Source organism: Lygodium microphyllum, chromosome 23 (assembly GCF_053477565.2).
Source record: "Lygodium microphyllum isolate KBCC chromosome 23, Lygodium_microphyllum_v1.1.10, whole genome shotgun sequence".
NCBI classification, from domain to species: domain Eukaryota; kingdom Viridiplantae; phylum Streptophyta; class Polypodiopsida; order Schizaeales; family Lygodiaceae; genus Lygodium; species Lygodium microphyllum.
In genome coordinates this window covers 23,487,479-23,559,567 of record NC_141157.1, presented here as the reverse complement: position 1 = coordinate 23,559,567, position 72,089 = coordinate 23,487,479, and the positions used below count along the sequence as shown (strand labels likewise).

Here is a 72,089-nt window from a genome sequence, read left to right as displayed (position 1 = left end):
TATGTCATTTCAAGATCGATTTCTATATTTTGTATATATTGGCAAAAAGTGTGGTTTCTTAATTTCGTCATATTCTTTCACCTTATCGACCTTCATTCTTAACAAAAATAAATACTATACAATCTTATTCAATGTGAATGAATTTTCAAGGCGATTCAATGCAAATCCATAATTATTATGTGAAACAATATAACAATGATCCTAACTATTACTTGCACATTTTGGAGTTGGCAATCACCCGCACCTCCTACTCTACAAACAACACAAAAATGTGCAAGCCACATTGTAGTTCATGTATCCATGGTCTCAGCAACAAAATTAAAATGTTGGACAACACGCTCTCAACAAAGGGACTTTGGACACACTCCTGTTATTTCAAGAGCTTTGACCTCGAAATACCACTATTATCTCTCACATAGCCTCTCGCATATCATGAATGCTACGGCCCATTTGTAATGAGTATGCCTGGCCTTCCTTTGAGCAAAAAAGATGTGCTTTGCGAGCTCCACAATCCACAATGCACCCCCTTAGTTCTCAAAGCCTCTACAGCCTTTGCATGCAAGAGAGAAGCATGGGCACATGTAAGAGAGAGTGTTAGGAAGAAGAAAGGACGCTTCACCAATTCGTCCCTCACACATACTCTCACTCCCTTGCTCTGAATCCCAACCTCTCCCTCACTCTCTCACACTTTCAATAGAAAAAGCAAGAAAGTAAGAATAAAAAGTTTGCACACACATGAATAGCCTCTTTTATTCTTTTTCAACCTTTAAATACACAAAGATTAGGGTTAGGGTTTCCCCATCCCCCTTGGGTATCATGCCCTTTTTGTGGCATTTTCTAGCTAGTCGTGGCCTTTTTTTAAATGAAAGTAAGCTCTTACCTTGTTGAAGGAATAAACTGGACATGGGATGGTAGTGTCAAGTACAATTTGCATGGGAGGAAGCCAAGCTCTCATGAAACAATGAGACAAAATGTTTAAAAAACAAATGGTGTTATCCAAATTTGCAAAAAAGTGATTGATGTATTCCAAAATTTGAATACACAACTTGGTTTTCTTTGTCTTTCCTGATGTTCTTGTCTTGCTTCTTGTTGGCTTGGTATCTTTTTGGTAACACCTATTAATGTCTTTACCAAAACTTCAGTTATGGCAGCAACTAATAACAAATTTCTCCTAATTTTGGGAACATACAACACATTTGAAAGTTTTTTGACATCACCATTTGCAGCAACAAATGAAATAGTACATATGCCCGCAGCATGGCATTTTGCATCATTTCCAACTGTCACAATGATGGATTCTTGTAGAGGCTGCATAGAACTATATAGACCTTTCTTGTTGGTCATGTAACAGGAGGCCCCACTATCCAACACCCATGAGTCAGTGGTAGATTCTTCTTGCGCCGAGGAGCACACCTCCTCAATGGTCGCCATGAATAACTCCAACTCTGCTTCAGCCGTATTGGCTGTCTCTTTTCCTTTACTTTTAAGGGTACCATTCTTTTCATCTGCCTTCTTGACACAACAATCTGCGATTGCATGTCCTTTCTTCTTGCAATAGAAGCACTCTCCTTGAAACTTCTTCTTACCGCCCTTCTTCTTTTTGTCACCATCATTTTTTGTGGAGGAACCACCTTTGCCTTTTGCATTGGCAGAGAATGCAGCATCTCCATTGTTGCTTCCTTCTCGGGCTTTCAGCCTTAACTCCTCCTCCAGCAATAATGCACAAAACTCCTCAAAACTCAAAGCTTGATGTCTCACCTGAGTATTAAGGGCATTTACTAGTCCATCAAACTTTTGTGGAAAAATCCGAAGACACCTCCGAGCTAGCTCCTCACTAGTCTTTTGTATCCCAACACCAGCCATCTGGTCACGCAGATTCTTAATCCAAGTGATGAATGCTTCAGCTGTCTTTCCTTCAGCAAACTTCTCTACTGCTAGTTGATTCTCCAAGTTTTAAATCCTTGTTTGGTTTCGTGTTTCGTACTGACTCCTTAGTACATTCCAAGCTTCTGATGCTTTGGTTGTATGCTGTTAAATCAAAGTCAAAACACTGTTAGAATAGCTTGTAACTAAGGCACACAATGCATCTACATTCCTTCGTTTCCAAGCTTGTAGAAGATCTACATTGGAAGGAATCATCACACTAGGATTTGATGGGTTGGAGGTAGGCTGTGGTTCTACATCAGTCTCCAAAAGCTCATAAGAATCAAGGATAGTTGTAATTTTGAACTTCCACAAGGTATAGTTTGTACCATCTAACTTTCCTTTGCTGAAGGTTGGTGGACAAATCCTCAGTGTTTGAATAGCTAATACAATAGCACCACCTCCTGCACCGCTTCCTAATGGGCCAGAACCGCTTTCGAAAGACGACATTGTTCCTCTTTGCTGTTGAAGCCTATGTCTCTTGTGCACTCTTTGATCCCTAGAGCCCCTAGGGCTTTGATACCATGTAAAAATTACACAATGCAACGAACAGAATCTGAGAAAGAGATAGAGATAGAGAGTACACAACAGATAAGAGAAGAATTAGAAAATTTCTTTAGCTCCAAACAATTGATATAGAGATGGCTCTATCCACCTATGTGCTTCCATAGTGAAGCTTAGATGGTGATCTAGACAGAAGATAGATGAAGAGCTTAAGGCTAGCCGGAACAACTCTGACTGGGTGAAAGATAGATGATCGATGTCTGTGAAGGGGTTTAGCTTTTATAGCCCATGAAGGTGGTTAGGTCGGCATGACTGACCTACCATATGAGCCTCCAATAGTCAGCCAAGGAATATTTCCTTTACCGTCGCGGACCGGGGGCACTGCCCCCGGACTCCTAGCAAGGGGTCACGGAAATGGGAACCTTACAACTTTGAGCACCATGGATCATTGGTGGCACCTTATGAGGGTGGGGCATTGAGCATATCTAACATGACACTGTCTGGAAATCCAAGGGTAATTGGTAGTTTGTAAGAGCATAAGGAGTTTATGACTAGAGCCCTCTAGTATCCTCACCTTCTCCTGCCGACTAGAGTTCCCTATACAACAAGGCCTTTCGTGTCATGATTGGTCGAAACTCGCTAATGCAAAAAAAAAAAAAACAACCCTTGGAGTAGGTTTTATTCACACTGGCCTTGGGGAGGTCTAGCATCATTAAGAACACTGCCTCAATTGCGCTGGCATTCTATGCTCACTAGAATACTGCCTCAATCAGTGATCTGTACTCAATCATCCAACTTTTGGCTTGATGATTTTAGAAAGGATCAATATCTAACTTACAACCACAAACATCTTATTTTGAATGCATTACTTTTGACAAATTGATTTCCAAGACAAATCTTTTCTTTCCAAAAATAATAACATCAAGGCAAAACTTAGCGTAAGTGGCAATGCCTTCCAATAGTATTCCCAAAATTTTCCTTCCTTGGGATCTAGTTGGACTGAATTCAAACAATAATTTTATTCTTGAGAATAAATCCTTTGGATTTTCATGGGCCCTTGCCTGCGACGTTAAAAGAGATCCTGGTTAGTTTTATTATAAAAAATGTTTTTTTGACAATTCCATCACAAGGTCTTTTATATATTGAAAATTAGTGTCCATGATTACCCATCAGAGGTTCCATTCGATAAACATAAATAAAAAATATTAATTTTTTTAGGGACACAATACATTCCTTGTGCTCACTTAAGTTCATCTTGTACAAACCCAAGTTACCCCTTGGAATTTGCGTTTTAGAATTCCTTTAAAAGACTATATGTAGGAAATGAATAAAAATCCTATTTTATGACTATAGCTTTTGTTGCCAATTCATGGGATGATGGCCTACTAGTTGCATTTATTATAAAAATATAGTACCTACGGGTCCATGACGGGTGCTTCATTGATGGTATTCGTAGCTTCATTTGTAATGCCAATACTTGTCATTCCGTTTGTAATGATTATGTCCGCAACATTATTGGCAACATTATGCCAGTACTTGTCATTCCGTTTGTAATGATTATATCTGCAACGTTATTGGCAACTCCTGCCTTCGCGACCTTCATAACTCTCTTCCTAGGGGCCATGGTCTTTAATTGCAAGATTGAAAAGGGGATTTTGGTGAAGGAGCTTGGGGGTAGTTAGATTGATGGAATTTTTATTGATGGGGGAAGGCAATCACTAAGAATTTAGAAATGTCGAGAAGAGTCTTGATTCCACAGAGAAAGAGGATAGAAGGGATGGAGAATTTGATTCCAAGAGTTCGCGGAATATCCTCCTTGTCTTTGTACAAGGGTTCCCATCCTCGCGCTTCTCTTGTCCCACTTCTTCTTGCTCTATACTCCTAAGAAGGGCCTCTCCTCTCTTGCTCGGACTACCCTCAATGACTCCTCATGCCTCATATTTATAGCTAAATTGAAGAAGAAGGGTTGTGGCCAATAAGAAGAGCTCTTTATGGAGGACACCTTGGCAAATCAACAATATAGAAGCTTTCAAGATGCAATCTAATAGTGGCGATTTGATCTTTGAGGTCCAGAGATGCTGCCAAAGATGCCATGACTGATTCGCTTGGCTCTCGGATGATCTTGCTTCAATCCAAGCCTCTCATCAAACTAAGAAGAGGGGGAGATTGCTGGAGTTAACTTATGAATTATAGAAGGAGAATTCAAACTTTTTCATCTAGAATTAAGAATTCCAAAATTTGCCCCGGGGCGGGGGGGGGGGAGTTGTTCGTCGACGTCTTCTTCTCCTTCCTTTTTTGTAAGATTTCAAGCTTAAAGCTTTGTGATTTGTCTTACTTGCCAAGTTTTAAATGGGTTTGGTCAAATTGGACTTATGGTTCATAACTCACATTCACTCGATAACTTCCATGGACGAATGGCTACAGTCCTTATCAATCCGAGAAAATGTCAGGTTATGAACCTTGGACCATTTTGCTCAAGATCTTCTCTATTTAATGATTTAGAGTTATTCAAGTCCATTTTGAGAGAAGTCGAAAATATTTGAAATTAAAGTCGGGATATCACAACCTTTGTAGGCACAAAAGGGGGGGGGGGGGGGGGGGGGGGGGGGAGTTGTTCGTCGACGTCTTCTTCTCCTTCCTTTTTTGTAAGATTTCAAGCTTAAAGCTTTGTGATTTGTCTTACTTGCCAAGTTTTAAATGGGTTTGGTCAAATTGGACTTATGGTTCATAACTCACATTCACTCGGTAACTTCCATGGACGAATGGCTACAGTCCTTATCAATCCGAGAAAATGTCAGGTTATGAACCTTGGACCATTTTGCTCAAGATCTTCTCTATTTAATGATTTAGAGTTATTCAAGTCCATTTTGAGAGAAGTCGAAAATATTTGAAATTAAAGTCGGGATATCACAACCTTTGTAGGTTTATAGCAAGCTAATGAATACTAGTAGCTAGAATGTTTGTAAGCACACATAGGTGATGCAAGAAATTTATCTATTATCCTTATAATAAATTGAATTGCCATTGTTGTGCAAGCTTAAGTACATCTATTTTGTGCCTACGCCACATAAGCATGTACAAAAGTATGCAAGCATTATTGTTAGCAAGTTACCAGGACTTGTATGTAGAACCACTATAACCATATAAATATCCATAAGCAAGCATTCAAAAACAAACTATCAAGAAATTCATTATTTGCCCATATTATCCAACTTTTGTACAATCATAAGTTGGGAAGCAAAAGATCGATTAGTAAAACGTTGTGTAATGTAATATATCCATTGTTCCTCAATATAAATAACAGTAGTTTTACATTTTGAACTCTTGTCTCAAATTTGGAGGTATGATATTAAGCCTAGCATTCATAAACACTGTGAAAAACATTTAATCCTCACACCTCAATAGTAGAGTTAAGTCTAATGCTTAAACCTTAGCCTCAAAAATTCAAGAAAACATTGCACTTCCTTAATTGAAAGGGTCACAATAATAACATGGGATAGGAAAGATACAATTATGGTTGTAATATTAGCAACAATGGTCATGACTATTGTAACAACACTAATAACTATAACAATAATTGTGGTAGCAATAGTTATGGAAAATGAAATTATAAATAGAAAGAGCTTTGATGATAACAACATTAGTACATGTAACAATGGTCACATTAGCATTGGTTGTAACAATAACAATAGTAAATAGTCACAACAAAACAAGTGAAAATGATTATCATAATGATAGTTGTTACAATAGTTGTAAGAGTCTTAGCAACTATTGCAATAAGCAACTAATAGTATAATGCCAATTGCTGTAAGAAATAGTAATATCAAACTAACTAAGGTAATAATAAGAACACTAATTGATAGGTTAATTTCTCAGTCTTAAGGAGCAAGGTCACTCATTGGAAGCATGTTACTCATGCTTTGCTACAATTTAAAAATATACATAGGCTGTGGATACCTCTCTACAAGTGGGTCATTTTTGCTAAGGCTTCAACCCACCAATAGGAGCCCAACTAGAAGCAATGAGGTCTGGCAATCTCAAAGATGCTCTCATACAAGCCAAGTTGTTTCCCATCCTTAACTCTTATCTTCACTTCAAAAGTAAGATAACATTCATAAACATCGTGAAAATTATTGAAACCCCCCACCTCAAAACTAGAGTTAAAGTGTAATGCTTGAACCTTAGTCTAAGAAACCAAGAAGACATTATGCTTCCCAAGTTGAAAGGGTTATGATAATAATGCAAGATAGGAAACATATAACTACGGTTGTAATATTAGTAATATTGATGATGACTTTTGAAACAATAGCACTAATAACTATGACTATATTTGCGATAGCAATGCTTATGATGAAAATGACTATAATAGAAAGAGCTCTAATGATAATGACATTAGTACATGCGATGGAAATGTTCATGTTGGCATTTGTTATATCTTAACAATATTAATAGTTTAATAATCATAACAATAAAAGATAGTGTTAATGATTATCATAATGAAAATTATATTCATGATAGCAATTACAACAACTATAATAGTCTTAAAAATTATAGAAATAGTTGTAGCTAATAGTACAATGCCAAGTGCTATAAGCAATGGTAATACTTATAACTCAAATAATAAGATTAATAATTAATAAGTTAATTGAGCCTTATAGGAAGGCTTATAGGCCTTAAAGGCTACTACCAAATCAAAAAGTGGCCCACCAATTAGTTTGAAAGCTACCATCAAGCCATGACCACATGGCTAGTTTCTTGATCCTTATTCCTCGATCAACATGTATAGTAACCAAAAAGGCTCTCTTATTTGCCTTTTGTTTCCATCAAAGAGAGCTAGCAAAAATAGCCATCCCTTGTTTATCCACATGGCATTCTATTTGATATAATACAAAATATCATTTTTTGCACTTCTAGCCAAATGGGCTTTTTTTTTAAATTGAAATCTCTCCAAGATCATTGCCAAGGCTCCCTTACCAAGTCAAGTCTGCCCAGTGCACTCACTGAGGCTTGGTGCAAGAGGTTATCCGTAAGGGGAGGGTTGACTCTTATGGTGGGATGGAACCAATGGGGGTATCTAATTGTGCTAGTGATCCTCATCCTTAGTCCTAAGATGGCAAAGACCCTATAAGCCCAATGCGTGTTTAGAAGACCTTGTTTTAGGCAAGGATAGAGTGAAATAAAAGCATAGAAAGGTTGGGGTATAGACAAACAAAAGCTATTTTCAAGAATTGTTTGCCCACTATTTTGTATTATTCATAAGTTTGATGACGAAACCTAGTGTTAAAGGATTTATTAAGAAAGGTTGTTGTGAATGTTCAAACAATATACTAAGTGAATTAGAAAACTAAAAGATACATTGGGTGGTGCAAGTGTGGGATGTAGGTGAATACTACCCTCGATGGGTATATTATATGGATGCAAGGTCTAATTAATCAAGCAACTCTTGAAAGGCATATAAGATAAATCCAAACACAATGATTGCCTAAATAATATTATATTCTTAACTAACTCCATTTTATGGGGCGTGTGATTATGCTGCGAGAAAGGGGTCAATGCTAAATTGCTCCCCATTTTATACTCTCTTTGAATCAAATGCAAGCTTAGTCCACTCCCAACTTTGATTAGTTATGAAGTGATATTTCTTGGGTGGTCACTAGATTGTTGTTAGGAGACAAAGCTATAGGAACCTCAAGACTAACCTCTATGGGTCATGAAGTTATGTGCCATTGTGAGGTAGACAGGGGATCCACCCAACCAAGTGCATACATTGCATGGATCTCAGATGGTGCTATTCATGGAGAGGTGAGCTTGTGATTCTTCGTTTATATAAAGATAATCATGCATTGTAGATTATAATATCATAAGAAACATTGTAGATTGAAAGCACTATACAGTCCAAGCTATAACTATGATAAGAATCGTTGTCAATTGAAAGTACCACACACTATAGGCTGTAACTATCATAAGAATCATTATTGATTGAAAGCACCACACACTCTAGGCTATAACTATCATAAGAATCACTATTAATTGAAAGCACTATGCATTCTAAGCTATAACTAAAATAAGAATCAAAAGTGAAAGGGTCCCCAAATGGTATGATACCTTTCAAGGTTATATAAACTCATTTATAAATAAGAAAGGTAATAGATGCTCCATTTGCTACTTTTAAGGCTAAGATATATCCTAATTAATTTATTAACTTCTATGCATGAATCCAATGATTGAGGCCAAGATTACAATTGACAAGTCAATCCCCATCCTTACTCTATCATTAAATAGAATATTGTATAGCTCTTACAAGGAAAATGAACGGTATTCTAGCAAACTCTCCACTAAACATAGTTACGAAAAGCTTTTAAAATGTCAAACCCCACAATCAAATTTTCATTTGTATGTACATTGAAATGAGTTGTCAATATAAGCATCAAAAAGACTATTGGAATATGCATTGATAGGACTTTTGAAATATACCAATGAATGTGTTGATGCATATATCAATGCTTTTACAAGATTTCTCTAGCAAGATAACCAACGAGTTCTCTAGCAAGGTAACCAATGAGTTCAAATGAAAAAATTTAATAGGGATATGCCCATTCAAGGGACTAAGTCCCTACTATCCATGTCTATCGCCATATCAAATATGGAGAACATGGTTCCTTGATAAACATCTTAAAACCTAATTAAAGCACTTACTCCATTTCAATACAATGTGAATAAGTACTTGAGATTATGCTAAAATAATATGTAGAAGTTCAATACTAAATTTTGATACATGACAAAGTAGGCATATTACACGATGGAAGTACTATACTTATGATACAAATCTTCAACGTTGTGTATGTCTTACTTGCACAAATCAAGATTTCTTTCTCGAAAGTGAATATCACCTAGCAAGACCATGGTGATCCCCTCATGAAGACATACAAGTAATATATGGTGTGAGAGGAAACCTCTCTAAGTTGGGATTTCTCTCAATGGCTCCTTACAAAAACTTTTGTGTACGAGACATGACAACATCCACAAAGGAGGATTGTTGTAATGACAACACATACATGTAAATGAGCCTCCAAATGTATATGATAGCCTCCTTAGAGAGAGAGAGAGAGAAGTAAAGGGTCCATCAAGAGAGTATCATAGCCTCGTTTTCCCATAGAAACAAGTTTTGAGTTGGAATAGGCTCCTACCGCATGTTTCTTTTTTTATCTTACAAAAGCTTTGGTGTAGTTGTATCATCGAGAACACTTAGCCTCAGCTACACCTAAGCACATGTCTAAACTTAGCTTAGTCTACATCTGAGCCTAATCTTAGCCTAGCCTACACCTACGTGTATGCCTATCCTACACCTAGCTTACCCCTAGCTTAGCCAAGTCTATCCTAGCCTAAGCGTACAGCTTTGCATAGCTTAGCATAGAATAGCTTTTGCATGTAGTCTTGAGCTTTAAATTTTTCTCTAAAAGGATACCATAAAATAGCCTGCACTAACCCTAAAGTAATTTATACCAAGCTACTACCATGGTTAGAAGAACCTTCCAATTTATGCTAACTACTAAAAATACTTAACCAAGTAGCACAACCTAGACCTATACCAAACTATTAGTATACTTAGACAATAGATCAAGCTATTCTAAGTATTGAAAGAGCTAACCAAATTAGCCTACCCTAAACGTACTCACCTAATCTACATGCTAAGAAGCCTACTAACCTAACCTAGAAAACCTACTAACTTTTACTAATTTGTATTGACATATGGTAGCATGAAAATCTACCCCAGCCTAATAATATGTACATGTATCTATGTAGAATTACCGTTTCTCTTATAATTTATTGGTCTCTCTCTCTCTCTCTCTCTCTCTCTCTCTCTCTCTCTCTCTCTCTCTCTCTCTCTCTCTCTCTCTCTCTCTCTCTCTCTCTCTCTCTCTCTCTCTCTCTCTCTCTCTCTCTCTCTCTCTCTCTCTCTCTCTCTCTCTCTCTCTCTCTCTCTCTCTCTCTCATGAGTGGTAATTGTATTAATTTACCAAAATATAAATTTAGAAGTACATGGGAAGCAAAGTTGCTACAATGTGCTAAAAAGGAGATTCTATTGGAGGAAGAATGTATACTTGCTCAATAATGCCAAGCTACCAATAAAGACCTCTCAAACAAGTAATACAACTCTAAACTCTAGAAGTGGGATAAAAAATGAATGCATTCCACATAGTCCACATGTGCCAATAGCCCCACAAGTGCAAAAAGTTAAAGAGAAATTTTGCATGTGGTTGCATGGCATATAAGAATTTGGGCTATCCAAAAACCTAGTCCTTTGGAGACATTGACAACCTTACCACTCAAGACCAAATAGAAAACAACAAAGGCCCTCACCTTGGACAAGAAAGAAATCAATGATGAGAAATTTCTGTCACATGTACACAATAAATAGCAACCATTCTGGATATAATGTCCCAAGAGCGTAGAGGCAAGAGAAAGAACACCATCAACCAACATTTTCCAAATAAAATCTTTGTATTTAAAGGGATTTTTATCGAGCCAACCCACCATCACCACAAGTGTTACTTTTATGGGGACCACATGTATGGCTGCCCTTTTGAGCTTGTCAATCCGTATCTCACACAAGTAAGTGGTAGATCCGATTCATTAAGGTGATACCTATGTGCAACTTACCATTAAGCATCCAATCTTATAAAGGGGTGCCTTGCTTCCAAGGGAGAAAAGGATGCAAAGCATGTAAGAAGATTGAAATTATGTCCCATAAATCATGACAACCTCTAGAAAAAAAGACTCAACAAATTGAGATGCGACCCTAGTTGTGTCATTCTATTCAACTTTAGTTTCTCTTGTTGTTTGCCTTTCGATAGCAATTTCACTCTTATGGAGTTTTCCTACTCATGACCAAGAGGGGGATGCCAAGTAAATTTACTGGCAAGCATCAATCTCAAAGAATTCACCAAATCATTCAAGAGCACACAATATTTAAGATGAATAGGATGTTCAACCTTAATCACATGCCATCATGAAGTGGGAATCTTGGTGTTTCCATGCATAATACCTTGGTCTTCCGAGAAAAACCCAGCAATAAAAGACCAATAATGGCATCCCTCACACAAAGCCTAAAATAGAGACCAATGAAGAGCCATCATATGTGTCTCGAGATCCAAAACAACCACACCTCCCACTTTTTTCAAAGTGCAAATGCAACTCCAAGAGATCTAAGAAATGCCCAATTGTGTAGAATCCATCTTCTAGAGCAAGAAGTAAATAGGCTGAGTGATTTCCTGCATATGAGATGTTGGTATGATAATAAGCTAAGAGACTTTCAAACATTCATGGAAAGGACACACATATTTCCAATATGAAACCTTATCTATAATGCGTGTGGAAATCCAATCAAACAACTACTTAGTCGAGTTGTTTATCCCCAAAGAATAGCCCAAATGTCTACTAACAACCATGCCTTTTGGAACCACCTCAACTTATCAACCCAAGGCTTGAAGAACACTCTTTGTGCAGCTAATAAGAGTTGATTTGGAGACATTAATGCAAAGCCTTGAAGCAAGGGCAAATAAGTCCCATGTTTGCATTACTCTCCAAAAATTATCATCATTAGCCTTCAAAGACAAAAAGGTGTCATCACAGCCTAAGTTTGGCCAACCAACTATTCTACTAAAGGAAGAGAGGGCCAACCACCTCACCATTAGCCTTAAGGTAAGACAATATTGTCAGAATGAGATGAGTGATCAGAGCAAAGAACAAAGGACTCAAAATGATGCCTTGACTAACATATTGGCGAAGAGAATAAGATTCAATGACTCCACCATTAAGAAAAATTTTGGAAACTGATATTATAAATTAGTCCCAACATTCAAAGACCAAATCCATCCACCCACTAATTAGCTGAGCCAAGAAGGATCATTCCAAATGGTTAGAATCTTTTTCTAGATCCAAATTAAACCATCACCAATTCATGATTTGTGCAATGTGCATAGTCTATCTCCATTTGGGCATTCAAGATATTATGGAGGATATCCCTTTCTTTGATAAATCCACGTTGTATCGAATGCATAATGTTAGGGGCCTACTCACTCAATCTATTATCAAGACTTTTGTAAAGATCTAGTATGCACTACCCATCAAGGAAATTATTCTTTGATGGTTTAGAGCCAAAGGGGATAGTACTTTGGGTTATATTAGTTAAATGGCACCCTCCTTCCATGAGGCTAACATCCTTCCTATCATCCAAACATGTTTTCATAGAGCAATCAAAGGTGTGGCCAATTGAGTTGAATATGTCTCCAAAAATTCATCAATGAGACCATCCTACTCAAAACCCTTATATTAAGGCAACTGTGGCAAGACTTCCATCACCTCATCTTATGGCATGTTCGCATGTAATTGTTCAACTATATGTGGAAAAACTTGATCTTTAATAAATTCATAAAACAAAGAATGAACTATAAAAATTATACTTGAAATAGAGGAATGTGACCCGAGCAATTTGTAATCTCTACACATATGCACAATAGCTTAAGGATCTATAGCCATATCACCTATAGAATTGCTAGCTTTAAGGATCTATAGCCATTTCACCTATAGAATTGCTAGCTTGACCACATTTTCCCTATGTAGGTAAACCATGATAGAATTTATGGGACTAGCAATCATTATTTTGCAATCCCTTTTATAATACATTATTTTGATCTTGCTGATAAGATTGCATTTGAAAAAAATCCAATGAGCCATGATAGTCTCACAAAGACACAAAGCAAGAGGTGGTCTTGCTGTGAGTCCATCAAAATAGAATGCACCAAGGCTAGGAGTTGCTCTACAACACCTACAATCTTTGTTTTGAGTGTAGCTTGATGTATTCCAAATTTACTAACCACCTTTTGCATATTAGATGCCAATAGATCAAGAGAGGAAGCCCCTTGAGATGGGAGATCTAGTGTGGACTTATGCAAAGACTGTCTCATACAACCATCTAATCAAATATTTCATGCCGGAGGAAAGAGGAATTCAATGCAATTGCAACTTATTCAAAATCATCAAAAGGGATGAATAGGATTCTTAAACATCTCAAACACCAAAGGAAACTGATCAAAAAGCATGTAGCTTTGCAAAACTTGAATTTCCAAAACCTCTTATGGAAAAAAAATAATCATGTGTGGCATGCATGCAATCCAAAGGGCTCCGAATTTCCAAGTGATGTGTTGAATGAAAGGGTAAAGCAAAGATAACAAAAACCATAGATCATATTTACATGCACTACTAATGCAAAAACATTCCAATTCTAGCATTCGGGCCCATCTATCAAGCCATGTCAAGAGGTACAATGAGATGGATCCATACACATAATAAAGCCACCCATCGTGAGACCAATCCTTAGAAGAGAAAGTCATGATTACAACTAGTGCCATAATTCACAAACAACTAGAGACATTATTGGAATCATATACACCAATCAGCCTTACCACTTCTCCATCATAAGTAGTCTCAACAACAAGGAATCTACCCAACATATCTCTCTTAATCAACACATGTTCAAACTTCTCATGGATAATTAGCAATAGACTAGAGTGAGCTCCTACAAGAACACCAACATAAAAGAGCTTGAAACCATGCTCATGCAAAATTCTTCCCACTTCTTTGCTACTCTTATGCCTTGTAGCACAAAAACCATCCCAACCACTAGAATGTAGAATTCCCCACATAGTGTGCTATTTGGCACATGAGAAAATACCACAAACATTCCATGTAGCTAATGTCATGAAGAATGGTAAGAAAATCAAGTTTGAGACTCAAAAGGCCTCCCTTTGGCCTCACTTGCCAAGGTAGCAAGAACATCCTCTCCAAAAGTTCAAACAAACTGACAAAATCATTCCACACCAACAAGTCTAGGATGTGGATATATGCAATCTACAATCACTTTACCATGCTTATCAAAAGCAAGATGCTTAGGAGGATTGAATGATGACTTATGGTAGGATCTCAAATTATAAGCCATCTTAGAACTCGATAGTGCCATACCAGTAAATTGAGGAGAATATTTACCCTTGTGACATGTGTAAGTATACAAAGTATTTGATACAACAAAAATGGATCCACTCTATAAGACATCATCAATCTTTATGCCCTTCTTGGAATGCACCTCTTGCTAGCCTTGAGGATTATTAGACAAGGACAAAATGGGTTGTTTCTCCTTATATATATAGCCCATCACTAGCTCAATATATAAATGCATATCCAAGATAGGACCATCCTATTGTGGAGCAGATGTATCATTCGCATTTCCAGTCTCATCTCTCTTTTCAAGAGCCTAATCTCTCTTTTCGGGACACTCTACCATAAATGGCCTAGCTGACCACAAGTGAATAACTTGTCCACAAGGCTTAGAGGCATCTCCAACCACTTTTACCATTTGGCCTTGAGTTGATCCTATATGTGGCCATAAAAATTCTAAGCGTATAAGAAATATTGATGCCCAAGGATAGTCTAGATACCAAAAGACCTCCCTTTACCTAGTCCACTTGAAGTTATAGTTGAGGAGCTAAGCTTCATCATTCTCTTCACCATTGATGGGAAGGAGCTTTTTATAATGAAGATTGACCACCAACCTAAATGCACAACAATTGAGACATTGGAGGGACTTCAATTGTTTCCAATGTTTCAACCTCCTTGGCCAACTATCTCTCACATAGTCATCTCAACACTCCAAACACAAGCCAACCATGCATCATTTTTTTCTACCTAAGAAAGCAAAGAATACAAGACTAGCTTTGAGGTATAGTGAATTCACCAACTTACCTTTCCATGTTGTAGACCAAAGCTTGAAGGCTCAAAGATGGCTTTATGATCCCAGAGTCACAATCCCTCAACTCCTTTTTATCCACCACCAGGCATGCCCACCTTATGAGAAGAAGATAGAGAAGAATAAGAAGAAGGTAGAGAAGATCTTCAGTTTCACCTCGTCGAATTCGTCACTCTATCACAACTCAATTCTCACACAACCTCAAACTTTATCTCTTACCAAGATGGAAAGAAGAAGAAATAAAGCAAGATATGGAGAAGAGCTTCACCATCCCTAGTCCTCACTCAACACATGCTCTCACACTCTCTCTCTCCCTTACTATCAAACAATCGTTGCACAAGTTGAAGGAAGCTACCAAACCCCCCAACAGAACAAGCATCATTTATTATAGTGCTTGTCATAATTCCCATCATGTATTTGTGTAGTTATTATATTTCATATCGTAACATGTTTTGAAAGAGAACACACACACACACACAGAGTTGTATATGCCTCATAAGCTAATAGCTTCTATGTGGAGCATGTGTAGAGTGTATACAACACAAGTAGGCATTCATGTGTGTGTACCTAGTTTACATGTATAGACATGTGTACCTATGTGTCAATGAGAAATATGAGAGATTATCAATTCTAGTAGTAATGTGTGTGTGTGTGTGTGTGTGTGTGTGTGCGTGTGCGTGTGCGTGTGCGTGTGCGTGTGCGTGTGCGTGTGCGTGTGCGTGTGCGTGTGCGTGTGCGTGTGCGTGTGCGTGTGCGTGTGCGTGTGCGTGTGCGTGTGCGTGCGCGCGCGCGCGTTGTGTGTGTGTGACATATCCCATCAATAAAATTTGAAACATATATAATAAGTTTTTAAAAATTAAAAGTAATGAATCATTTGAGACATAAATTAAAGGGAAAAAATAAGCATTGAGAATTATATTAAGAACTACACAATAAAAATCCATTGAAATAATAAGAAATATACAACAAGAAAAAGTAGTTTTGTTAACTCCATCCATACAAAACACACTTCTTGAACCATTCATCTTAATGTGTATTGTAGGTGGTAACATAAAACCCAATTGTTATCCATGTCACACCTTCTAAGATACTAGAAAACCCCAACCTAAAGGACCTATATCAAATCAAATTTATCGTCTAAGTTTGGAAGATTGTCAAATAGTATAGTATGTGTCAAAATAGGTTACATGCTAGCAATCCAAAAACATTAAAAGAATACGTGAGTTATGTCAAAACTTAGTACAAAACATAATGTGTGCTAGCAACCACAAGTACTAATTTCACAAATTGATATATTTCAAAACCTAATGATTGCTTGACTGTAATTGTTAAAGGTACATAGAATGCTCAAATATGAAATTCCAAGCCATAGATGCTATCTACCAACATCTCAATGCCTCAAAAAGAGTAAGGACTATGAGTAGCCTACTAAATATACCACTGTAACATGGGTATGTCATCCCAAGAATATAGATAATATAAAAGGTTCTAAGTAACAAAGCAAGCATATATAGATAGCATCATTAGTTTCCATGTTTGGATTGCGGTCATTGCTATAATACTTTGAGTCAAAACACCTATAGAAGTTAAAAGGTCTCATCATTAGGGCTATCCATATGTATATTAATAAGCTAGGATGATGTCTTAGTAGCTTGTATGAGCTTGGTACCTAGCAAGGTCTTCAAAGAGAGATTCAACTAGAGAGGAACTAGTCCCTAACAAGAAGTTTCTTTCTTGATTAGGGAGTTAGCATGCAAGTGTCCCTCTCCTTTCTCCCTATCGTTGTCAAGCTCAGTACCAAAATAGTTATGAGAAGAAAGTAACTCTCAGTCTCTCCCCCTCGGGCTAGGGAAAAGGAATAATCCACCTATTATCATCATGTCTCAACATCTATCTTTCCAATCCGTCCAATTTGGCATGGTACCTACAACACTAATGTCATCATTTGGATCCTTGTTTCACCTTAAAGGCCAAGGCCTGGAAAACTCCTTGAAATCTTTCTACAACCCGCTTTACAGCACGAGTCTATACAACAACCAAAATCTTATCTATGCTAATTTTTGGCAACAATAAGAAAAGAATGAAGGAAGCCAACTCTAGAGCTCAAACCTCAACAACAGAGACGCAAAGTGCAAGAAATACTACAAAAGGAAACTCAACTTGCTAGACTGGATAATCCACCCCAAGATGAAAAGGCACAACAGGCAAACATTCTGAAACGAATCCACACCATGTGGCTCCTCCAAATAAGCCATATCATGAATAAGAAGCCAACCGCCATCTACATCAAGTGGAGGCCCGTAGTTTGGAGGACAATGATAATTGACTTCAAATCAAGCAAGGGGAAGGTGAAGTTATTTTTCTTGTTTATGTTCACACCCCTAATTTAAGACTATGGAATCTAGAATATGAAAAGAAGGCTTTGGTAGGATGGTGCAAAGGACCATGTCCTTCGGTGGAGTGCATGAGGTCCTGGATTAAGAATAACTAGGATTCACAAAATTGTAAAGATGAATTGTTTCCTTAATAATTTATTTTTCTTTCTATTTGAAAATGAAACGATGGCCCTTAATGTGTTAGGTGTGGGTCAATGGATGCTCAAAAATTCTCCCCTCACTCTATCTAAGTGGACACCTCAGTCTAACCCCCAAACTCACAAGCCATGCAAAGTACCCATCTGGGTGGAGTTTATAGATCCTCAAATTTTATGGTCATTTGTCGAGTCCATCATAGCTCCTTTGGGGAGGATGCTTGGGTAGAGACCCACTAACATAATAAACCTACATTGGTGCTCACATGTGTTGATTGAGATAGACCTGTTTAAGAGGCTCCCAGACTATCTTCTTGTCCCAAACATAGATGGAAACATACTTAATAAGCAACATCTGGAATATAGGAATCTACCTAATGCTTGTCTTAAATGCTCAAAGGTAAGACATTTTATTAGGGGTTGCCCAAAACTCAAAGCCAAAGAAAAAGCAAGAACTAAGAAAGATAAGAAAAATGCAAGTGAGGGTTTTCAAACGATGAATAAGAAGGGGAAAAAGAATCAAACTCCTAATCAGAAAACTAGCAAAAAGAAAAATCTAATATGAATAGGTATGCCCCCCTCCTTATGGAGGTTCCTGAGTGATGAGTCAATAGGACCTAGTTCTTCTACTCAAAGGAACTAGAGGGGAGGTACAAATTCTAACTCGAATGATGAAGTTCTAGTTGAAAGCACTTAAAAAAGGAAAACAAAATTAATTTTAATGAAAAGAGTGATGATGTCATTATTGAGGACGTAGAGGAGAATGAGGAGGATCTTGATCCACTCTAGTATCTAGAGTTCTTGACCAGCCCCAGAAGAACTTGGCAAGGATGAACCAGAACATGAAGAGAAGCCATTCCAAGGTTGGTGATAGTCCTAGTAATCCCTTCAACCAAAACAAGAATGGGATTAAAAAGGGAAAAAATCAAAAATATAAAGTTTTAACGATTAGTTCAATAAAGAATATAACAATTAACTACAAAGGGCTAACTATCCCTTCTAGGGCTAGAATAATCAAGAATTTTCTCAAAGATAATAACTGTGTGGTTGACATCATCTACCTATAAGAAGTGAAGGTTGCTAGTGAATGTATGAGAAGAAACCTAAACCTACTCTCCCAAGACTATACATAGAGTCTCACTAGCCATTCCCAAGAGTGGCGGGTCAACAATAGGCTACACAGGTAGTCTAAATGGTTTGATAAGCAAAACCATGATTGACCCAAGAAATAGGTGGGTTGGCTTGTACCTCAAAGGGCTAGAAGAATTGGCTATAATTTCTCTCAATGTCCCTTGCACTGCAAGTGAAAGAATTAATTTGTGGAATTCGTTATTGACAATACAGTACCCCTTGATTGTGGTAGGGAACTGTAACGTGGTTGAAGATATAAATGATAGATTTCTCAAGAATGGCCAAGTTATTACACGTAGAGAAAAGAAGCCTAGACTAATTGTGTGTCATGTCATAGTTTAATAGATATAACTGCATGGACTAGGATCACATGGACCAACAACCACACAGAGGACAATTGCAAGAAAGGCAAGGCTTGATAGAGTGTATGTTTCCTCAAGTTTGCTCTCTACTTTCTCTAATTTCAATTGCAAAATTAATAACAAATAGTGCTCTCTGACCATTATCCAGTAATTGTCTCATTATCAAGCAGTATTGCTATAATAAGAGTGGGTTGGCTTCATACTAATCCATCCTTATTTTGATTAAGAGCCATAAAAGATAGGGTAAAAGAAATTTGGTTTACAAACTTTTCTAACATGCACTACCTAGCCCAAGCCTAGCCCGCCTCAATTAGAGCCACTCATGACCTACTCAAACAAGCCAAGAGGAACAAAGTTAACAGAAGGAAGGAAGAGAGAACACATAACTATATCAAACTGTCTTAGTTGGAAGACTAGCTAAATAAACGAAGTCTAAAATGTCAAGATCAAATCTTCAAACTTAGAAAGAATCTAAGAATACTAGAAGAGGAGGAATAGGAATCCATTAGATTGTATATAAGGAGCTGGTGGGTAGGAAAGGTTGATAGACCCACAAAAGAGATGTTTGGTACTATCAGGGGGGGAAAAAGGAGAGAGAACTAATGCCAATGTTAATTAGAAAAAATGGTAGTAAGGCAATGAACAATAAGGAGAATCTAGAGACTGCCAAACTATTCTTTGCATACATTTTTTCTCCCCTTAAGGAACAATCAAATGAAATCCTACTATCCAAAGCCAAAATAGCAAGACTAAGACCAAAGGTAGTACCCCAGACTCTAGTCAATATACTAGATATGGACTTCTTAGAATTTGAGATAGGAGACACTATAGGCAGCTTAGCCAATGGGAAAAGTCAATGCCTGGATGGATTGCCTAATGAGTTTTACAAGGAATTCCTCATTGTTCCTCTTATCAAAGTATGGAAAGAATCAATTAGATTTGCGCTCCCCAATGACATCAACCAAGGGGTTATCAAATTATTTCATAAAAGGGATGATAAGAGTAATATCTCCAACTGGAAACCTATTACTTGCCTCTCCTCAGCCTACAAAATCTTTGCTAAAACATTGGCTAGAAGGCTCAACTCTCGCCTAGATGGTTGGTTGAAAAAGGAACAAAACGGATTTGTAAAGGGAAGATACATCCTAGACTTTATAATCAGCCTCTGGGAAGGATTTGACTATACTAGGAAAATAAATCAGGACTTTCTCTTCTTTAAAATAGACTTCAATAAAGCCTATGGTAGAGTAGAATGATGCTTTATCCTTTAATCTTTATAGGATATGGATGTGGGAAAAAAATTCATTGAATTTGTTAGTACTCTGTTTGGCAATGCCAATGCAAAGGTAGCAATTAATGGTCAGGTTTCAGTCCCCTTCCCCTTTACAGGTCCATTAGGCAAGGTTGCGCCTTTGCCCCTCTACTCTTTGCAATAGCCTCTGATGCTTTGGGGTGACTTATTGAGGCTGAGTTAAGGCATGTTAAAAGGAATTACCCTTCCCAACAATAAGGACATGGTCCTTAACTTGTTTGTGAATGGTACCAATGGTACACTGAACAATGATCCTAACTCAAATAAAGCATTTTGGAACTGTACTTAAACATTTTGTTTAGCTTTGGGTTCAATGGTAAGCCCTAGCAAAACAAGGATCAAAACACTTATAAACCCTCCTCCCTCGTGGCTCCTAGATGAAGGGTGTAAAGAAATAGAAGAGGGTAAGGTATTCAGATTGCTAGGAATTCCCATGGGGTTTGGAGTGACACTGAAGCAAAGATGGGATTGGGTACTCACTAAGGTTTTAAAAAAAGGCTCGACCATCTAAGAGAACTGCAATGCTCCCTTTTTGGTAGGATTGTAATGCTAAAACATGTACTCATTCCCTCTACAATATACTTCATGTCCTACTGGAAACCATCAAATTTTGGTCTAAAAAGCTTAGAGAGTCTTGCTAGAAACTTCTTATGCTCTTGAAATAGTGAGAGATTTAAAATTCCAAAGGTTGCTTGGACAAATTGTTCAAACCCAAAAAAAGAAGGGGGTATTAGGCTACCCAAGCTTATAGAATTAGCAAATAAGCTAGTTGCTAAATGGGTTATTTGTGCATTCTAGCATGAGGAAGAACCTTGGGCAATTCTAATCTTGTGTAATTGTCACTCCTCCATAGTAATAGCTCTATTGAGGTGGAAAGGACTCTCGATTATATTTGAAACCTTTAGTCAAACAAAATTCACAATAAAGGGGTGCTCTGATTTGATGAAAAGTTTATGGAGTGCTTGGCTTCCCTACAAAGAATTCATTTACCTCTCTCCTAACATGAATTTTACCTTGCCCTAGTGTTCATCTAACTCCATATGGCACAATGTGTTTCATGGCCCAATGATGAATGAGCAACTATAGCTAGCCTTTAGAATTAGCAAAAAAGGCCTCAATACATGGTTTGAATTGTGGGATTTTCAAGCAGTAACTTGGATTGAGGAGGACTCCCTCAGATAATAGTATCAACTATCCCCTAAAGAACTTTAGTTGATTCAACTCAAGACTAAAGGTTAGGGCCTTAGATCAGAAAGAAGGGCCTTATTGCCCTATTAATCTAATTCCAAGTCCATTTTGTAAATATTTCCTTACTTTTAATCTAATTTCAAGCTTTCACCCCAAAAAAATATCTTCAAAGCAAGAACAATCTATCCTAAGTAGGCTCAAGTATATTAATACTATATGGATTTTTAAAAATGCCATAGATCCATAAAATGGTTGATTCTAACCAAAGTAGCATCTTGGTAGCATTGAGATTATGCTTATGCATAGGATCCACATCATTGCGTAGTTAAATTCTACTAAACAAACTAGCATCACAATCCATACTCACCTATCAAAAAAGCATATCAATGTTTGGTTTTATCATAATTTCAAAGTAATAGCCCACAACTTCATTGTATATTGTAATGTTGTGATTTTTCAAAAGTTTCATATCAGTAGTGGAATCCAAGGGTTTTTTTAAGGTTCATGTCTATGTCACATGCAATCTTAATAACCAACCCAATTAACAATCTTTGATTAGTAGGGCAAGAAACTACATTATCAGACCATCATGTTATCATTCTCTCATTGCAAATGCAATTTAAACAGACTACTCACAAAATAATACCACACTATAATATAAACAAATATGAGCACCTAATCCTTGAAGCTTATATTACTAGCTATGTATGTTGTTGTGAAGATATGGTACTGTAGTTAGTACCCAAATAAAACCACCTAGAATTGTCAATACCCATACTCATTACAATTGGAAATCATACAATATCACACTAGTGTATGTGAAATGGTAGCTACAAGGAATAATGACTCTGAGTGTCCATGTAAAGTCCTAGATCATGGTTTTGTCACATGCCATATCTAGCTAAGTGTCCTAATAGATCATGGTGATTGCATGATAAGGATCAATAGCTGTGTGTATTTTAAAGGTTAAGTTTATTGCCATTCCATACTATCATAAGCTTACATGGGTATCCTGTGCCAAGATGTAAGTAAATAATGTATATAAAAATGTGTGTGTGTTTTTTTTTTGGGGGGGGGGAGAGAGAGAAAGATAAACGAAGAAGAGTGTGCATATAAAAGGTGCAAGGTATGTCTAGGCATGCATGTGTATTTGTGCTATGAAAATTTATGAAACAAATACACTAACAAAAGGCAAATTTGTGAGTAGTATGTGCTTACATGTGCACACACGCACTTAGTTTTTCAATATCACAAAGGATCAAAAATTGGTTGTGTACATGTATTGGTGTGTGTGGCCCACGATAGGGCCGGCCAAGTGAGACCCTATCGCATAACAAAGATAATGAGCATGCATAATGAGTTCATATTGTCGTAAATGCATCGAAATGTGTGTAATGTCTTACATCACAGATAAGACTATAAAATCCTTTGATCAAGAGTTTAGAAATTGCAATGAAGAAATCATTCATTAGAAAACATATAATGTGTTAGATCCCAACATTTTGATGGTAGTAACCCTTGAAAAAGAACCAAGTCATCCTTAATTTAATACCATGACTTGGAATGTCATAGAAACCTTAATCACATGCTTGTCAAGATAGATATCTACATCTTAGAGAGACCTTATAGGACAAGAGTCTTTATGCAAACAAGAAAAGGGTACGTGAGGAGCTCTGCATGGTTTTTTGAATTCTTATCAATTGCACTAGAACATTCAATAAGTCTTATAACACCACGATGATGGAAAAATGATAGCCTTCATTAGACGATTATTATCCACCACCTTGTGATGTGTGATCCCCCATACCACTAAGGCTTATAATAATTCGCTAAATAATCAAAAATGTGCTTGGATTACCAAAAAATAAACCTATATATGTTTATATGATCATCAAGATGTGTAAGAATGGACAAGCAAACCTAAAGAACACCATTCCACATTATGCATTATGAGAAAGCTAATGCAAAGTTTCCAATTCCACTTATGAGCTCTTTTGGTGATTTTAAGATGCTATCACATCCTTTTTCTATAATAATACCTAGGGTGAGTGTGAAGCCTAAGTCTCCCACACTCCATTCAGCTCAAAAACATAGCATGTGCCGCAATGGAACTTCTCAACGTCCTTTCATCACCAATTTGGCTTTCAGAGAACTCCAATCTACAAGGAGAATACCTCATTCAATTATCCTACAAACTTTTTTAAAGAAATACTATTTTTGAAACATCCCTTGTCCTTGCACATAAAGACGCCTTGCATAGCAAGAGAGAAGTTGGAAGGTAAAACGATAAATTCGATCAAGAAGCACGAGAGTAAAAGAAATGGCAATAAAGGCCCAACCAAAAGCAACAAATAACAAATCCAATACAAATGAAAACATGTTCAATTTAGGCAACCTCCCAAATGGGAGCCATAAAGACATGAGAGGAACTTAAGATAAGGACAGTTATGATTGAATAAAATGCATGACCCACGAGCCCCATGTGCGAATTTAACTAGATATTTCTAGCATCCATTTTAGGGGGGGGGGGGGGAAGCAATTAGTTGAGACACAAGTTTTGGTAGAGACAAGATATTGAGCATGAAAAAAGCAAATGCTTCACAATGGATGGTGGTGGTCACCCATTCAATTCAAGCAAAGGCCAAATGGAATTGCAAAAATGGGCAACTTATCAAGACTAAAGGAAATGGACAATTTATGAAGTAAACAAAACAATCATGGCACTATTCGGCAACCCTAAATAAAAGGCTAAGGTTGTTGGTTTGATCATGGCATCATGTGGTAAGTTGGCGCCACTTCACATTTTCTCCCTGCAACTCAAGGGGCTATTTTGATTAAAGCACCTATAAACTAGAAAACCAACTCCGAAAACAAGGCTTGCATTAAATATTAGGTGGCAAACAAGGCTACTACTAAGATGCGAAGTTAAAATGAGCTCTTTACTATCTGCACCACCTCCCATTATTCATAGATGACACATTCCACTAGACCTAAAAGGCAGAAGACTACGTAAGCCAAGCCAGCTGAGTCTTATGAATTTCTACTTATAAATTGACTGCTTTCATTCTTCTCATGTTGAGTTGTGACAGGGCTGTTATACAGTGATACACATTGTGCGTCTCTCCATACCTACTAAACCTTGTGCTAGCATGTATGTCTACGGGGCTTCTTTTTACCTCTAAAAGAAACACTTGCCACATCTTGACTCCTTCGCATGCAAGGTTCCAAAAGTACTTTGCTCCTTACAGAAGGCCCATCCTTTCATCAAAGTGCTGTATATAAACCCAACCTTAGTAATGGATTGGAGGAGACCTTGACGCATGTATGTATGTACATATTCATGCGTATGTCAGCACAGAGAGAGAGAGAGAGAGAGACCCATAAAGTAGTCTATGATTGCACAGTTAGATCAACTTCTGCTTTTCTCTTCCTCCTCTTTCGACTGACGAAGGAGGACAGGTTTTCACATGCAGCTTGCAAACTTTCAGGTGTCATGGATGCATAGCAGGCACGGAAAAAACCAGGCTCAGCATAATGGCAAGCTTCTCCTGTTTGGAACATGATTATTAAAACGGATTAAAGATTTGCACTCAATTGTGCAGTTATCTACCAAGAACACATGATACCATTGAAAATTACCTGGTGTAAGCACAATCCTGCATTCATCCATTATCTCTCTCCATAATCTATCTTCAGCTTCAAATGTTGGCTGCCATAAAGAAGATTAACTTCAGCCATTGAACTGAAGTTTCATACAGCAATACGACACTGGAAGTTGACCACCTTACCTCAGAGAGCAGTGACCTCAGATCCAGCCAGCAAAACATGGCTGCACATGCTGGCATGTACTTTATTTCTGTGGCCTCCAGGTATGAAGTCAGCAACTCATATGATTTTTTGAGCCGCCTGTGACAATGCTCATAAATTGAACCACGACTGAGTCAACAAACGTGTGAAAATTTGATTATCTAAAGAAAAACACCAGCTGCAATTATGACAACCTCAAAACAGTAGTGCTGATGCAAAAAAATGCTACAGAGCTTTCTCAAACTAACTCCTAGAATACCTGTAACAAATTGTGTGCATTACAATTAATCTGCACCAGCAGGACAGTTTCAACATAAAACACGTGTATGACTACTAAAAGTATCCTTGAACTGCTATGTGGCACAAGTTTCTCAAACATGCTGCACAGGGCACCTTACTATTCGCCATGTTAACACTTTGCATCATGCCTCAACCACATCCCCAAATCAGAAACACATCCCACATATACAAACACAGCTACAAAATCTTTGTACACAGTCGACATGCTGCACAGGACACCTTATTCTTCACCATGTTAACACTTGCATCATGCCCCAACCATGTAAACCAATCAGAAACACAGTCACAAATTCTTTGTATGCAGTCAACAAAACCTAATCAAACAGTTCCTTTTATTGCTTTATTAATAACCTTGGTGTATCTTTATGTGATTAGCTACAACTTTGTGTAGTTAGCTAAAGCTCCAGTTTCCACTCCAGCAGCTACTACTAGTAGTTTTCCTTCTTTTCAACTTGTTGAACATCCACAGTTCGTCCAGAGCTGGAGAGATTGGCCATCAGATTTGTTAGTCAGTGAAATCCCAGCAAGTGCAGCCTGGTCTCAGAATGAAAATGCAGCAGTGAACTATAATCTGAAAATGCAGAAATAGTACAGGATAACCTTCCTTCAAAGCACCAGTGAAAACCAAGCAGGGGCAGCCATGACAGTACCTCTAAACACAAACACAGCAGGGAAAGCATTCATGACTGCAACACGAAGGGGAAAAGAGAACTACAGGGAAGATCATCAGCAGTCAAACATTCCACAAAACCAAACAGAACCATACCACAGACATCTGGCTGGATCCTTCACTCCTCTTGAGGCTACACGAGGGGCTCAAGAACTACACGAGGAAGAGTCGAGAGGCATGTTCACGAGTTTGGGAGAGCCAGGTCCCCTGTTTCCGTGGACCATGACAGATCCAATCGTTCCCACCCCATCTTTTATAACAATATGGGACATCTAGAATGCCCAACCTGGAGGCACACCCTTGTGTTCTGTTATTTCACCCACATTGGGAAGTTCTGGTTGCCCTCTGAGCCTTTCCTTTTGCAGCTGATGGGCCCTTTTATAATGGACTTTTCTCTTGAGCTATGGGGACTAGCATGTCAACAGGAGGGAGTCTTCATGGTGAACAGGACAGCAGGGACCCAGGAGCAGTGAAGGTGAATGAGAGGATAAGGATGAAACTTAGGGCTTTGATACCTTTAAGGCTATGAAGAATGCAAGACAAAGGAGAAAGGGAAAGAAAACATAGACACGCTTTTAACTCAAATTTTCTACAACAGCATTCTTCTGTTGTACAGATACAAAGGGTAAACCCCTAATAACTCAAAATAATAAGGACAGACATCCTAGCCCTGGTTACCCAGCATGCAGCAACAAAATTCCCAATGGAAAATCCTAAGACCTATGCACTCAGATGTTACCAAACACTAAAGGTCCAGAACAGAACTTTTACTAGATATCCAACATTTAATGTTTCAATAATGATGTCCAATGACCCAATTGCTTTGAAGATGCTAATTGCATTTACTTTTTTGGCTTTCAAGCCTACTAATTCATGCACAAAGGGTTTATTTGTTCAGAACTTCAAAAGATGAGAAAGGAGATTGGAATGAATGTCTTGTCAGTACTGATGAAGGAATCAACACTTTCAATAGTGACTTTTTCACAATGCTTTGATACAGCAGAAAGCAGATTTACTACGCAACTATACAGCTTTCACATGACACATGCAGACAATGCAATCTTAAGAACCATAGCTCAAAATAGCAGAGATTCTACAGACAGCATAATAGTAGCTTTTCCACAGACCTTTTATTTTCTGAGACATACGAGTCAACAAAAGCTTCATCTTCTAACATGACCGCAAGAGCATGTTGAGTGTCGTTAGACACTGCAGCAAACATGCCCATATTTTGCCAGAACTGAAACAAGGGAAAGAGCAACAAAATTGAGAATCACAAAGAGCAGAAACTCTAAAAAACACTTCTTCTGATGTGGATCCTAGAAGAATCATCATCACTAGCAATGAAATGATGCAGGAATATGTTTACACAAACACATCTATACCGCCCACACATACCGTCAATAGCTCTTCACTTTTTGTATGTAGACATCCAACACGAAATCCATTCATGCCAAAATCTTTGCTCATTCCATAAGCAGTGTGTAGTAACTTCTTTACTACTAAAGGTGAAACCAGGTTTTCAGAGACTGCATTTTCAGCAACTTTCTCCATGCTCACGAATTCGTCAGCGGATGGCCTAAAGATACAGACACTAAGAATGCTTCCAAGGAACCAACCCTTCAAAATGATATCGTTGCACTTAAAACAACCATTACCCAAATTTTGAATTTGCATAAATTTCATCCGAAAGCACATGAAACCCCCGGTTTAAAGCCCAGACGAGAAGTTCCTGCAAGCATGACATTCAACAAGAGGCCTATTAAGCTGCAACTAGTGTGACACAAAAGAATATCTTAACAATCCAAAAGGCTAAAGTTTTTGTTGACTTTTTGTGGCTGTCAAAATGACTTAACTCTTTTCTCATAACTCTTTTAAGAACTCCAATACAAGGTTTACCTTCAAGGTGGATTCAGGATACAATGTTCCCAGGGGATTTCCAGGGTTAGTCACTAACAGAACTTTACTTTGTATACCCCTTTCTGCAGCTTCCATCACAGCTGCTTCCATCTCTTGTGCAGTTGGAATGTAAGTCTGAGTATCTTTTGGTTGGACGGGTATTGGGATCACTTCATTCTGCAAATCCACAACCAAACAACACCAAGGCCACACAATCTGAGAACTGCACAAGTCAGAACTTATCTAACTAGGTATACCTAAGCTAACTCAGGAACAATCCTGCTCAAAGCACCATTCTAAGACTCCACCCCTCCCCCCTCCCAAATTATACCGATTTGCAGTTAGGATGGATGCCTCAAATCCTGCATGCTACAAGGTTGCAGCTATAAGAAACCACAGTACCTAAAATCCAACTGACAGAAAAGCAGAACTCATCCTGTGGGTCCAAATGCACACAGAAGTAGAATGCAAGTGAAATGCATTCTGAACACTAGGGAAATATCTAGAGGCCACAAGCAAGACTGCATACAAAAAAAAGGAACATGAATGCATTGGAAGAAATGCAGTGCACCCTCGCAGTGTGGGCATGATAGTGGCTGACAAACCAACAGTGATCAGTCCCAAAATTGTGACCTGAATGAGCAGAGGTCTTTACATTCTCCACTGATTCAGTGTAGGGCTCACAAGCAGGAAATGACTAGTTAGCACCCCCTCTTAGAGCATGGCTGTGCCTGAACAGCTATGGAGTGCAAATGATGAAGCATCAAAAGCAATGGAGCTGTCTTTGTCAAGCTCTGCCACATTGTCCTTCAAAGGGCAAGACACCCGCTCCAGTTCAATCTCAAACATAAATGTACTGGACCTAAATTGTGTTTTCTATCCAAGAGGCAATCAAAGGCATGGATTTTACTGTAGCTTCTCGATTGATCTAATTGGAAAAGTGTGCCAAATAGCTCAAAGTACATGTTAAGCTACCTAAAATTGCATTTCAAATCATCATTTTTTCTGGCATTTTTCAGACTCTTAAAACAGCCCAAAAAAGCATTTGACAAAGAGAAACGGAGATAAAGAAGTGCAGAATTTTGAGAAAAGGGAAAAAAGGTGAACGAAATGAGGAAACGAAGGAAAAGAGGAAGATTTTTTCTTTGCTTATGATGTAACAGAAATGTGTTGTAAATGCAGTTTCCCATAAAGACAAAGGACCCTCAAGAATAAATGTGGCCTAACATAGACTTTACTGTGAAAAACTTACAATGTGCTTAATCCTTAAAGAATCCTCTTATCCAGTGGGAAGTGCACATACCCTAATTCTCATGTCATTATCAAAAGCTGGAAAATATGGAGCTGGGATAAGGCATCCATCACCTGAATCGCATGTGGCAAAAAAGAATAGATCCAAAACCCTGCAGGGACAAGGTTTAAACACCCATATCCCTTAACAAAAGGAGCATTAAAACAAACAGCTTTGATCAGAAAGGCACTTACGCTGTAACACCACTAGAAATGCAAATATGACCTGGATCCACCTGTACCACACAGCTGCATTTCAAATGCTAATTACTTTAAGACAGAGTTAGCCTTGCTGAAGCACACTGGATTAAAATGCAAGGACCTCTATTCCCATGAATGTTCTTTCCATCATTTTGGCAATAGCACAGCGAAGTCTCTCACCACCTCGAAAATTGCCATAGAGACCCACGGTCAACGGAATTTCCCGGCACTGCCTGCATATCCCGCAAAAATATGGTTGGTCAAGGATTAATGTAAAGCACATGTAATAATTTTTTAGGACTTTAGGAATTTCACTAATACAATTCATGCAACAGTCTTGTTTTATTTTTTTAAATTTGACGGTATGACGAATTATCTAGTAGCTTCAGGATACACAAAAGAGTAAGGTGTTTACAGTGCTCAAGTACATCATTAGTGATGGCTAATCCAAATCAGCAACCTTAAAAAATCTTTAACAATGTTATCACAAGACATTGAAAATCCTCCAAGATAAGAACTAAAGAATCAAACATTCAGGTGCATTGTCATTGGACGTAACTTGTTAACCTATTGATTTGGAATGGTTTAGTTGTGCACGCGTGTGCAAGTTAAGTTAAATTGGGGCACGGTGACAATCCAAAACCCTAGCCTGGACAGTGGGGGACAGTGGCAGAGGTTGTGGTAAGATAAGGTGGACAGGTGCCAATGGGTGGCTGGCGACAAGTACCAGCTCTAAGTATTAAATGTGCCCTTGGAAATGACCTATGGTATCATTGGGACTAGAGATATTAAACATTTAAAGCTTAGAACTAAGGCTAATTAATGGAAGCATGAAGACTTTCAAGTCCATAGGGCTTAGAATTTTAAATTCTGGATGGGTAGTAGCCAATTTGCAGGGCCAAATTAATTTCCACAATTGATTATTGTGGAAAATTCATTTCTAGAGGCTAGCTATGCATTAGCCAAATGTGCCACTTGGCAAAAGGAGAGAGATCATGCCATGTAGTGTTGGGAATCAATACTGGGTAGAGGAAATTGAGGGAGGGCTGTGTGAGCAAGCGATAGCTGATCTAGGGTTTGCAACAGTAGTAGAGGGTTGATATGTAGCAGGCAACAACAGCCAAGTGATCCCCAACAAGAGATGACAGCATCTAGAGCCCTCAATCCAATGGCAATTGAAGGTATGAAACAAGATAGAGGCAATAATTTCTTCTCTACCACAGTGAGAAACAATGCTACAAGAGGAGAGCTCACCAACCACGCTACCCATAGTCACATGGAATGTCCATTTTTGGGTCCTCTGTTCCCGTTCCCCATTCCATGCCTATTGCATGTGACTATATAGCCACATGGAATGGCAATTAATGGCCATTTCCATTCCATATGACACTGATGCCAGCATTTTACTCCCCCATCGAAGCTATTGGCACCATCAGAGTTACCATTTAAAAGCATTTTTCCGTCGGAGTGCAGCAAATGCAAAAGCATATGACGAGAATGAAAGAAAGAAGTCAGCACCCGAGAGAGAGAGAGAGAGAGAGAGAGAGAGAGAGAGAGAGAGGGGCAGATATATACAAGACTATGTGAGTATAACCAGCCGAAACTCTCTCCAACCTGCATGCAAAACGAAGTGACTATGACCAGAGGCAAGCCAGCCCAAATACGTAAAAAGGAATATAATAATCTAATCAGGTCAACCCGTTCCCATTTCCAATTCCATATGACTATGTTGCTAGCTTTTCACTCCCTCATCGAAGCTATTGGTGCCATCAAGATCGCCATCAAAGTTACCATTTAAAAGGATTTGTCCCTCAAAGTGCAACAAATGCAGAAGTATATGACCGGACTGAAAGAAAGAACTGAGCACCCAGCCCACGGGCAAGGGGGAGTGTAAAGAAATACTCTGACATAGAAACACAAATAACAATCATACGACAAAGCACAGACTGATAAAAGAACACAGACAATGAACACAAAAAATAACTGAAGTGATATAACTGCTGAGATATACAATGCTCACGCAACAAACACACTATGCAATGAATAAATATTGAACCTCGAACTCCTGTATCTCAAGGATCAGGGGAGGGGTGATGAGCTAGAGAGTGTGTCATACTCTGAACAGATCCCGAATTGCAGCAAGGCAACCTCTGGATGTCGAACACCAGCAAACATAGCAGTGAGAAGCTAGATCTAATGCAGACAGCAGTGAGGAGAGGAAAAGACTAAAAACGCAAGCAAGACAGCCTGCAAGAGAGAGAAAGACTAAAAACGCAGGTAGGACAGCCTGCAGAAGAGAGAAAACTTCCAAATGCAAGCTACAGATGACGTGTAAGCAGTACGGCAGCAAGTCTGTGTAGGAATAGCAATCGCCTCACTGGGATCAGCTTCAAACTGCGAGAAGAGGGCTAATGTAGACAGCAATGGATAGCTTCAACTGAGATGTCCTCCACAAACGAGGTGTGGGCAACAAGCTAAAACACTTGAAATCTGCAAAAACGTGATGGAGAGCAGCATACGTATTTATAGAAAGTTTGTGCCCTCCCAAGTGGGTTTGTGCTTATAGAACATAGAAACTCTCTAAGATCGCATTTCTTTTAAATAAACTAGGTTTCTTCATTAATTAAGCTTTGGGATTGTTTAAGTAAAGCTAATGCATTTGTAGCTCAATACCCCCTCTCAGGCCCAACAACGGTGTTACGAGAAAGATCTTTAACCCCAAGGCGTCCCACCCCAAAGCAGCTAGAGCATTGGACAAAGGGTGTGCGTTGGCTGCCTAGTGGCTTACCAAGACTACAAAGGCGATGGTAATCTTACCAAGGGAGCCCAAGTGATCACCCCAGAGAAAACAGGGCATCGGACAAAGGGTGCACGTCGACTGCTCAGTGGCCTACCAAGCCCTACAAAGGAGTATGGAATCAGCTATGGACTTTTTTTTAAAATATAGATTTAGCATGTAGTAGAGAGTCAAATCAATTTTCGTCCTATTGAGTATCCGTGCCCCAAACGGGAGAATAATAAAGGATGGTCAAACCCAAGACCTTCACAAAATAAGCATACTATCCCTATCATTATTGGGTGTCAGTGAAGAATGAAAATGGTTGTGGGTATAGCAAATATGTGAAGCAAGCAAGACAAGCAAAGCAAACAAGCTAAGGACAAACTGCCTTGGAGACTGACATGGGTAATGCCACAAATATGGTGGATCCAAAGTCGACCACTCCAAAAGACTGAAAAGGAATAAATGCGCACATATATATTTACATAAACAAAATGCCAATGCATGGGGTAATGCAAAGGGTGATTCAAGATGTTATGCCCACACAAAATGCAATGCAACGGTGCCACTTGGACAGTGCTCTCACAGAAGAATTATTTTTACAATCATATCATCCTGACAGTGCGGATAAAGTTACAAATGTCCATAATACAATAAATGAATGAAATTGTAAGCATCATCACTGTCACTATCAAGAGAGTAGAAGCCGCCCCCTCTCAAACTGAAAGGTAAAGCAAGAGGGAAGCATCCTCTCCCGTTAAGCTGAAGAAGTAGAGGAGGGTGTACCCAAACTGATCCTGGGTAACAGGTACTGAGAAGAACCGGCCGGTTGACCGCTTTGGTCAAAATATCTGCAAAATTATCGGATGTAAGCACAAACTCTAGGCGGATGGTGCCTAGCTCAACCTGCTCTCTGGAAAAATGGAAGTGGGCTTCCAAAAGCCGCATCCATGGTGTAATTATCTGATTGCCCGCAAGGACAATGGCACTCTGGTTGTCACAGTAGACAACAGTGGGAGAGATCGCATGGGAAATAAAGTGATGTCAATAAACTTCTCAGACAGATGGCCTCGGTGATGCCATCAAAGAGAGCCTGATACTTAGCCTTAGCCATGGAAGCCATCGCCGTCTCCTGCTTACGGCTTTCACCAAGAAATGGAAGCCATGCCCAAGGAAAAGAGGTAGCCGCCATAGGAACGCCAAGTGTCAAGATCTCCTACCCAATCAAAATTAGTGTACCCCTACAAACATAAACCAGAACCATATGTTAGGCCAGAAGAATAAGTACACCATAAATAACGCAACACACGAAGGCATCCATTCCAATGTGACATCTTAGGCGCTTTGAAATACTGACTGAGTATGCTGACTAAGTAAGCTAAATCTGGCCTGGTGTGAATTAACCAAAGAAGTTTTCCTACAACAGAGCGATAGGTATGTGCATTAAAGGACTATTCTAGCGTATCCTTCGACAAGGGAACGATAGGATCAAGAGGCGTGGCCACAAGCCGTATCTGATCCAAAGTGTATTGTTCCACTAGTTGAAATACGTACTTCTACTGTGACACAAAAATGCATCCCCCAAAACGACACCCAAAGACTCTGAAGTGAAAAATGGCATGTCGAGAGTCAAAAATGCCTCATATGGGATCTTCTAAAGAAAAGCCGCAGTCCGGCACCGGTTGAGGATGTACACCGAAGTATTAACAACCTCGACCCAAAGGCGCTCAGGAAGCTCTGCTGCAAAAAGCATAGAGCGTGTCATTTCCATGATCGTCTGGTTCCTACGCTCTACAACTCCATTCTGAGAGGGGGAGTTAGTAGAGGTGAGCTGGCAAGAGATACCACGCTTCAATAGAAACTCCGAAAACTCATGGAAGATAAACTCACCACCACTATCACTCCTCATGCAACCAACACAACGACCAATCTGGTTATGAATCAACAGCACCTAAGCAAAAAATAGGTAAAAACATCAGACTTATGCTTGAGAAAGTACACCCATATGTATCTAGAATAATCATCCACTATCAAAAATAAGTATAGCGCACCATTCAAGGCGGAAATGGATGTCGGCCCATAAAGATCAACATGAATCAATCTGAGAGGCTCTTTAGTAGGATGTGTGTATTGAGCTCTGAGGCGCGAAAATCGAGACACGTAATGCTTATTAGCATCAGAGAGACAGAGAGAGTGCAAAGTAGCAAGTGAGAGTGAGCACGACTTATGGGTACAATGACGAGTGTACCACTTTAGGTTTATATATATATATATATATATATATATATATATATATATATATATATATATATATATATATATATATATATATATATATATATGAAAGTACAAGTGTGCTAAGGGTGTATTCACATCTAAGCACATATAAAAGGCACGAGAGCGCTTTATTTCTAACAACCTCCCACCTAAAGACAATGTGCCTTAAGAGGAGAAAAGAATCAACTAAGTCTAGGTGTGTACAAAGCTGAAATACATATATCTATCCAACTCCCATCATTTGTCGGCAATGAGCAAACCGCTTTGTTGTTGGAAGACCCTTCGTGAGAAGGTCTGCAAGATTATCATTTGTATGCACTTTGACAAGCTCGATGCTCTTGCTCTCAAGTATATCTCTAATGAAGTGGTACTTCACCTATATGTGCTTCGCCTTTGCATGAAAGATGGGATTCCCTTCTAGCATGATAGCACTCCGATTATCACAATGGAGAACAGGTAACTCTGTAATGCCAAGCTCTCTCACCAGACGTAAAAGCCACAAAGCCTCCTTGCATGCCTCAGTGGCAGTCATATACTCCACCTCTGTAGTAGGCAATGCAACACACTTTTGTAGCCTCAAGATCCAAGAGACTGCTCCTCCTATAAAGGTAAACACATACCCAGAAGTGGACTTTCTGCAATCTGCATGACCAACATAGTCTGCATCCGTAAAGCCAACGAGAGATGCTTTCTTCTTTCCAAAGCAGATGCACAAATCCTTTGTGCCTTTGAGGTATCTCATAATACCTTTCACTGCTTCCCAATGCTTTTTACCAGGGTTTACCATGTATTTACTAACCACTCCCACTGCAAAGGCAATGTCAGGACGTGTAGCAACCATAGCATACATCAAACTGCCAACAGCTGAAGCATATGGTGTCTTGGCCATTTTAGCCTTCTCATCATCAGATGTAAGACTGTCCCCTGCACTGAGTTTCACATACGGAGGTAATGGAACTCCAATTGTTTTCCCCCTCCCCCTCCATATTGAAACGTTGCAAAACCGTGGAGATATACTCCTGTTAAGATAAAGTAATCCTTTCGACCTATCTCTGAGTATTCGCATGCCAAGAATGTGATTTGCATCACCAAGATCATTCATGTCAAAGCTGCCATGAAGACTTTGCTTCAGTGAGTCCAAGGCATGAGTATCCCTGCCAGCAATCAACATGTCATCAGCGTACAAAACTAAGATAGTCAGGCTGACCATTTGTGGCCTTCTTGTTGTACAAGCAATGATCCACTTGACTTTTATGAAAACCTTGAGACTACATAAATGTATCAAACTTATGATTCCATTCTCTTTGTGCTTGTTTCAGCCCATACAAACTCCTTTTGAGTTTACATATCATCTCCTCTTTCCCTTTTGCCACAAACCCTTCAAGGTGCTGCATATATATTTCTTCATACATATCACCATGTAATAATGTAATCTTTACATCCATCTGTATGAGCTCCGTATCTTCAACTGCAACCAAGCCCAAAATGGTTCTCAATGTAGTCATCTTGACTACAGGAGAGAAGATCTTATCAAAGTCAACGCCATGTTCTTGCTTGTACCCTTCGCAACCAATCTTGCTTTGTACTTTGGTGAGAAACCAGAAGTGACCTTCATCTTGTAAACCCATTTGCATGGAAGGGTTTTCTGCCCTTTAGGCAACTGCACCAAGTCCTAAGTGCTATTTTTCTCAAGAGATTCTATCTCTGACAACATGGCTTTATACCATTTCTTGTTGTCCTGTCTGTCCATTGCTTCCTTAAAGCAAGACACTTCACTACAGTCTCTCAACATGACATAATCAGCCACATTGTTTGCACCAGGAATGAATCTATCAAGTTGTCTAGTAGCTCTAGACGACCTCCCAACCCAATGATCATTGTTTGCTGGCTGTTGAATATTTTCAGCTTACTGTCCTGGCATTTCAGCCTGCAAATCAGCATTAACAGCTTGCTGTCCTAGCTCTTCTTGCACATGTAGTGGCTCATTATCATGGGCAATAGCTGGCTATTCATTTCCGGCATTATTTTCTGCATTTGTAGGTTCATTTACAGCAGGTATTTGCTGTTGTACAACAGGCACATTTTGCTGTCCAAAAGGTATTTCTTCCCGGAATGAAAACATACAAACTTCCTCAGTCTTTTCGAGATGTTTATGCATGCGATCCTCCCAGGAGATAAAATCATTGCTGCGTACTACTTTCCTTTTCTCAAGATCCCATAATCTATACCCCATTTCACCCTCGTCACCATGCCTAAGAAAATGCATTTACAGGACTTTGGCTCAAGTTTGCTATGTTTTTCTTTATGAATGTGCACAAATGCTCCGCAACCAAACACTTTCAAGTGTGCATACGAAGGTGACTTGCCCGACCATGCTTCTTGGGCAACTCCGTCCCCCCCCCCCCTAAAAGACCTATTTGGTGACCGATTAATCAAGTGTATGGCTATCATAACATCCTTTGCCCAAAAACCATGGAGTAATGCAGCATGAGACGGCATTGTACGGAACTTATCCTGTATGGTCTAATTCATACACTCTGCAACTCCATTTTGGGATGGATTATAAGGGGCAGTGAGCTCCCTCTTTATCCCTTTGCTGTCACAAAATGCCTGAAAGGCCTTAGACACATATTCCCCACCATTGTCAGAGCGAAGACACTTAGTGTCTTATCAATCTGATTTTCAACCAATGCAAAGAATTTTTGAAACTTGTCAAGCACTTCATCCTTACAGGGTAAACTCATACCTTCCGTGTAGCATCATCGACAAAGGTGACAAAATATTTATTTTCCCCTAAGATAACCCTGGCATCTGACATACATCAGAATGTACTAACTCTAGAGGAGAAGATTTCAGTGAAAGAGACTTCTTATGAGACGTCTGTGCATGTTTATCATAAACACAATTATCACAATGCTCAAAATCAGCATAACGAAGACAAGGCAAGTAACCCAAATAAGAGAGCACTTTCATTCCAGTTTGACTCATGTATCCCAACCAGCCATGCCACAAAGAAACACTTGGCTGCTCAGTCACGGCAACAACATGATCACTCACACTAGATACATGGAGAGGATACAAGGTATCACTTTTACAACCTTTGGCAATCACGCTAGATTCCTTACAGATCTTCCATTTTCCATCTCCAAAGGTGGTATGAAATCCATCGTCATCTAGCTGCCCTGTGCTAATCAAGCTCTTCTTGAGCTCAGGTACATGCCGTACATGCTCAAGTGTGAAGACAGAACCATGCTGAAACTGCAACTACACTGCCAATACCTGCAATGTCACATGCATAGTTGTCACCAAGATGGACAAATACCATGTCAACCCCCTATATAGTCATAGAACCACTCACAATTAAGGGTGACATGAAAGGAAGCACCTAAATCGAGAATTCAAGTATGCATGTCATCATCTGTATCTGCAAGTAAAGCATGTGCACCAAAGTGTGAAGAGACCAAGAGTACATCATTCCCGCTATCACTGTCATGAGTGACTACATTGACCTCTTTAATTTTGACACTGCTCTTCTTAGGCTAACTCTCTTTCTTCTCTTCCTTGCTATCATCTGTCTTCTTGCCCTTTCCTTTCTCTTTCTTCCATTTGTAGCAGTCACATTTAAAGTGACCCTTCTTGCCACAATGATGGCATTCAACATCCTTGCCACGTGATTTACTGTGTCCCTTGCTATCAAATTTTCATTTCTGCTATAATCTGCCCCTAGTATGCAAAGCACTGGAAGACTTATTGGATGCATTGTTCTGCCGATTCATTTATTCCATGAGTAGAGCACTCTCTACATCAGCATACAAAAGAATCACATTAGAATTACTCATAGCAGTCCTGAATGTATCCCAACTCTTTGGTAGAGTGCAAAGCAAGAATGTAGCCTTAAATTCTTCATCAATCAAGAACTTCAAGGCAACCAACTGGCTGAAAATAGAGTTAAACTCACTCAAGTAAGTAGACATTGATGTACCCTCTTTCATACGCAAATCCATAAGCTTTTTCAATCAATATACTTTGCTTGCGGCACTCTTCTGTGTATACAGTTCTTCCAGTTGAGTCCAAATAGCATACGCAGAATCCAAACCTTCAATGTTAAACACCAAGGCATCAAAAATCGATAGCTCAATGGTTGAGCGTGCAAGCTTATTTAACTCATCCCAATCTTCCTGTTCCATATCTACAGGCTTTGCCCCTTTGGTCTTAATTGGCTTTGCCTACTTCTTCTGCAACAGGATATTGTAGCACTGTTTTTGCCAGACTGCAAAGTTACATGGTCCTTCAAGCTTCTTAATGTGTATGAGATTATTGTTGTCACTGCTGCCAGCCATGATTTTCAGCCCAAATGTGACCAAAAATTTCAGTAAATGCAAACCCACCCGCTGAAGCCTCTTGTCCATTGCCCGCCTTGGTCCCGCTGTCAGCGCCCGTGAAGTCACCCGCTGGTCCCGTTGTCTCGTCGGCAACCTGAACTAGGTTGCGTGTCGCCCAGTTGGTCACGATTGTTGCCCCATCGACCTGCAGCTGCTGCCGTCGCCTGCTCCATCACATGACTGCGCCTGACTTACGCCATCGCCATCTACAGCCCACAACCTGACTACTAACCTTCAGTTGTCTATTGTTTGCCGACATGCCCAGTCTGCAACCTGACATCTCCTCCTCAACTTGCCCTATGCGCACATGGTCTTCTGCCTCAGCCCGACACAGAGGTCGCCAAGAACTCCGGCTGTCTGCTATCCTCGTCAGATCTCGGGGAGCGCACAGAACCTAATGGCTCTGATACCAGTTTGTTGAGCTCCAAGGCGCGAGAATCGAGACACGCAGTGCTTGCTAGCAACAGAGACACAGAGAGAGAGTGCCGAGTAGGGAGTTAGAGTGAGCACGACTTGTGGGTACAATGACGAGTATACCACTTCAGGTTTTTGGATAGAGAGAGAGAGAGAGAGAGAGGAAAGTACAAGTGTGCTAAGGGTGTGTTCACACCCCAGCACATATAAATGGCACGAGGGCCCTTTATTCCCAACAGTGTGGACTGCTGAGAAAATGGGGTACGGTGCTGCTTTTTGAGCAAACAAGCTTTACACACATCGTGAGCTAGGTTTAGAAGGGGAAGGCCCTCAACCAGCTGACAGCAGGATAACTCATAAAGAGAGTCATAACCAATATGCCCTAAGCGAAAGTGTCAAAGATGCTCATTGTTTGTAGGCTCCCGAGATGTGACTAAGGCCTGGAAGCTATGGAACACGGAGCCCTCTGTTGTCGGCTCGGTCAAAAAGTGTGTCATATGGTAAAGGCCAGTAGGCTGTGCCTCACCACAAGCAATAACTAAACCAATTTGAGAGTCAAAGGATCTCGACCGTGGTCGCTATAAAGAAAACTGCTCACCCCAACTGGCAAAGCTGCTGAACAGATAACAAGTTTACCCCAAGCTGGGGGACATGGTATACATTATCCAGCGAAGTGAAATTTGGACCCTTGTCAGTGGCAAAACTAACGCTACCTTGAGCCTGAATCTTGATTGAGGAGTTGTTTCCTATACAAACCTACCCGGCTACAAGGGCTCTGGTACGGAAAATGTCCTCTATAGAAGTCATATGATGTGTAGCTCCACTCTCCACAATCCAAACAAGAGCTGAAGTGCTTGGCTGTGATGAGTGGGCCTCTACGGTAACCTCGTCAAGAGGCAACTCACAAATGTGAACGAGACTTGCATCTGATGTCCCTATGGAGACAATGTGGCCCTCTGCAGACCAGTTAGACAAGCCCTCTGGAGTTGAGAATGTTGTCGACTAAGATGACTGAGCAGTGGCAGTATGAGTCTGACCTTTAAACTGCCCCTTGCCATCATAGCCCTGCGTTTACCTCCTGCAAGCGTCCAAATCCCATCTGTGGATACAATATGGCCCAACTAATTAATCTCTTCTAAGAAAATTTCACTCTTTTGCCATTCACATCAAGTTTGTATTTACGGAATTCTTAAAACACTATTTTCAAGTGTTGCTTATGCTTTTCTTCATCTTTTGAATGAACCAAAATATCATCAAGAAAAGTACATGTAAACTTTCGATGTGCTCTAAATATTATTTTCATCATTCTCTTAAATGTTGTAGGAGCGTCGGTGAGATCAAATGGTAGCACAAAAGACTCATACAAATCAAAAGTTGTCCTGAATGTTGTTTTATGAATATCTTGAGAAGCAATTCTTATCTAATGGTAGCTACTCTTCAAGTATATCTAGCTGTAATACTTTGAATCCATCCAATCTTTCCAAGATATCATCAATTCTTGGAATGGAAAATCTATTTTCAATTGTAATTTTGTCACGGGACCTGTAGTTCATACACATGCGTCCAGATCCATCTTTCTTTTGCACTAAGAGAATTGAAGAACAAAAAGGTAAAGAGTTGGGTCTTATCAGACCCTTCTCTAAGAACTCATTCACTTGCTTCATAATCTTATCTTGTTGTATTGGACTCACATAATAGGGTGGCCTATTTGGAGGTGAGCTTCCAAAAATGATATCAATGTGGCAATCTTCTGACCTCTCTAGTGGTAGCTCTTTAGATAAAGTGCCTGCAAACAATCTTTATACTCCTTTAAGAAACTCGTTTGTTCCTCATTCATATTTGAGATGGACTCTTCAATTCTAAACTCTTTGTTAGAATCTTATGATAAATATTAAATACGAGGAAGTAGACTTTTTCATTGCCTTACAAATTTGTACATGGGATAAGATAGAAATAGAGTTTCCCTTTATTCCCGTATCAAAAGATACATTTTAACTCTTGAAAGGGAATCTAAACTTATTTTTATTCCAATCAATGGCTAGATCTATTATTCTACGCCAAAGTATTCCTGATACAACATCACAATGACCAAGATCTCCAATGACAAAACTCTCATAATCTACATTATCTCCTATCTCGATTCGTAGTTTTCCAAGAATGTGAGTAAATTCAAACTCCATTCCTTAAAAAACAGCATCTAATATTTCTAGTGTTCCAAACCTCTTCTTTGATAAATGTAGAGCTTCAATAATCCAAAAATGGATATAATGATATGTAGCCTCTGTATCAAGATGAATGAAAATAGGGTGAGTAGTAATCTTACCCCGAGCCATTAGAAGCTTTCTTTTTTCTCATGAGGTTTCATCCTCTTGCAAGGATTCCTTAGGTACAACATTTACTTCAGCTGTCTTTTAGGGCTGATTTTTCTTCTTTGTCTTATTAGAACATTGACCAGCCATGTGTCCTTTTTCTCCACAAGAGAAACATTGTCCTTCTCTTGTATATTCTATTGATTGCTGATATGTTAGCTCCTTTTTGGATGGCAAAGGTGGTATGCCTCCATCCTTGTGCTTTGGTTCTTGTTTATCTGACTTTTTTTTATCAAAGATATTGGTCTTCTTTCTTTATGGTTCTTCTTTTGAAGCTTCACCAAGCATCCATGGCATATGCAATCCTTTAACTTCTAAGATTGTATTTTAAATGAGCTTTCCGATCAAAACCCAAGGTTTCTCAAAGAATACCTGGCTCTGTTACCATGTGAAGAAATGCTCTAAACACAAAAAATATAAAACCAACCATACGACAAAGCACAGGCTAATAAACACAAAACACAATTAGGGTTAGGGTTAGGGTAACTCAAAGACGGTGAACACAATGAATAATAAAGTAAATGAATAATAAATATACATTGCTCATGCAACAAACATACTATGCAATAAATATTGAACCTTGAACTCTCGTATCTCTGGGCTCAAGGCAAAGGTTATGAGTTGTAAAGTGTGTCATACTCCAAATGAATCCTAAATCGCAGCAAAGGCAACCTTCGAGTGTCGAACACTAGTAAACGCAACCAAGGACGGCAGTGCAAAAGAGAGAAAAACTAAAAATACAAGTACCTAAGGAGAGAGAAAAACTCGGCAACAACAATTAGGTGCAGCTGCAACCAATGGAGAAGAGAGAAAATCAAGGTGGCAGTCAAAAATTGCAAATGCAACCTATGAAGGAGAAAGAAGATCAAGAAGACAAGTCCAAATTGTTGGCAACAGCACTAGACCTTGATGTCAGTATCAAACACAGCACTCAAACAATAGGCAATAGCTCTAAGGTACCAAGCAACAGCTGCAAACAAATGGCGAAGGCTGGAATCAGACACCAAATGGTAGCAAATGGCTAGGGGAAACTCTGACCACGATGTCCTCTGCAAACAAGGTGTGAGTAGCAATAGCTTCAAAAACTGCAAAAACGAGATTAAGAGAGTGTGGTAAGCTGCATGTCCATTTATACAAAAGTTTGGACACCCAAATTAGGATTTTGCATGTGGGACATAGTAACTCTCTAGGATCGCATTTCTTTTTAAAATAAGAGGTTTTCTTTAATAATTAAGCGTGTTTTGGGATTGTTTAAGTCAAGCTAATGCATTTTTAGCTCAATAGGGACTTATTGATTATCATTCATTAAGATGACATGCTGCTCACTAGATCTACAGAGAAAAAACTTACAGATTTTAAGGCTGAATTAAAACATGCATTTGCTACGTCAAATATGGGATATCTACACTATTATTTGAGAATTCAATTCACCCAAAATCATCATGGTATCATCACATCACAGTCATGGTATATGGATAAGCTATTACATAGGTTTAATATGAAAGGTTGCAAACCTATGTGCAGTTCTATGGAGCTAGGCTTAAAGTTGTCTATGCATAATGGTGAAGAGATATCTAATGTTGCAATTAACAGCCAAGCTCTTGGCTATCTTATTTATCTTTGCAACACACGCACTGACATTTAGTATGCAATATCTCAAGTAAGCACGTATATGCACATCCCATGAACTATACATTAGCAAGTTCTTTAGCCGATCTACAGATATTTGCAAGGTACTTAATCACATGCATTATTATTTTCCAAGGGGAGAGACTTGCATCTATAGACTTACAGTGATTTAGATTGGGTTGGTGGTGCAAACACTAGACAATCTATTATTAGACATTGTTTATCTCTTTCATGGCTAAGTAAGAAATAGCCTATAGTGGCCACCTTGTCTTGTGAGGCTGAGTACAAGGCAGCCTTCACCGCAACAATGAAATATATATAGCTACGTGGATTGTTGGCTCATCTACAAATTTCTTTGGAGGGTCCTACACCCATACTTTCTAATACTCAGAGTGCTATTGCAGTGGCGGGGAATCCTACGTTTCATGTTCACACAAAACACATTGAGGTACATTACCATTAGTCAAAGAGAGATGCTATGTAAAAGAGATCAAACTGATGTATGCCCCTGCACAAAAGAATGTTGCAAACATTTTTACCAAAGCACTTCCTTGTGAGAAGTTTGAGGCTTTTTGAAAGTCCTTGAACTTGCTACCCTTTGGTGATTGATCTTCCTATACTTCTATCATATTAGTACTGCAGGGGGAGTGTTAGAATTTGCCAATTTAATGGGCATTGCCCAATGTTTTAGTTAGTTGGTTTGTAGTGTGAACACAACAATATTAATAATTTGTGTCACCACTTCTAGAGTTAGTTCTAGAGTTAAATGAACTCTAGTTGAGCTAGGGATAGGTCTAACTTACTTAAGACCTATTGTACTTTCATTCTATCATTTCTACCACTTGCATCTTTTGAGTATGAAACTACTGCCCACACTTGCTCATTGTCTTGTGTTCACTCACACACACACACTCTCTCTCTCTCTCTCTCTCTCTCTCTCTCTCTCTCTCTCTCCCCATATCCAACAATCTGTAAAGGTATTCTTGGTTGTAGGAACAAAAGTGAATTTGTTATAGGATGGGAAAGATGGGTAGGGTGGGGGAGTGGAGTACACTTAGAAATAAATCCCAAAGTGCTCACCATGCATACTTAAGTATGCAAAGTGGATTCAAAAGTGAAAATCAACTAACTAGACATGGACATGGAGATTGCATGACTAGCCCACAAAGGAGGGATAGAGACACGTGGAACAAAGGATGGAATTCCCTGTGGGGGAGTAACCCATGGAGTGTGTAACAATGCATTATAAGTGTAAAGAAGGGGAAATATAAATACCCGAGAAAAATAAGGAAAAACACAAGCTACATGGCCAAGTATATAAAATAAATACCCTTTCATCTTCTTCTCCTTTAGCTTTTATTGCTTCCCTTCTTTCTCTCTCTTCTTGTCTTTCTCTATCTTGTCTCTCTCTACTAGTCTTTCTCTCATGTTCTCTCTCTTTCTCACTTCTCTGCAGCCTTTTTCCTTCTCTCACCTCTCACCTAGGTCTCCATTACAGTTGGTATCAGAGCCTCAATCTTTGGTCCCTTCTTGTTTCTCTTTCCTTATATCCAATTATATTTTATCCAAAAAGAATAAAAAACCCTAGTTCAAACAAGTATAACAAGGATAGGAGTTGTAAGGAGCAATGATGGAGTACCACAAGGTGCTAGCAATCTTTCTTGGAGATCTCACAAAAGCCATGGCTAAGTTGGAGGTACTCGAATCAACTTAAGCACCTTGTCACCAACTTTGAGGTAAATTTTAAGGATTCTTGGTCAAAGAAAGGCTTCACAAGACTTGGAGGAGACTATTTTCTCTTCTACTTCTTGAGAACAGGCATTTCCCTCTTCTTCTCAAGCTCTCTTCCAAGGTTTCATGGAAGAGATCCCTTGTACTCTCTTGATCACTTGCTCTATGTGGGAGATAACTTCAAGAAATGTGTTCCTGACATCATAAGCTTCTACTAGACAACCATCGTGATGATTATTCATGGAGTGATGGCAGCCATTTTCAGCTTGCAATACGTGCAGCTTGTGCTGTTATAACAGACTCATTCCAGGCTGCTGCTTCAAAACAAGGAGTTGTTGTCCTCCATTTACTTCAAGGCTTGCATTTGAGGCACTAAAAGTACCATCTTGCTGGTCTCTCATGCAACCATGGGAAGTAGCATCTCTTGCAGGAGGACCTCTTGAATCCCACGTCGGAATGCAGCAGTAAGGAAGATCTTGAATGCAAACACTCCTAGCAAGCTTAGAAGTACAGTCCACTATAGCTGGCTCCCCCAGAGGCACATCTTCTGCCTTGAAGGACCACCAAGGAAAACCTCCATCCTGTCTCTAACAAAAAAGACTGCCATGATTGATAACTGGATGTGACGCTACTGCAACCAGGAAACCCATACCAGAAGAATATAGAACCGTCAACAGTCTTGGGAAGTTCCTCTCTGCATCTTTACCATAAAGGGGACAAATCTCAGGAATCCTTCGTAAAGGAATACCCATGGCAACAGAAAGCTCAGCAGCAGCAGAAGCAGGCAATGACAGCAGTCTCCACTATTTTAAACAGCCCTCAGGTGGGAGACACACACCTAATGTGGTACTGCAGACAGAAAAGCCCCTGAGATTGTAGCAAGTTGCATTGTTGCAGTAAATGGCTACTATTGGTTGCAAGAAGACAAGAAATATGAAACAAGCCAACACAAGCTGCATGGCTGCTGGCGCCATTGGAGTTGCCCAGTGTGTTTCCATTACCATGATGCTTTTCAAGGTCAACCTTCTATCAAGCATACGTGCACCTGAGTTTTCTGTGTGTTTGAATTGCCCTATCTGCAGAGAGAACTCTTGTTCTTGAGCAAGCAGCTTGTGCCATGAATGATGGGCAGCATCAAAGCCTTTGCTTCTTCCACTGTGTCAGGGTAAAAATTACCAATTACACAGACCTCAAATTCTGCCAGTTGATTCTGACTGGGCACTTCTTTAACTTGCTTGATTGCATTTGGATTTTGGTAGCGACTAAACTCACATGCTGCAAAGATCTCTCAAAAACCTGCGATACTGGAGATGATGGATCGTTAGCCAAGCTCTATATGTGCTCCTACTTCTGTTTTGGAATGACTGCTACCTCAGAGTTCATCAAGCACTTTACCTTCTCTAAATCTGCACCTAGCTTGAGCTCTGAGGCACATTGTTTCATAAATTCATTGAAAAGCTTCTTGAAAGCAGTTAAGAAATTGTGTGGCCCACCTGCATGCAGAAGTTGATAGTGCTACTTTTGAGCTCGGAGATGGCGTTTATGTCAATGCTGATGAGGGTCCAAATTACATTGGTCGGACTTGTAGAGTTTTTTTCAGACATCTAATGGTGAACCTTGGTTCTTTCCTTTAGGGCCCAGGACACAGCAATTGGTGAAGATGAAGGAAGTAAACATGATAAGAAAATGAATTTTTTTGAGAGAGGTGTTATCATGTATGCTGTCATTCAAGCCCTCTTTACAATGCAACATTGACTTTGACTGTCCTTTTCAAGTCATACCGATTAGGTGTTATAAATAGAACCTTGATCTTTCCCAATGCCTGCAACAGTGGCAATTGTGAGAGCGCCAGGAGCAGCATCCAAGGTCTGTTTTTCCTGAAGAACGTTCCCAGATAACAAACCATTTGAAGCTTGTTGCTTGCTGTCTACTGAATGTCCTGAAGAAGAGGCAGCATGTTGCATTGTTTGTAGATCTAAAAGCAACCTGTTGTGTTACATTGCTGCAATAGTTTTCTGATGACCATTCACAAGCAGGGCCTGAGCAAGGGGTTTCACCTTTCTCTTCTGCTAATGGAGCATTGATCTTACCATTAACAGGCAGGTCTACAACAGGGATCTACAGGGTATGTACTGAGACATGTAGGGATAGCTCAGGACATTTGTACACAAACTTAGATGCAATTCTGACGGTTGAGTTGGAAAAGGATGGGTTGGATGGGTTGGTAAAGACTGTTGTTGAACCGTTGGAACATTTGCAGATTGCAATGCCTGAGCAATTGTTGTTGTGATTTTGGGAATACCATGGCATTTGTAGCCCCTAGATTTGCTATACTCTGTTCAGTTGCTGATGGTCGAATAGCCCCATATTTTCCAGTCACTACAGAGGGCAGGAATGCTGCATAACAAGCCTATGCTTCAGGGCTTGATTGGAATACTCCACTGTAATCAGTTGTAGCAAGGTCTAAGTACAGTTGCAAAACGCTAGATAGACGTGTAACATCTTGAGCACAGGAATCTTCACTTAAGTACCGGCTTTCTTGACTCTAGCTAGCAAGGTTAGCTCCAGCAAAGCTGGTAGCTACAATGTACTCCTCAAGTTTCTAGCCAAATGAGTCACACTTCAGGTGATTCAAGATTATATTGTCATGAGGACATGTACTTTTGAACCCTCACTTAACATGTGGATTAATTTTTAATCACATGGTTAAGTTAATGTTGCACATGTGAGGTGTAACTGGGATTAAAGTAAATTTACAAGCCTGGGACCCAAGAAAATCACGGGATGTCAAAGGCAAAGGTTGCTATAAGTTATGCTGCACAAGTACTTGGCGGTATCTAGTGCCAGTTGTTGGCCTAGGTCATTCATTTGGTCATAAATGTCAGTTGGTGACACTAGAGATGTGGCGTTTAATGGTACCTAACGTCAATCTAATGGTCAAAGATGGCGCAGAGACACCCGGCAATGGAGCCATGAAACCAACATTCCTTCCGTGGATGGGTGGTAAATCCTTGATTACAACTTAATTACAGCATCAATGATCGAACAATTAATGCCCCCAAAATTAGCGCCCCTTTGGGTATTTCTTTAGCTTTATTGAAGAAGAAGTTGATTTACAATGGGATTCTCCCAATCCCTTTCGGTATTCCAATTCCCCTTGCTGTTCAAAATCACCAGCAAGTCTTTAATTTGATGTGCCCCTTGATTCGGGCAATCAATTGGCCTTCAACCCCTTTGATGGTGCCAGAGTGCAGCCATGCGGAAGCATAGGACAAAGACTGAGAGAGAGTGAACGCAGAGAGGAGAGAGAGAGAGAGAGGAGACAGTGTAAACGCAGAAAATCTGCGGTGTAGTATGCTGTATAAGAGTGCAGAAATACATAAGGGGGCAGAGGAAATATCTGCGTATGTCTCCAACTTGATGAACTCGATCTCCGTCAGCCCAAGCACAGTCTGTCTCAGCCAACAGATCTCAAGATCAGAATCTGAATAATGAATCCTGGAGTGAGCCACGAAACCGGCTATAAATAGCCAAAAAATAGGAAATAATTGGAGCAGGTCGGCTCATTATTCTGGAGTGAGCCACGAAACCGGCTATAAATAGCCAAAAAATAGGAAATAATTGGAGCAGGTCGGCTGCCGACTGCAGTAAATTTGGCTGACTGTACCAGTGCCCTATCGTATTGTTGACGTGGACTGCCGTACTGCTGACATGGAACCTGCTGTCCACCAACCTACTAACGTGGAACCTACTGTCTACCAACTATCCAGGAAATGACTGTCTAACACCCCTTCTCAGATCCTGGACAGGTCAAAAGACTGAGGGATTTGGAATGCTGCCTAAGAAGAGCCTGGGGAAGCGCCTTCGTAAACAAATCTACAAGATTATCCTCCGTCTTGCAGTACTCCACATCAATGGTCCCATCCAGAAGCTTCTCTCGAATGAAGTGATACTGGATCTCGATGTGCTTCATCCGAGCATGGAATACTGGATTCCGTACCAAGGCAATGCAACTCTCATTGTCGCACCGCAGAAGAGTAGGACGAGTTTGGGGGCAGCCAAGCTCCTCCAACAATCTCCAAAGTCACACAACCTCACATGTGGTGGAAGACGCAGCTAGATACTTCGCCTCAGTAGAAGGGCTGCTTCTTGCTACTCCAAGAGGTAACACCTGTACCCAAGATAAAACAGTAGCCTGTAGTAAACCGTCAGTGGTCCACATCGCCAGCCCAATCCAAGTCACTCCAACTTGCAAGAACCAGATCTGTAGCATCTGTACCTATGGGATAAGAAATCCCTAAGTCAGAGGTTCCCCTCAAATACCGAAGAATCCTCAAGGCAGCCTGCCAATGCACCTGTTTGGGTTCCGTCATGAACCCTGCCAAAAGACCCACAGCAAAACAAAGATCAACACGAGTGTTGAGAAGCCAAATCAAGGATCCAATCAACTGACGGTAGCGTGAAGCATCCAGCATGGGAGAATTTGAGTGTGAAGCGGCCTTCCAATTCGGATCCATAAGAGTAGTAATGGGCCAACAAGTCTCCATCTCAAAAGTCACCAAGAGCTCCTTAATGTACCTCTGCTGAGAGATGAAAATCCCCCTCTGAGACTGATAAATGTCATGACCCAAGAAGAGATGAAGAAGCCCCAAATCCGTCATCTCGAATGCCTGATGTAAAGCTGTCTTGGTCTCTCGAACCTTCTGTACATGATCCCCTGTCAAAATCAAATCATCAACATACAACACAAACAACACACGACCAACCTCGAAAGTGTGCATATAAAGCTACGGATCGGCCTTGGAGCGACGATATCCGAACTTCGACTGAAGAAACGAGTCAATCTTCTCATTCCATGCACACGGAGCCTGCTTGAGGCCATACAAGGCCTTCTTCAATCTGTAAACTTTCCCATCCGAGGATCCAAAGCCAGGAGGCTGCTCAACATAGATCTCCTCCTGCAAGTCACCATTCAAAAAGGCAAACTTCACATCCAACTGAGAAACATGCTATCTCCTATGGCCAGCCAAGGCAAGAACAGCTCGAATAGTCGCCATACGAGCAGTGGAGGCAAAAGTATCATGGAAATCAATGCCTGGGCGCTGAGCAAAACCTTTAGCAACAAGGCAAGCCTTGTGCTTGTCCAAAAAACCATCGCGAAGGTACTTGGTCTTGAAGACCCACTTGACACCAATCACCTTCTTGTGAGAGGGACGAGGCACAAGAGACTAAGTGCCATTCCTCTCAATAGCCTCCAACTCAGCTTCCATGGCCTTCCGCCAATGATCAAACTGCAAAGCCTCCTTCACTGAAGTGGGCTCTCGATCCTACATAACACGGGTCAGTAAACAATAGTTGGAGCAGACAAGCTCCAAAGAATGTGCCTCATTTCTCCGTGACCTCCGTGGTCCATCCTGCAGTTCCCACTCCTTAGGGACCCCCTCAATCCCTAAATCTCGAAGGGTGTCACCGACACAACGAGGAGGAGATTGAACCTCTCCCCGTCGCTCTCCATCTGCTGAAGACTCGGGGACAACCACCGATGAAAGCTCCTCGGGGTGGTGGAAGAGAAGACTCTGAATCCGAAGAAGAATCTCCATCAAGAGGCTCTAGCTCCAAAGAAATTGTCTCGGATGCCCAACTCTCCCCTAGATCTCCAAGAACGGGGAGCTCCTCACCCCCCTCTGTGGCCAGTACTTCCACGAACCGCACATCTCAGCTCATGTCGACATCCCGCTTAACAAGATCAAACAAACGATAATCTTGGGATTGGGAGCTATAGCCAACAAAAACTTGTCGTTGGGAAGCCACCTCGAACTTATCACGCTGCGTCTTCGGAATGTGCACACAAGCATCACACCCAAAGATCCTGAAATAAGAGACATCAGGCTTAGTCCCGAAGTAAGCCTTAAAAGGTGTCATCCTATCAACGGCTGAAGTGGGAGATCGATTAAGGGTGTGAACTACGTTAGCCACTGCCTCAGCCCACAAAAACTGAGATATCTATCGGTGCTCCATCATGGTGCGTGCCATCTCGATCACACTTCGGTTCTTCCGCTCCAAAATGCCATTCTCTTGGGGAGTGTTGGTGTTAGCAAACTCCTGGTGAATGCCCCTATCTGCACAAAAACAAGCAAACTCATTAGACATAAATTCACCTCCCTTGTCTAAACGCAAGGTCTTCAGTCGCTAGCCAAAACAGTTCTCCTCAAAGAGAAGCCAATCCTTGAAATGAGAGAAAGACTCCGGCTTCAAAGTCAAGGAATAGACCCAAGTCATCCTGTTGTAGTCATCTACGAACATGAAGTACAAGCTCCCTTTCAAGGACTCGGTCCTTATCAGGCCACAAAGATCCATAGATACAAGCTTCATGGGTGAAGTAGACCGCCTAGAAGCTTTGTTGGGAATCGCATCCTGATGCAGTTTCCCACGAATGCAAGAGACACATGGCTGATGGCTTACCACTATGTCCGGTAAACCTCGGACAAACGACCCTTGCGACGCCTTCCGAAGGTACTCGTAGTTCAGGTGGCCAAACCGAGCATGCCATAGCTCGGACTGTATCTGAGAAGTAAGAAGAAGAGAAGTAAGAGTTGAAGAAGACTTCAATTTGTAGACTCCGTTCTCCTCATACCCTGCAGAGAGAACCTTCCTCGATCCACAATCAAGGACTCGAACAGTATCACTATCAAACTCCACCAAGAGACTAAGAGCACAAATCTTATGAACCGAAAGTAAATGATACCCCAAACCTGGCACATGCAACACCTCAGAGGTGTGGGTACCACCACGTCCATCTCGAATAAGCTGCATCTCACCCCGCGTAGCAATAGACACAAAAGAGCTCTCTCCAATGAGAATCTGCCCACGCGAAGGTTGCAAATGGGCAACACCAACAAAAGGAGTCATGTGTCGTGAGGCACCGCTGTCCACAATCCACTCTTGAGCCTACGGAGCTGTCATTGCAGCATCAAAAGTTATGGGTGTAGAGTTCTCAATGACTGCTAAGTGTAGAAAAGCACCTGATGAGGGTGCAGCCACCGCTCCAAAGTCCTTCGTGTCCTTCTTCTTGGTATCCTTCTTGTCTTTGTCGGGGCAATCCTTCTTCCAGTGACCGGTCTTACCACAAATATGGCAAGTTGATTCCTTCTCCTTGTCCTTCTTGGATTTATTGTCCTCATTCTTCTTCTTTTAATCCTTCCCTTTCTTCTGAGAGGCTTGACCAACCAATGCCTCCGATTTGGAAACATTTTGCCCCTTCAATTGTTCCTCCTGGTCCAAGACCATAGGAACCAACTCTTCCCACCGAAGAGTGGACTCCCGCCCTAAAGCAATAAGAGTGGAATAAAAAGTACCGAATCGTGGAGGCAACTGGGATAGTAAAGTGATCGCCATGTCTTCGGAGAAAATAGGCTTCCCCGTATTTTGAACTTGCATCTGAAGCTGCCGAAGCTTGTTGATGTGTTCCCAAAGCAAAGAAAACTTATTCATGGTGGACAAAGTCCGCATCTGCACCTCCAAAGAAACCCTCTTCATCAGGGTCATCCGGTTGTACATCTGGTCGAGCTCCAGCCATATCTCACGAGCCACCATTAAGTGCTCAATGTAAGCTATCACGGCTATGGTGCAAGACAGAAACAGAAAAGATCAAATCCTGGCATTCAATTTGTCCCAATGAGACTGGGCTTTGGTCAACTCCGAACGAGCATTGGAAGAGAGTTTGGATTCATCCCTCACCGAGGGCCTGTTAATCTCCTCCATCACCAGTTCCGCCAAATCATAAGACTCTAAAATGGCCAACATCATCACCCGCCAGATGCGGTAATTGTCACCATCAAGCTTTTGATCCGTTGGAAGAGCCGGTAGGACAAGCACCTTCTTGTCCATAGTCGCCTAGAACTCCAAATCAATCTCTGTAGACATGTTAACCTGCAATACCTGCACAAACGCAAAAGCAGCCCCCTCTGACTATGAAAACACAGCCTTCTAGGACTGATTCCTCCACTGCTCAAACCTTTTTCACCCACCAAAGGCGATGAAAATGTAAAATCTGCAATGGAAGGCCTCAAACACAACCTTCCTCACCTTCGAACAGCAATAACCTACAGCAAATTCACCAATTAGACTCCTTTCCCGCACGCCCACGCTCGCTTCTGCCTTGTTCCGATGCGCAGCCCTCCCACTCGCCCTCAAAACCTGAAAACGCAGCCTTGTGTCGCGATGAAATCTCCTCTTCAGATAGGTTCAGCCCTCAGTCAATCCATCTTCACCGCTCTAATACCATGTCAGAGTACAACGATGCGGAAGCGTAGAACAAAGACTGAGAGAGTGAACACAGAGAGGAGAGAGAGAGAGAGAGAGAGAGAGGAGACTGTGTAAACGCAAAAAATCTGCGGTGTAGTATGTTGTATAAGAGTGCAGAAATACACAAGGGGAGAAAGGAAATATCTGCGTATGTCTTCGACCTGATGACCTCGATCTCTGTCAACCCAAGCACAGTCTGTCTCAGCCAATCGATCTCAAGATCAGAATCTAAATAATGAATCCTGGAGTGAGCCACGAAACTGGCCATAAATAGCCGAAAAATAGGAAATAATTGGAGCAGGTCGGCTGCATTAAATGCAGCCGACTGCGTTAAATCTGGCCGACTGTACTAGTTAATCTGGCCAACTGTACCAGTGCTCTGCCATACTGCTGACGTGGAATCTGCTGTCCACCAACCTGCTGACGTGGAACCTGCTGTCTTCCAACTGTCCAAGAAATGACTGTCTAACAGATGGAGATGGAAAATGCCCCAAATTCAATTATTTGTTGGTCCCTCCACTTGAATAGGCTAAAAACAGCTTCAACCTTGTTCAATCCAAGTCTTGGAGCTTCCAATTTTTGACACGATTCTCGAGGCTGTTGCTAAACCCTAACTTCTGTCGCAGATTAGGTTTTACAATAGAGAAATCTGAATTTTCTCAACCTCCAGGGATCCAAATGACTAATTATCTTCAGTTCCTTGCATCTACAAGTTGTTGTGGCAAGGCAGCAGCTGCATTTGACTGATTTTCAGTCATTCTTCGCGACAAAACTCTGAATTTTCTCTCTCTACAGCTTTCCCTCTCATCTCTTGGCCATTTCACAACCTTGCTCCGAAGATCTCAGCATATCGACCCCTGGAGACTAAGAAATAACCCTAATCTGCAACAAAAATTAAGGTTTAGCAACAACCTCGAGAATCGTGCCAAAAATTGAAAGCTCCGAGACTTGGATTGAACAGGGCTGAAGCTATTTTTAGCCTATTCAAGTGGAGGGACCAGCAAATAATTGAATTTGGGGCATTTTCCATCTCCATCAAAGCGGGTGAATGCCAATTGATTGCCCGAATCAAGGGGCAAATCTGATTAAAGACTTGCTAGTGATTTTGAACAGTAAGGGGAGTTAAAATATCGAAAGGGATTGGGAGAATCCCATTGTAAATCAACTTCTTCAATAAAGCTAAAAAAATACCCAAAGAGGCGCCAATTTTGGGGCCAATCGGGTGTGCATTGTCCAAGATCAATAGGTAAATTTGTATTTTCAGATTTGAATTTATTGTTTGCTGTTGTAATTAAGTTGTAATCAAGGACTTAACACCCATCCACGAAAGGAAGGTTGGTTTCAATACACTCTTCATGTAACAAGTTTCTAGCCAAATGATTCATTTTGTATTGTACTCATTACATGTGATTCAAGATTGCCTTCCAAATTTGTGAATTTTAGAAATGTCAAGGGTGTAGGCTTCTTTGGCTCGCATCAAGTGCCTTTGCTGCAGCAGGCTTGCTTGGCTTCTTCAGCACTCTTGATATACAATTCCTCGATTGGCTTTCCCAGCCATTCTCAAGCATCTGATCAATTACATTGAACTCACGTACAAAATTTTGGACAGTATCTATTGTCAGCTCATCTACAAACAAGTCAACTTAGCTTGGTCCCACAAAAGCTTGGTGATCTTACGTTGAGCACTTCCAGTTTTTGCATGATACAACCATTGTCTATGTCAATGGAAGACTGATTTTGTTGACAGACCTTCATTGGTAATGACTTCCACCACTTCAGCATTTGCCAAGACATGTGTTGGAGATACAAGGTTACCATTCACCTTGGCAGGAACCATCTCGTTTTCCAACTCTATGTGGATTTGATAAGCATAACCAATTCAGGTTACACAGGTGACATAACTTTTGGAAGGTGCCACGCTCCAGCTGATTGAGATTTAGAAGTGTGAATGTACACAGGAATACAAATAGGACCGGGGTAGGTGATCGTGTCAGTGTCTAGTGTGTTGCTGGTTCCAGCTGGCAGAAGCTCTTACAGATTTCACAAGGTAGCATCAAGGGAATATGGCAACAAAAGGGTTGTTGTTTAGGTAATTGCTGAGGGAAGATTTTAAGATGCTAGACACAAATAATATTGCTAAGGGCATTGGTGAGCTAGGTATTAATGGAGAAATAAAGGAATGCTGATGTGCATATGCAACAGTATATGACTGAGAAGCAATACATTTAGACTGCCGGGTGACGTTTCAGACTGTTTTGTTTGCAGCAGGAGTCCTCTAAACAGTTGCCACACTTGCATGAACTCCAAGCTATAAGACTGATTTGTCCTCAGGCATTGTTTGACTAATTGTTAGAGTTTGATCTTCCATCACAATAACATAGGGGCAACAGTGTATGCAAAAAATCAGTCATGGCTCCTAGTTCCATCCCCTTTTCTCACTATTGGCATCCCAAAATGAATGTCACTCTAGGGCAACAAGAAGCTATCAAGGTTGAGAGACAACCAACTAATTGAGAAACACAATAAAGTAATATCTAAGATAGACCAACTAATCTCAGCCATCTCAGCCACCAACACTCAAGCCAAGGCAACCAATGACAAACTTGTAGCCCCTACAACTCAAGTTGCTCAAATGATTGTGATTAAAAGGATGGATCAGCATGATTATGAGTAAGAGCATGGGCATTCTCATGGGAATTATGAACACCATGACCATTGGTATGGGTCTGATGAGCAAAGGCAGCAGCATGCGAGTGCTTATGGCCAGCGTGCATACCATATTACAATGATTGTGCATATTATGAGCAACAGCATGCATCGGATGACTATGCACATTCTTATGAGCTGCATTATGGTTATGGGCAGCCTTATGTACATGGGCGGCAGCATGCAAATGTATATGAGTATATACATGGGGAACAGCATCACTATCAACAATGGAGCGATCAATATGATCCGCAACATTATGGGCATGAGCAACTGCAACAATGGAGTGATCAATATCATCAACCACTTGATCATTACCATGAGCAACATGAGCATCCTTGTGAGCAACATGATGCTCCTCATAGATGATACCATGATGAGAGCATCTCATTGCAACTTCATGACAAGGAGATCCTTCAATCAAAGGACCTTGAGTTTAAATGCATGGTAGTATCCAAGAATATGGGGGTCATGGACATCCTCCCAGTGAATGGTACCATGCTGGTCATCGAGGATCTTGGGCCACAATCAATATTTGAGGATGACACCATGGATCACTTCTATGATGACACAATAGATGTATTGGATCACAATTATCCTTTTTGTAACAAACCCTTTGTATATCAATTGTTACCAAGACATATTAGCTCAATGATTCCAAATTAATTTGATGCTCATGTACTTTGAAAGGTGATTTGTATTATTTTAGTGTTTCAAGATATGATTAAATATTCATCTTTCTATTTAAGGGTGGCCAATGGCCAGAATGCCCTATAATTATACTTGGGTTGTCATTGATCAAATGCCCAAGAGAAAATTAAAAGTTTAGTCAAGCGGTCAAATTGACCAACAAGCTCAAATGACTAAGACTTTTACACTCAAATAGTCACATTGACTAAAAGTCCATATAATGAGTGGTCTCGGAAAGTAAAACCAAATGCTCATAACTGAAGAAACAAACCATGAATCAATGAACTTGTATAATAAAGCTCTCCACAAGCTAAATTTGGCAACTCCTAAAATTTAGGAGGTTACTATTTTTTGAAGTTGCTCAAATGGAAATATTGTTCGCATCAAAGGCTCCAGAATTTCGCAAGAAACAATTTTATTTCAATAACTCTCTCAAATTCTTAACCATTTGAGAGATTTTAAGTATAAGGTTTGGAAGCTTCTTTCTCTAGAAAAGTGACATGTGGCATCTAGAAGAGAACATGTGCCATTTTGAAAAGACAAGTATCTCTACACTTGTCATTTTCAACAAATACTTGTCATTTGTAGCCTCTACTTTCTACTTTTGAGCACCCAAGCCCCACACCTATATGTTGAATATCTCTCTCTTTATTTGAAATAGCTCTCATATCTCTCATCTAAGAAGCACTTTCTACTTAGTTTGATATAATCCAAGCACTAAAGAAGAAAACCAGCTTATTGCCAAAGTTTGCAAAAATTAGAGTTTTAAAACCCTAGTTTTTAAAATTGCAACAAATCAGCCCTTTTGAATATGGTTCAAGCACTCAGTGCCTGTGGTTTATTTCAATAAATTCCTATAAAGAGAAAGGGACCGGTTCCCCTCCCAACGTGGTATCAACTCCTCTCTCTCTCTCTCTCTCTCTCTCTCTCTCTCTCTCTCAATTTTCATGGTGCTAAATGATCGAGTTGATTAAGTTCAAAGTATTGTCATTGTCACTTTTTTCCCCGCACTTACTCTTTAACCTTAGTGGCAGTGTGAAATCCCACGCTTTTAACATGACCTCTACACTTCTAATGCCAATCATGTAGATTATTCATTTGATCCCAAACAAGGGATAGACTAGTTTGGAAAAGTTTTACCTAGGTTAACTGTGATGAGGACGTGTATTTTGAAATCTCACTTAACATGTGTTAATTTTTAATCACCTGATTAAGTAAATGTTGCACATGTAAGGTGCAACTGGGATTAGAGTAAATTTACAAGCCCGAGACCCGAGAAAATCACAGAATGTCAAAGGAAAAAGTTGCTATAAGTTATATTGCACAAGAACTTGGTGGTATCTCGTGTCAATTGTTGGCTTAGGTCATTCATTTGGCCATAAGTATCAACTGGTGACAATAGAAAAGTGACGTTTAATGGTACCTAACACCAATCTGATAATCAAAGATGGCGCAAAGACACTCCGGAATGGAAGTTGCCTAGCCAATTTAATTATTGACCAATCAGATTATTTTCTAGGACATCAAATTAATTATTACATTTATTTTCAGTATTTAAAGCCTGAAAATTAATATTTAATTATGAACAATCCTAAAAAAACCACTTCGGAAGGTTGTCACTTGTCAAAAATGCCCATGCAAGACTAAAAAACGTCTTTAGAGACTGAAGAGAGGTATTTTTAGTATATCCAACCTGCAAGAGAGAGGGAGGAAATGTTGCTGGTCTGATTTACAGCCATTGGAGAACCTTTCGAGGCAACTAGGAGTATGAGAACACCAATCAACAGCAAATGACAGCATCTACAAGCTGTTGAGACAAGGCAGCAGCAATAAATGACTGATTTTCTTCAATTCTTTGCATCTACAAGCTGTTGAGACAAGGCAGTAGCAGTAAATGACAAATTTTCTTCAATTATTCGCAAAGAAAGCTTGAATTTTCTCTCTCCTCAGCATTCCCTTTCATCTCCTAGCCTTTCTACATCCTTGCTCTAAAGATTGCAACATTGAGATCACCAGAGGCTGAAAATTTTCAGATTTCTTTGCTATAAACCCTAATTTGCAACAGAAATTAGGGTTTAGCAACAGCCTCGAGAAGCATGCCAGAAATTGGAAGCTCCAAAACTTGGATTCAACATGGCTGAAGCTGTTTTTAGCCTATTCAAGTGAAGGGACCAGCAAATAATTAAATTTGGGGCATTTTTCCATCTCCATCAAAGCGGATGAAGGCCAATTAAGTGCCCGAATCAAGGGACAAATCAAATTGAAGACTTGCTGGCCACCTTGGACAGCAAGGGGAGTTTGGATTGTGAAGGGGATCAAGACAAACCCATTGTAAATCGACTTTTTCTTCAATAAAGCTAAAGAAATACCAAAAGGGGTGCCAAATTTGGGGCCAATTGAGTATGCATTGTCCAAGATCAGAAGGTAAATTTGTATTTTTGAATTTGCATTTTTTGTTTGTTGCTGTAATTAAGTTGTAATCAGGGATTTACCACCCATCCACAAAAGGAAGGCTGGTTTCATCAACATTCCCTCGACCTTGTGATAAGTCCTCGTTTTGATTTTTAAGGACAACCATAAATTAGGTGGGGATGGAATATAAAGAAGGGAAAATACAAATACCCGAAGAAAATAAGAAAAAACACCAGCTACACAACCAAGTATATAAGATGTATGGGGTTTCATTTTTGGATCGCCAATTAATACGAATACCCTTTCATCTTCTTCATCACCTTTCATGGCTTCCCTTCTCTCTTTCTCTCTCTTCCTATCTTTCCCTCTATTTTGCTAGTTTTTCTCTCTCTTCTTTGCAATCTTCTTCCTTCTCTCACCTCTCAATACAATAAGCAAAGGCTGGAAATCCTTGCATCTGAGAGGCCTAGAGATGAGGAGGTAAGTATCTAAGGAAAGTGAAGGGGGATATCCTGTTAGCCTGCTCTTCTTCAGTCTCAGTCTGTCATCTCCTGGTTGTGAGCTCCTGTCAGAGTCTGACAGGAGACAGAGGAGCTCTATCAGTGTGTTTTTATGGCTGCTTTAGTCAGCATGCAGCCTTGGGCATTTTATAGCCCAAACTGGGCTGTTTCTGGGCTGACTGCCCATTATTTTGGGCAGTCGGCCAGATCTGGCCATAGTCGGACCAGATCTGGCTGGTCGGCCAAATCTGGCCAGGTCGGCCAGTTTGGCTGGTCGGCCAGTTTGCTGGCTGGGGGCTATTTATAGCAGCCCCCCCAGTCAGTCCAGTATTCACTCTCTGCAGGTACAGCACTGCTCCCTCCGTCTCCATCTCCGGCATTGGTGCTGGCTCTACTTCCAGTCTGTCCTGGTTCCCTCACTGACGCTCCGGGCTGCGTGCAGGGACTGTTCTGTCCATTCCAGTGTATTCAGCATTCATCTCAGTCAGTGCAGACTTTCTTCCTTCATTCTCTGCTTCCTCTCTCCTCTCCTCTGTGTTCGTGTTCTTTCGCTGCGCACTCTCACATGGTATCATCGCCTGATTGAGAGCACGGAGGACGACCTTCGGGAGAGAAATACCTTCCTGCTGCTGCCAACAGATCCACAACAGCCAGGCGATTGCTTCCGGCGGCTGCCAACAGGTCCATCCCAGCCAGGCGACTGCATCAGGAGGCTGTACAGCCTGCGTTTGCTGTACACAGGGGCTGCCACGTCATCCAGTGACGCAGCAACCCTGCGTTTGCTGCCAGGCAACCTCTTCTGCTGCAGGGCGACCTCCCTACAGGCTGCGTTTTGCTGCTCTGCAGGTCGCCTCCAACCCAGGCTGCTCCTTTCCTGCTGGCGACCTCTGTCCGGGCTGTTTCCTGGTGCTGGTGGTCTCTTTTCTGGTGTTCGACATCAGATCTATTTGCGTTTTGCAGATCCAGGTGTTTGTAGGCACTCTCTGCATGCGTCTTGGTGGTTGGTGACCACATTGCTGGTCCTATTTCGTCAGCGGCACAACTTTCTTTGGTATTTTGCAGATTGGAAGATGTCTTACCAGTTTTCAGGCTTTGAAGACTCAGAGGATGAGCTTCTTTCTCATCATTCCTCTGAGCGGAGGCGGGACTATCGTGAAGTTCGACATCGGGAAGACCCTCCTCGCACTCGTCCTTCTTCAGTCCATGCATCTCAGAGGGTTCCATCTACTGCGAAGGTTTCTTCAGTGAAGACTGCATCAGATGTACGGATGCCTTCCTTGATCCCCTCTATCCAGGTGCCGATTCTCCCTTCCTTTCCGAAGGAAGACAAGTTGGATGGTTCCAACTACTCCCTATGGTCATGCAAGGTGGCTTGCATCCTTGATACCTTTGATCTGTGGGAGCTTGTTTCTTCGCCCATCGACCGACCCCCCGTGGATTCGTCTGATGGCACCTCTATGGACCGTGCAGCCTTATGGAATAGGCTCAACTCTCGAGCCCGTTCCTTTCTTTTTATGAGTCTCCATGATTTTGTTCTTGTACATGTTCACAGGTTAAAGACCGCGGCGGAAGTATGGACAAAGCTTGCGTCTTTGTATCAGCACAAGACATTTGCCCACAAGATTTCCCTGGAGAAGAAGTTGCGGATGCTCAGTCTTGATGGTTCTTCTTCCATGAAGGAGCACATCACGAAGATGGAGGATATGCGAGGCGAGCTAGCCTCTCTTGGTCGTCTGATATCGTCTGAGGATATGGCGATGATTCTGTTGACTCAGCTGCCATCACCCCGTTATGATGTCTTCTACACCAGCCTCATCACTTCGAGGACCCGTGAGACACTCCTGTGGGAGGAGCTTTCCCCGCTTGTCTTGGAGCATGACAAGCGACTCAAAGAGGTGGGAGCCAGTGGCTCCACCAAGGCATTTACAGCAGGCACAGGTGGCGGCAAGAAGAAGAAACAAAAGAAGGAGAAGGCCAAGGACAAGAAGGAGGAGGACAAGAAGGATGCGAAGGAGAAGAAGCCCAAGTGTCCACATTGTGGAAAGGGCACTCATCCCGAGGAGAAGTGTTGGCAGAAGTATCCCCATTTGAAGCCTAAGGAGAAGGACTCGAAGGCGGCCCCAGCCACAACAGAATCTGTGTTTGTGCATCTCTTTGTTGAGGAAGACACTACCCTAGCTTCTACCACCCAGGAGAAGCCTTGGCTCGTCGACTCTAGAGCATCTTCACACATGACCTTCCGTCAGGATTGGCTTCAGGATCTTTGTTCCAGAGGGGGTACAGTCACCATTGGTGACAATTCTACAGTTCCTGTTCGAGGAGTGGGGACTTTACCTATGTTTTCTGACAGGCGGTCTTCCTCCGCCAAAGTTCTCTATGTGCCTGATTTGGGTTTTAACCTCTTATCTGTGCATGGTCTTACTCAGTTAGGTACCCGAGTCATTTTTACACAGGATGCAGTCACAGTGGAGGATGCTTCTACAGGTGATGCTCTTTGGACAGGTACACAGGAGGGTGGGCTTTATACGCTCACAGCCTTGGCTGCGCGGACTTCCCATGAGCTTGGGCTGCTCTGGCATGCTCGGTATGGTCATTTGAACCTCGATTCTCTTCGCCGGGCTTCTAGGTGGAAGATGGTGGAGGGACTTCCTGATTTCCCTCCTCTTCACACTTTGTGCCCTAGCTGCTTGAGGGGCAAGCAGCACCGGCAGCCTCACCCGCAGGTTGCTTCTAGGAGGGCTACTTCTCCGCTTGAGTTGGTTCATACCGACCTTTGCGGACCTATGGGCTACTTCTCCGCTTGAGTTGGTTCATACCGACCTTTGCGGACCTATGGGCACGGCCTCCCTTGGGAAGGCCAAGTATTTGATGCTGATTGTGGACGACTTTAGTCGTTATGTGTGGCCTTATTTCTTGGAGTACAAGAGCGAGGCGTACTCCTGTTTCTGTGAGTGGCAGGTGTTTGTGGAGACCCAAACAACTTCCAAGGTCCGTGGTGTTCGAGCTGATCACGGTGGAGAGTTCACTTCTCACCTTTTCTCTCAGTTTTGTAGGGATCATGGTATTCGGGTGGAGTATTCCCATCCGAACACACCATCAGAGAATGGTGTGGTGGAGCGTGCGAATCGGACCATGATTGAGATGGCCCGATCTATGCTGGAGCATAGGAGTCTTCCTCATTTCCTTTGGGGTGAGGCGGTGGCTACAACGGTGCATATACGCAACCGCTCTCCGACTTCGGCATTACAGGACATGACTCCATATGAGGCTTTCTTTGGGAAGAAGCCTTCCGTGTCCCATTTTCGCATCTTTGGGTGCGATGCTTTTGTCCATGTGGACAAGAAGAAGAGGAAGACGAAGTTCGACTCTAAGTCGAGAAAGCTTATCTTCGTTGGTTATAGTACAACCACGAAGGGATATCGGCTCTTCGACCCGATGACGCGGCAGGTTGAGGTGAGCAGGGATGTGATCTTTGATGAGGCTTCGGCCTCTGAGGATCCGATTGATGGTTCTATCTCAAATGTTTCTTCATCATCGACGGACCCCCCCCCCCCCCCACCTTCTCTCCCTTCACTTCCTTCCAGGATCACCCTTAGCACCCCCCCTATTCCTCCTCCTTCGGCTTCCCTTTCTCCTTTGGTGGATGTGCCTTCGTCTTCTACGAGCTCTTCTACCGCCACTTCAGGATCTTCACGGGATATACAGCCTTCTTCAGATGCGGAGGATCTACCTTCACTCGGTGAGGGGGAGTCCCTCTCCGATTTGGGTGCTTTACAGGTTCCGGAGACCCCCCGGTCTCCCTCACAGCAGCAGGAGTCTCACAGGATTCCTTTATGGTATCGCCGGCTCATGCAGGATTCAGGTGTTACTCACTTTCCTGCTTCTTCTACAGGTCCACGTCGATCAGCCTGTTTACAGGCCCAGTAGGACAGTTCACTATGTGTGAACTATGCTCTTATGTCACAGATTCTTCAGGATTCCGAGCCTTCCACTGTGGAGGAGACTCTTGCACAGGATATTTGGAGACAGGCTATGCAGGCCGAGCTCAACTCCATCGAGCGAAACCATACGTGGGAGCTTGTTCCGCGTCCCGCGAAACGGAAGGTGATTGGTGTGAAATGGGTCTTTAAGACCAAATATCTTGCAGATGGCTCCTTGGACAAGCATAAAGCTAGGCTTGTTGCCAAGGGTTTTGCCCAGCGTGCAGGGTTGGATTACTTTGAGACTTTTGCTCCTACAGCTAGGATGTCCACCATCCGAGTGCTTTTGGCTCTTGCTGCTCACCACCGTTGGCCTGTCTATCAGATGGACATCAAGTCTGCTTTTCTGAATGGCGTTCTTGAGGAGGAGATTTATGTTTCACAGCCTCCTGGTTTTCTTGTGCAGGGGAAGGAGGATCATGTCTACAGGCTGCGGAAGGCTCTTTATGGCCTAAAGCAGGCTCCTCGTGCTTGGTACCAGCGGATTGACCGCTTCTTTCTACAGAGTGGCTTTGCGCGCTCCGCTTACGATCCCAACCTCTACTTACGGGTTGTGGATTCTCTTTCGGTGTTCCTCATCTTGTATGTGGATGATCTTATCATTACAGGGAGCGACACTCAGCAGGTGAAGCATACACGGTCCATTCTACAGCAGGAGTTTGACATGACGGATCTAGGGATCCTTCACTTCTTTCTCGGTCTGGAGATCTATCAGATGGACAGGGCATTTTTATCTCGCAGCACAGGTACATCTCCGAGCTTCTTTCGGAGTTTGATATGGCTGAGTGTCGGCCTATCTCATGCCCTATGGACCCTAAGTCCAAGCTTTTGACAGCTGGAGTTCCTTTTACCGATCCCACCCGTTACAGGTGCCTTGTCAGCTCTCTTATCTGGCTGCTTCACACTCGGCCGGATATCTCTTTTGTGGTAGCTTTATTGTCTTCCTTTATGCAGACTCCTACCCAGGATCACTGGCAAGCGGCCTTGTGGGTTCTTCGCTATTTGCAGGGGACTCGATCCTTTGGGATCATGTATGGAGATGGGATTACCCTTTCTGGATGGAGTGATTCTGATTGGGCAGGTGATGTGGATTCGCGACGATCCACTACAGGTTATGCTTTCACCCTTGGATCTGGTTCTGTCTCTTGGAGCAGCAAGAAGCAGCCTACTGTGGCACTTTCTTCTACAGAGGCTGAGTATCGGGTCCTATGTTCGACAGCTATGGAGGCAGTTTGGCTCCGTCACTTACTCGCGGAGATTGGCTTTACCCAGACCGGACCTACGGAGCTGCGCGTGGATAACCAGAGTGCTCTTGCTCTGGCCAAGAACCCAGTGTTTCATGCTCGTACGACGCACATTGAGGTTCAGTATCACTATGTTCGAGAGCGGATCGTGGATTCGGAGCTGGTGGTGGTCTATTGTCCTACGGCAGCCAATGCAGCTGATCTCTTTACGAAGCCGTTGCCTCAGGCTTCTTTGCTTCATCACATGCGGTTCTTGGGTCTTCAGACACTCCCAGGAGTTGAGAGGGGGTGTTAGCCTGCTCTTCTTCAGTCTCAGTCTGTCATCTCCTGGTTGTGAGCTCCTGTCAGAGTCTGACAGGAGACAGAGGAGCTCTGTCAGTGTGTTTTTATGGCTGCTTTAGTCAGCATGCAGCCTTGGGCATTTTACAGCCCAAACTGGGCTGTTTCTGGGCTGACTGCCCATTATTTTGGGCCGTCGGCCAGATCTGGCCATAGTCGGACCAGATCTGGCTGGTCGGCCAGTTTGGCTGGTCGGCCAGTTTGCTGGCTGGGGGCTATTTATAGCAGCCCCCCCAGTCAGTCCAGTATTCACTCTCTGCAGGTACAGCACTGCTCCCTCCGTCTCCGTCTCCGGCATTGGTGCTGCCTCTACTTCCAGTCTGTCCTGGTTCCCTCACTGACGCTCCGGGCTGCGTGTAGGGACTGTTCTGTCCATTCCAGTGTATTCAGCATTCATCTCAGTCAGTGCAGACTTTCTTCCTTCATTCTCTGCTTCCTCTCTCCTCTCCTCTGTGTTCATGTTCTTCTTTCGCTGCGCGCTCTCACATATCCATCACCATCGTCCCAAGGTAAACAAATGTGCTCAGTTGCAGGTCTTCTCTCACCTCTCGCCCAAGTCTCCTTCAATACAATAAGCAATGGAAATCCTTACGTCTAAGAGGTCCAGAGATGAGGAGGTGAGTGTCTAAGGAAAGTGAGGGGGGTACCCATCACCATCATCCCAAGGTAAACAAATAGCGGGTGTGGGTAAAGACAATGGTAAAGGGTGGAATTCCCCCTAATGATATACCAAGGTGTAAAGTGATATGCACCTAAGAATAGGTGACATGGAGTGTTGTAAAAAAAAAAAAGAGAAGAAACTAGGAGTAGAGAAGGAAGACTCAACTCCCAATATGCTAGATACAAATGTGGAGTGCAATCCAAAATTACTAAATGCAAAAGGACAAGATTCAAGAAATGTGGTAGGTCTGTTTAGAGTATGCATTTCTTTTCCAATGACTTTCAAGTGTGTTCACGCCACCAAAGATCAATTTCAACTCCTTTAGACTTCTTTTTCAATGGCTAAAGAATATGTTCACACTTGACAAAGGTGATTGGTATTATTATTTTGCAGTCTACATTTTATGTGGTCATCAACATTATCTTATTGCTGAAAATGCAATCTGCTAGTATTTTGTGGGCCAATATTTAGCCAAGTCAGTCAGATTTAGGCATTTCTTGCTATTTATTACAAGGTGACTTCATGGCAAAGGGACATACTTTCATGTGATCTCAAGCTTGCGCCTCAAAATAGAGTGCAGGTTGTACTACTATGTCTAGGGATCCTAGTTTCTTCGGAAACATTTTGGAGGTTCTAGCCGCACGTGAAGCAAGTTGTTGTGATTTATTGCATTCGCGCGATTTAAGGCTTAAGCCCCAAAATAAAGTGTAGGTTGTAGTTCTATGTCTAGAGCTCCTAGTTTCTTGCCAAGATCTTTGGGTGTTTTATGGCCATGATATGAAGCAAGTTCATTGTCATTTTTTGCAAGCAGCTACATTTGTTGGGATAATTGTTTAGTCCACATCAACCAAGTTGTTCAGCCAGTCTTAGGGTGCATCTTAATGCTGAGAGAGCTCTCCAAAAGGTAGGGAGAAAGCATATCAATGCAAGGAAACTCATCGCTAAGTGGCATCATATGGCAATAGGACTTGTAGAATAAAGCACATATTAGCATTTGTTCTTCACATTACTCGGTTTATTCAATTATGGAAACACTATTCTTGGCTTAATCCTCAATGAAGCCTATACTACCACCATGCCAACAGATTTACAAGTAATTTAAACAAAAGCATTCAAACGGTTGGTACCCATTCCTCCACCCATTACCTCAGCACATGCTCTCATGTGTAGCCATGCAATTGCATTAACTTTATGACTTTACAGCAAACTTGGACAGAGCAATATGACTAGACAAGACAACTGCCCATGATCAAGTTCAACCCTGCTTGAATTTGTGAAACTTAAGCCAATTCCTGTTTGCTGCAAGTAAGCTCTCCTGAGCAAGTTCTAAGATGCTCTGATCCATAATGTGTTCTGTCAAGCTGCCCTATCTACCTGCATTTCCTACATGTTCAGTGGATCCCGGACTGTGGAGCAAATGGAATCCAACAAATGCTAGGAGGCCTGTAAAGCATATGTGGTTGTTGTATAAGCTTTCAATTGAGTGAGAAGACAGAAGCACTTGCAAACAGACAGAATGTACGTGGATAGCTGTGGAGGAGCAAAACCCCCCCTCGCCACAAAAGCAAAAAAAGAAAGGAAAAAAAAAAAGGAGGACTGCCTGCATCTAGTTACAATGAAACGTATGCATTCATTTACAATGGATACGATAGGCAGCACCTGAAATTAGTTCAACTGCGGTGAGCTGACTACAGTGAGAGACAGAAGACATACTTCATCTTGTCATGGATCAGCTCGAATGACAACATGTTCTCGGCTTGAGCCATCTGAAATTCAGAGAAAGGAGCTGTACGCAATTATTAATTAAGCGACCCGAAGTACCTGAGCTGCTAGCTTTAAGCAGAACATCGATCAAGAAAAACAGGCGGAGAAGACTCACCAGAAAGTATCCGTTAGGGCTTTTGGAGGCGGACCATGGGCAAGTTTTCGCCTTTTTGACGGCTTCGATGTAGGGAGAGAAAGGCGTGAGGGCTTTGCTCCCGCGCTTGGACAGCCAAGCTCGTCCGCCTTCGAGAGGCTTATCCGTGGAGTGCAGCCCTCCGTTACAGACACTCATGGCGTCGCCGTCTGTGTCTCCTCCTTCTTCTACTTCTTCTTCGTCGTCGTCTCTCGTTCAGGAGCCTCAGATGGCCGAAATTCGCACTGGAACAGTAACAACTAATACACTCAGATCTACTCCCCACGAGCGCCCCCCGGATAGCCCCACAAGGGACGAAGAGGCATGCCGCATAAAGATCCACCGTGGTAGGACCCTTTCCTCACGTGGCAGCCCTTAGATAAAGGAACCATGAAAATGACACCTAATCCTCATAACCCTCGTATATGAAGGACTTCTTTACAAAAGGGTAAACGTGGTAGACCTTTTTCTCATGTGGCAGGTTTACCACGGCTACCCACTCCCTCTCTGGATTTCCATAGGGAGGAAATGCATTCATGGTTCCTCCCCCTGGTTTCACTCCCTCACTTTCCCATGCATCGCAAAGGCATGTAGCCCCTCCTTCGTCTCTCTAGCACAACAGTTCTAGGATGATGATTCTACTAATCTCTTTTGTCATGGTTGTTGCACGTGTGCTACGAATTCGGACGAAGTGACTGCTGCAGATGATTTTTCCCTGTGATGCTATTATTAACATGTAGCTCATAGCAAGGAGATTGCATTGCGCCCTTTCTCCTCTTTCTTTCCACTTCTTTGTCTTCACAAGAGGACTCGTAGTCATTCTCTTCAACAATAGAATTGTTTGCCTATTGTCTTGTCCTCCGATTTGCATTTGGTGTTTTGGGTGACTATCTCTATTTATTGTCGTTGCCAGACTTCTCTTGGCATTCTTCATTGTAGGTTGTGGGTTGCGATTGCAGGTAGCAAGTGCCTTTTGTGAATGATGTGCATGTTGTTTCCATTGTTGTTCTTCCCGGTATTATTGTTGACTCCTATGCATGGGCCATTAGTAGGTTAGGCTTGCCTCAAGGGCATTCATTGATCTGCCACCATCAGCAAAGTAGCATCAGAAATTGCTCCTTGTCATGTAACATGACCATGGAGGCCCTATCATGCATCCTCTTTCTTACCACTTTGCAAGTTGCACTCGCCTCAAGGATTGCCTATTCTGGATTATGTAATCGTTGTTTCCGTTGTTGATTACTCCTGGTATTTTTTGTAAAAATGTGCACTGCCCATTTGCAGGTTACGTTTGCCTAGAGAGTATTCTTGCCATTAATCTGCCATCAGTAGAGCAACAGCATCAGAATATTCTTAGGTAATATGGCCATGGAGTCTGTATCAAAAGAAAATCATGCTAGAAATACAACTGGGAATTTGATTTGTTGTTCATGTTCTTGTCCATTTGCAAGTCTCGCAAACTCCACGTTTCAATGATGCAATTAGGCATCTTGAACCCGTCGACATCAACATCTCCATGCAGGTTTAGACTCTCTCCTTCACTCCTAGAATAGCAATGTCCATTTGCAACATGCACATTAGACATCTGGAAACAAAAACATGGAAGATGACCTTAACATGTCATGCAATTTGAGATCTAGCTAACAATAATTGTATATGCATTGATTACTTTCATGACATATCCAAGAGAGATTAATGAGTTGCAAAATGTTAGCAACTTAGAAGATTACATTTTGTGACTGTTGTTACTGCAATCCCTAAAGTAACAAAGGATCCAACTATTGAAAATGTTCAATCTCTCTACTAATTGTTGTGGATGGTAGATGGCTCCCTTCTGTGGGATGTAACACATATTGTTATTGGGACAGAGACATATTACAATTTTTGAGAAAATTGAAATAAATAAGGGTTTCATGCAATTCAAGATCTACCTTATAATAAGTCTTTGTTTGGTGCAGTCTCCTCTACTCTCTATGATATAATCAATTTCATCGCAAAGCCAAGACTGTCTATTTAATTGCTGTTATTGTGCAGTCTTGATTGTTCAAGTGTCTTTCAATTATTTGTTTCTTTTGTTTTCTTGCTGGTTTCTGGTATTTCATGTTACTCATGGCATGTAATCATAATTCGGAGGGTACTGGTAGTGAAAAGAGAGATAAGAGTTTGTGTTTACTTGTAGAATGGGCATGTAGTTACTTTGTGTTCATCATGCTTGCTTGTAGAATGGACTCAAACAACTCCTTCCACCCTCATGCCTTCTCTGCATTCCAATCTCAAATGCTAAATTCTCAGTTTTCGCAGTTGGACTCTCAGTTGTTTGATGCGACGATGGATGATGAAGTGATCCCAAATATGCAAAATTCCTCGCTATCCATACTACCATATGGAAGAACCTTCCAATCCCTAATGCATGTCACTCTTTTCAAGCCTCCGCTCCAAGTGGATCTAGCGAGGGTCCCCGCACCACCGTCAAGGCCTCCCATTCCAAGGCAGTCATCTCTCATAGCACCTATTTGCAAGACAGAGCTCTTGCACTGCCATCTCAAGTCAATCAAGAGCTTCTTCTATCCTTGACCACAACTTCAATTCCAAAAGTGACAAAAGTGCAATAGGGATGCAAAAGAAAGTCATCTAAAATTTGGTCCCCACTAGAGGTTGTTGTTTTATTAGAGATTTATGTGGACAAGTGGATCTCCTTGAATAGAGGCAAATTTAAAGCCAAACACTAGGCCGATGTTGCACAAGATGTCAATGCAAGATATGGCATCAACTTCACCAAAACACAATGCAAGAATAAATGGGGGAATATGAAGAAGACTTTTATGAAGGAAGAGCAAAACCCTCACACTAGGAGTACTTTGGCTTACCTCCTTAATGACACTCCAAACTTAACCAACTTGAACAAAGGATTTTTCAAGGTGGGTTTTATGGCCTCGAAAGTACTATCCCTAGCTGAGGATGAGAAAATGGCTATGGCAAAGGACAATGCCCCAACACCAACAACCACCAATACTAAAGCAAAAGAGAAGGTCAAAGTGATTAGAGGGTCTACAATGCTATCGGCTCTAGTGAGCAAACCACCAAGACCCATGGACCACTTATTGCTTCAAGCGTTTCAAGTTGAGAGCTATGACTACCTCTCACGTAGCTGTGCACACTCTTCCACACACCAATGTAGTGAGCTTACCTTTAAATCTGATCAAGTACCTCCTCCCATGAATTCGCCAATAGCTCCACGATTCAAGATGCACCCTCAAGTAAGCTCCATCTCCAAGCTTCGAGCTTCGACCTCCATAGCCATGTGCTTGAGAAGGGAGAAGAGAAGAAGATGAAGATGAAGATAGGAGAAGAAGAGCTTCTCCACGATCCCTCACTCTCTCTCGCACTCTCTCTCCCTCTCTCATGCACAAGAAGGAAGCAAGAGCGAGAAGCAAGAAGAGAACAAGTTTGGCCACACACAAGAATGAGTTTCTTCATTCATTTCTTGACTTTTATACATGCCCTTATCTCCTCCTTGGATGTGTCCATTTCTCTACTCTCTTTTCTTCTCCTTCCTATTATCATAGGCCTTAGCTCGTGCCTCTCATTCTTTACAACTTGCATGGGAGAGAGCTCGGTGCTCTTTTACAAAATGAATTGCAATGCCCTTGGCGCTTTTCTTGCTAATATATTAAGGTGCACATATTATTGTGTGCTTCCTTTTACGTTTGAGACTTTTTCATGCACTTCATTCTTTAGATTTTTTTTAGTACACCTTTATCCTCCGTCTTCTCCTTGCCTTCAAGCTGTCTTCCATTTTCAATTTTTCAACTTTTCCATCTTGGTCTTTTGAGGGTCTAACATTACCCCCTCCTAG

The 72,089-nt window shown here is 41.3% G+C and overlaps 1 protein-coding gene across 5 annotated transcripts; it reads right to left on the bottom strand.

Moving 5' to 3' along the window:
* Positions 1 to 23,404: 23,404 nt before the first annotated feature.
* Positions 23,405 to 68,544, bottom strand: LOC148015971 (1-aminocyclopropane-1-carboxylate synthase-like). Of its 5 annotated transcripts, XM_087663942.1 has the most exons (13): positions 68,216 to 68,544; positions 68,050 to 68,102; positions 30,041 to 30,152; positions 29,914 to 29,954; positions 29,732 to 29,831; positions 28,429 to 28,605; positions 28,188 to 28,261; positions 27,928 to 28,108; positions 27,657 to 27,769; positions 25,541 to 25,658; positions 25,392 to 25,461; positions 25,131 to 25,300; positions 24,763 to 25,024 (listed from the first exon to the last, which is right to left on the bottom strand). In XM_087663942.1, exons 1-12 carry the CDS (start codon positions 68,390 to 68,392, stop codon positions 25,143 to 25,145), a joined length of 1,374 nt encoding a protein of 457 aa, XP_087520068.1. In that variant the 5' UTR covers positions 68,393 to 68,544; the 3' UTR covers positions 24,763 to 25,024; positions 25,131 to 25,142. The 5 variants fall into 5 exon arrangements, with proteins under 5 accessions (XP_087520069.1, XP_087520068.1, XP_087520067.1 ...); XM_087663943.1 differs by lacking the exons at positions 24,763 to 25,024; positions 25,131 to 25,300 and adding an exon at positions 23,405 to 23,911; XM_087663941.1 differs by having other exon boundaries at positions 24,763 to 25,300; positions 68,216 to 68,543.
* Positions 68,545 to 72,089: the final 3,545 nt, after the last annotated feature.

Excerpts from the sequence above, each read along its gene's own strand:
- LOC148015971 (XM_087663942.1), bottom strand. The coding sequence starts at position 68,392 with ATGAGTGTCTGTAACGGAGGGCTGCACTCCACGGATAAGCCTCTCGAA. Across the intron at positions 29,955-30,040 it reads GAACATTCATGGGAATAGAG|GTGGATCCAGGTCATATTTG; the intron begins GTCCTTGCATTT and ends TGTGTGGTACAG. Across the intron at positions 28,109-28,187 it reads TATGCAAATTCAAAATTTGG|GCCATCCGCTGACGAATTCG; the intron begins GTAATGGTTGTT and ends CTGTATCTTTAG.